The sequence below is a fragment of the Manis javanica genome, chromosome 2 (assembly GCF_040802235.1).
Source record: "Manis javanica isolate MJ-LG chromosome 2, MJ_LKY, whole genome shotgun sequence".
Classification (NCBI taxonomy): domain Eukaryota; kingdom Metazoa; phylum Chordata; class Mammalia; order Pholidota; family Manidae; genus Manis; species Manis javanica.
Window position 1 is genome coordinate 78,244,739 of NC_133157.1, and position 72,089 is coordinate 78,316,827.

The following is a 72,089-nucleotide window of genomic DNA, read 5'->3' on the forward strand; positions in this document are numbered from 1 at the left end:
AAAACCAGGACAATTATTAACTTCAGAGAAAAGAAAGTTGAACAAGAGAGGTACTAACTATGGATATTTGTTAAAAATTATATTTATAATGAAAAGGTGATGTACAAAAGGGTGGTAATGAATAAGTTGTAGGTGTGTCTGGGGGATGGATATGTAAGGAAGCCAAAATCCTTATTTTCTACAGTAGGAAATTGAAAGACAATGTCTAAAATAGAAAAAAAGAAAATTAAGGCAGTAAGGATATTATTTAGAAAATATGGAGGTGAATTTCAGGTGAAAATGGTTGCCTCTAGAATACAACAAGCAGGGTAAGTAGGTCAGGGAACAGCTATTTTATAGGATTATTTGATTATGTAATTCATGCACATATACTACTTTGCTAAAAATAAAAATTAAAAGTATGGCAAGTGGTATTAGAGAATCATTAAAATGCACTGAACCTCAATATTGGTGAATCATTTGAATCTTGGTATACACTTGTTTTAAAAAATTTTCTATATTTGAAGGGCCCCTCTCATAAAAAGAGAACAAAGGACAGAAAGCATTGCTGAGGGCTTAAGACGTGGATGAAATGACACAATGAAGTTGAAAAATCCCCATGTCTACATTCAATCCAAGGCAAGCTCTGCTGTACACATATTCTAACATATGCTAAATTTTCAGTCTCATACTGAAAACTTTGTGTTAGTTTTCATCTTCAGAGTTATCAAGGGCCATTTTTCAGAAGTAGAAGCTATTAAAATGGGTCAGGGACCTCGTGGCTAGTAATCAATCCATTTTCTTTTTAACATGGAAAGAGCATTTGATTCACTACTCTGTAAACAAACAAAACAAATGAAGTTCCCATACTCTGAATATATGAGACAATTATTTAGGTAACTTGTCACTTTTTATATTTTGAGAATATTACATCTGTATTTCCTTCTGTATCTTTCTATATTTTTGGTTTATGCAGCCAATATTCTTGATCAGAGAGCAGAATCATTCATTTTAGTTTATTTGGTTTTAAAAAATAAAAATGGCTACATTAAACCATAAATACATTAGTGAAATTTCATCACAGGTGAAAATTAGTCACCATCATCTGCCAGGTCTATGAATTTTTTACAGTGTATATGCATGTTTACACTTACCTTTAATGTATATGCACATAAATGAACATACATATATACACAGTGTGTGTGTGATTCTAAGACCAAGATTTGAATAAATGGTTTCTTTTATTGTAATAAATGCCATCCTTACAGTATCTGTAAGAAAAAAATTAAATTTAAGCAATAAGTCAATGGGCAAAAAAACTAACAAGTAAAGTTGGCGTTTCTTTTTTATACTCTACAGAAGTTGGTTTAGTGCCTTGAGCTTACTAAGTAGAAAAGGAGTCTGTATTGGCGTTCCCAGAGGATTTTTCAAAAGGTCAGACTAATACCTGGCTCTCACAGGCGCTATGCCTGGACTTTGTTACTCTAGTAAGAAGTCTTTGTAGCACAACAGTACATCTCAAAATCTACACAGCGCGGATCACAGTGCTGTTGGCCAGAGTGAATGCTGGCCTTGCTTCTTATCTTGTTTCACACTTCCAAAGGGGGCATCCAGGCATTGATTTTCAAGGACGATTTGTTCCAGGTTAGCTTTTTTCTTTTTTCTCTTTTGAAAGAGTGAACCCAAAGAGAGCCCCATATATGGTGTCCAATACCCAGTTCCCCAGCTTGACAAGGCTCAGCTGTTCATAAACTGGAGCATTGTGTGGAGCACATTGAGAAACTGCATCTATCTCCTGTGTGTGGGTTTGGACAGTAAGCTATTAAGCATTCTCTCACAATCAATTGCAAAGAATGGTGTTTTTGTGGATTTGGCAAAAATCCCTTAAGTCTTCTGTTTGCCTTGCTATAATCGGTCAGTTGCTAAAGTGAAGTGAATGTGTCATCTAATAGCTGCTTGTGTAAAGATGTCATGAACTCAAAGAGACTGGCAATGAACAGTCAGACAGGATTGTGATTTTGCCTTGTTGCAGGGAGGCTGGTTCAAAAGTGGGAGGAATGTATTTGCCAATATAATGTACACTTTCAAATACCCATTGTTTATTTAAACTTTGTAGGCATATGCTCAATGGAGGGCATAAAAAAGACATTTACAGAGCTCATTGAAATCTGGCTTTAGGCAGTTCCTGCCACAGCAAAAGGAGCATATTAATCATGTTGGTGATCACAGCGTTTTCTGCACAGGGACAGTGGATGTGTTTGACTGAAGTCCAGGTTAATGAGCAGAAAATATTAAGCTTGCTGGAGACATAGATGCAAACCTATTCCCTGCTTCAGTGTAGGAATTTTGGGGTCCTACTTGGTGCTTTGTGTAGCTGGGGTACATAATTGAAAATTCCAGTTCAGTAACTTGTTGATGACATTCTAATCAAACAATTATTTATTGGGTGTTCATACCATGTGGGAATGGATAATTGTATAGTAACTCAAAATAGACCTCTGTTTTAATTTTTTAAGTCCTGTGTATCTTGTAGCAATCAGGGCATTAAACAGTTACCAAAATAGTAGTTGTGTCCATTAAAGGCAGGTGTTCCACCTTAACAATATATATATTTTTTTAAACTTGGAAATTTAGGAGAACAGCCAAAGGTCACATGGAGAAGCCCACATTATGAACTGATCTACCTATACTTAGCTAACAGGAAACTTAGACACAAATATCGGCCATAAATTTCAGATTTTGCACAATGTGGTTCATGCTAACTAAGCATCCTTGAGGTTATGGAGCTGGAGAAGGTCTGACACCAGGGTGATGAGAGAATGTGTGGGGCCCATCACAGCCTGGGGTCTAAACCCACCTCTTGAACCATCCTAGTTCTTCCTGGCTCTGCCTCCAGCCGTTCTACCTGCTCCTGTGTCACACTCTGAAAAGTGTTGAACAGTGCCATCTGCAAAGTTAGTAAGATGCTCACTCCCGCTATCAGCAACTGCTCAGACCAAAGAGTTTTCTGCCTCATTTACACCAAGCTCTACAATTATATTTCTGTGGCAATCACTAGTTTTGTCCATGAGAATCCATGCAAAATAAAAAGAGCAAAGGAAAAGTGGCTTAGGAATCCCTTCAAATGTCAGCAATTCTTACATGGAATGAGAACATTATCTATTTTCTTGTGGTATTGGGTGACACTGGCTCATTATGCATGCTCCTTAAGGGTTTGATGAATGAGTGTTTTTTAGAAGATGACTCACTTCCTTTTGCCTGCTCCCTCTTTTGCTGAAGACATCGATGCTTTCTCATAGCAGAAAAGGCCTCACCCTAGGGCTGCCTGCCTCTCTTAGGCCTCTGCTAAGGATTCATTCTGTGCTCAATTCTTTCAGTTACGCATAGCATTATGCTGGATAATTTGAGGGATTATGAGGAAGAATTCTGAACGGTGATCTTGTCAGCACTCAAGGAATTTAAAATGTATCAGGAAAGCAAATCTTCCATGACAAAGCAATTAGAAACAAGGCTGTTAGGCATCACAGTTCCTGATATCAAACTATATTACAAAACTATCATAACTAAAATAATAAGGTACTGACATAAAAACAGGCACATAAACCAATGGAACAAAATAGAGTCCAGCTATAAATCCACACATATATATGGTCAACTAATCTTTGATAAAAGTGCTGAGAACATGCAATGGGGAAAAGAGTCACTTAAATAAATAGTTTTAGGAAAACTAGATTTGCACATGCAAAAGAATAAAACTACACCCCTGTATTATACCACTCAAAAAAATTAACTGAAAATGGGTTAAATACTTCAAAGACCTGAAATTGTAAAACTCCTGGAAGAAAACAGGAAACAGCTTCTTGACATTGGTCTTAGCAGTGGTTTTTTGGATGTGATACCAAGAGCATAGTTGACAAAAGCAAAAAATAAACAAATGGGGCTACATAAAACTAAAAAGCTCTACACAGCAAAGGAAATAATAAAATGAAAAGGCAACCTATGGAAAGGGATAAAATATTTACAACCATACATTTGACAAGAGGCCAAAATATAGAAGGAACTCAACAGCAAGAAAATAAAATAATCTGATTTAAAAAACAAATAATCTCAAAAACTGAGCAAAGGACCTGAATAGACATTTTTCCAAAGAAGACATACAAGGGCCAATAGATCCTTAGTCATCAGGGAAATGCAAAGCAAAACCGCCATGAGATCACCTTACAGCTGTTCACATGCCTTTTACCAAAAAATAAAAGGATACAGAGAGAGAGATAATGAATGTTGGTGAAGATGTGGAGAAAAAGGAACTTGTGGATACTGCACGTGGGAATGTAAATTGGTAGAATCATTATGGAAAACACTGTGGATATTCTTCACATTAAAATGGAACTACCATATGATCCAGCAATCCCACCTCTGGGTATCTATGAAGGAAATGAAATCAGTATCTCCAAAAGCTATCTGCATTTCCATATTCCTTGCAGCATTATTCACAGTAGCCAAGGTATGGAAAGAACCTAGTGTTCATCAATGGATGAATGGATAAAGAAAATGTGGTGTATATGGAATACACAATGAAATATTCAGTCATAAAAAAGAAATTCTGCTATTTGTAACAACATGGATGAAACTAGAGAGCATTATACTCAGTGAAATAAAAAGACAGAGAAAGACAAACTCAATAAGCTTTCACTTGTATGTGAAATCTTTGAAAAAAAAAAAAGGCAATCTCATAGAAACAGAAACTAGTATGGTGGTTGCCAGGGTCTGGGAGGGTCAGGGAAATTAGATGTAAGTCAAATGGTATGAACTTTTAGTTATAAAATAAATAAGCTTTGGGATATAATGTACAGTATGATTATAGTTTAATAATACTGTATTATATCTTGAAATTTGTTGAGAGTAGATCTTACATGGTCTCACCACAAAAGAAATTCACTATGTGACGTTATGGATGTGTTATAATTAACTTGGTTGTGCTAATCATTTCACAGTGTATGTGTATAGCAAATCATCACTTTGTACACTTTAAATATATAGTTTTATTTGTCAATGATTCCTCAATAAATCTGGGAGCAAGGCCCTGCCAGAGCCTGGAATAGGAATTCAAAGTACAGTCAGTGAGGTTTGGGTAATTCAGAGGAGGCCATGTGACATATGAGTGGGTTTTGATGTGTGGGCAGAATTCAAATAGACAGGAGAAGGAAAAGCTATACAAGGTGGGAAATGGCATAAAATGTCTACCAAAAGAAGGTGTTTCTCAGGCACCTTGCAAAGATTTCTTTCCCTGACTTCCCATTCCAAATGTCCCACCCTCCAGGTGGATGGGATTCCTGGGCTGGATGTGTTGCCATAGCTTTCTGTGCATGCTTCTCTGGTGCCATTTGCACACTACATTCTCTTCATTGACTTAAGTTCTTCACATTTGTGTGCTCAGCACCTGAATCAGTAACTGGTCTAAGGTGGGTAGTCAACATACTTTATGACTGAATGAAAGAAAAATAATAAATGGGAGATAAACAAACAAAGGGCTTATGATGAGATAGAAATATAGACTAAGCTTCATGAGTTCAAAGCTCACAGTAACTTCTCATCCTTACAGAGTTAAACAGAATGGCTTACTATTGATTGCAAGTGTATATAGAATAATGACGTAGGCTCCTTCTCGAAACTCTCTTCCTCCCCCTTTGGTTCACACTGCATCCAGCCACAATGATCCCCTTGGATGTTTCTAGAATTCCCTAGGCTTCCTTCCCACTTCGAGCTTTTATACATAAAACATTTATTTTTTATATTCCCACTGCCTGGAATGCTCCTCTCTCAGTTATCTGCATGGCTTGCACCTTCATTCAATGGCCCCATATCAGAGAGCTCTCCTCTGACCACCCCATCAGTTATAACATCCACCAGCCACCCTGTCCTCTTGACATGCCTTCTCTCTTCCCTTGATTTGTCTGTTCATTGTCTGTCTCCTTTCCCTAAAATTTAACTCCTATGACAGCAGAGCCTTAGTGCCTAGTACATAATAGGAACTCAATAAAGATGTCTCAAATGAATAGATGAAAGAATGAAAAAGCTAGGCAAGATCTGATAGGTTAATTAAGTGTGAGAGCACCTTGGTGAAAAGTGCTGATTCATACAAGTTTATCTTGCAGTGGAATGAAGAGTGGATGGAATGGGAAAACTCCAAGAAACAGGACAGGTAATTAGGTGGCCTAAGTTGAGTGGGCCTAGCCTGGGAGGGATGCTTTGGAGCAAAGAGGGGATGCTGGGTCTAGCCAGGCAGGTAGCCTCTAGTACGTCTGATTCTCTTGGCATTTTGGAGATAGTCTCTGTCAGCCTTTTCTCTGCTAAAGACATAAGCAACCTTTCAACAGTCCAAAATTGTCAGAAGGTAGTCTCCTCTCTTCCAGTGTTTTTATGCATCACAGAGCTACAGAATTGTTCCATTAATGCCTATCTCTAATCATGAAATTTGCATGCAGAAAGCACTTAGCTCATCTGGAAGGAACTCTGAGGGCTAGAGTGAGCACTTAGCAGTTAGGCAATCATGAGCTTAAAGAATTATGTTTAGTTGCACTACGCAAATTTGAGTGCACTTCTGGAAAATAATTTAAATACTCACTTCCAGACTAAGATACACCCTTGTCAAACTTTGTGCTGAGCAAGCAGTCTCAGATCCGAGGTTCCCTAGATGATAATAAGCCAAAGCACCTACCAGGTAGTCAGAGGATGTGGAAGGAGCTGCTGAAAATTCTCTCTTCCTATTTTGGGTACCTTGAGCTAGCTCGGCATGTAACCCTTTTGACCATGGGGCCCAAAGAGGGCTTTTGAGTCTGTTATACTGAAAATCCAATTTGGCCTTATAAAATGCTTTATGTCAAGCCTGCTTGAAAGGAGTGCAGTGTGAGTAGATTATTCATTTGATGTCTGTATCTCACTGAATTATCTTTTTTAAGAAGTCCTGGTTTGGCCTTCTGTGGGGTGTTTCTTTTTTTCATAAGTAAAAGGCACAAGGAAACAAATGTGACTACCCGACAATGTGAAAAGCACCCCAAGTGGATTCAGCAGATGAGCTAGAAATGACAGGTGAACACTGTATCTTAAAGTCACCCCAGGGGATTCTCTCCCTGATGTGAAGGAAACAGCAGGGTCCATCGTTTCTGATTTAGTTTTTTGACAGGCTGCTTTTCTGACAGTGGCTGCAATATACTAAGTGCTGGGTTGGGAAAAGCATAAGGGCTGGATGGTGCCATTTGCCAATGGCAGGGGCATAAAGGGGTCTGAGCAGCTATGCAGATGAAATGTGCAAGAGGTCAAAATCAGGAAAATCTCTTAAAAAGCAAACTTGTATTTAACTTTGCAAATGTCAGAACCTTTACCATGATGATAATGCTTTGGAATGAATGAAGAGTCTAAATTATAATGCATCTCTTTATAGATACAGTTTTAGTTAAGAACTAACACACTCTCACAGATATGAGCTTTGGGATTTAACAATGGGAGCCAACACACCTTTGGTAGGTTGACAAACAATAAAGGAAGTTATTTACCACCTCTGTAGTTTAAAAAAAAACTATTTAACTCTGCCTGTGGAGAAATAAAATAGGAATCAAGGTTTTTCTCCAAGTGCTCAAGGAAAATCATGGCTCATACCAAGAAAGTTTAGGAATGGAATTTTATTCAATTGTTAAGACACACATATACCTGGACTACTTACCTTAACAACAAAACTTCTCAGAAGGACAGAAATATAGACAGAGTGGCAATGGAAAGACAGCTAAACTGTAATTTGTATTTAATTTCTCTTCAGTTGGCCATCTAGAGATAGCAAACAAATAGATTTGCCCCTTTGATTGTCTTAGGTCATTTCTTTTCTATAGATATAAAAGCAATTTTTCCTCCAAACTCAGAGTTTCTGTGATATCTTGAATGAATTTATTCACCCCACAGTGCACAGTTTATTCTTAGAAAACAGTGTTCTTAGGTTTCCTCAACATAGCTACTAGCTAACTATTTTATTGGATGCATCTCTTTTTACCCCATAGTTTTCCTTCAAATGGGAATCAGTGAACTAGATGATATATTTAAGTGTACAACCAGCAGATGGTCAGACTGAGATGAGAACATATGGTTGAATATATTGTTTCGTTCAGTCTTCTATTGGCACAGAAGGCATATTCATCTTAATTTTCCCCTTTAGCAGCTGGGTAAAGAGGGTAAATGATTTCCCTTGATTCTCGGCAACATCTCTGACCATTATTGGAGACATTTTAATATTCCACATTTAAAAGGGGATTTAAGTTGGGCATTTTAAAAAACCAATCAGAAGGAACTCTAGCATAAAGATTTGTTTTCTTTCTGGTAAAAATAAACTTTACTGAGGTGTATTTTACGTATAATAAAATTCACTAATTGTAGGCATTTCAATTTCAGTGCACTTTGACAAATGGATTCAGGTGACCACAAAATCAACAAAAGGAACAGTTCTGTTATCCCAAGAAGTTCTCTCGTTCAGTCAGTGCCCTCCCATTACTTTAGCCTCTTTCAATCAATGAAGTGTTTTCTATCACTATAGTTATGTCTTTTCTTGAATTTCCTATAAACAGAAATCATACCATATGCAGTCTTTTGAATCTGGCTTCTCCAACAAAATAAAATGTTTTTGAGATCCATCCATGTTGTTGTTTGTCTCTTTTTATCACTAGGTAATTTTTCATTGTATGAATATACAACAGCTTGCTTATGCATTCACCAGTTGATGGACACACACACACACATATGTTGTATATATACTATATATGTTACATATATGTTATATATACAAAATTGGGTAAATATGTAGGAATGGACTTTCTGAGTTACATCAAATGACTGTTTTTCTTTTTCATCTCGAGGATTTTTAAAAATTGAGGTGAAATTCACAAAATTAACCATTTTAAATTCAAGTCAATAGCATTTAGCACAATTAACCATTCCAAATTCAAGTCAATAGCATTTAGAACATTTGCATACCATGTAACCACCAGCTCCAACTAGTTCCAAAATATATTTCTTATCCAAAAAGAACCCTATAACATTAATCAGTTACTCCCTATTAACCTCTGCCCCTAACCCCTGGTGACCAGCTATTTGTTTTTGTTTTCTGTCTCTGTAGATTTACCTAATCTGGCTATTTCATATAAATGGAATCATTAGATATATGATCTTTTATGTATTGCTTCTTTCAGTTAGCATGATTTTGAGATTCATCCATGTTGTGGATATATCAGTATTTCCTTCCTTTTTATGGCCAAATAATATTCACTGAACATTTGTTGACTTAACAAATGAACAATGATTATTGGACATAAGGGTTAATTCCACCTTTTGGATGCTGTGAATCATTCATGTACAAGTATTTGTCTGAGTACTTGTTTTCAATTCTTTTGTGTAAATACATAAATGTAGAAAAGCTAAGTCACATGGCAATTCTGTTTAACTTTTTGAGGAACCATCAAACTTTTCTACAGCAGCTGAATCACTTTGTATTTCCATAAGCAATACAATAGGTTTTCAATTTCACCATACCCTTGCCAACACTGTTTTTTTCCATTTTTTAAAAACATAACCTTCCTAGAAGTTGTGATATGATATATCACTATGGTTTTGATTTATATACTATCAATGTTTGCTTCACATATTTTCTGTTTTTTGACACATGTTCCTAATTTTTATATCTTCTTCATGTATTGACCCTTTTACTAATATATAATGACTTTCTAAGTCTCCTGTAACAATTTTTTACTTAAAGTCTGTTTTGTCTGATATTAGCATAGATACTCCTGCTTTAATTTGTTTACTACTTGTGTGGAATATCTTTTCCACTCTTTTACATTCAACCTATTGTTTTAAATTGAGGTATCACTGATATACACTCTTATGAAGGTTTCACATGAAAAACAATGTGATTACTACATTCACCCATATCATCAAGTACCCCCCATACCCCATTGAAGTCACTGTCCATCAGTGTAGTAAGATGCCACAGAGTCACTACTTGTCTTCTCTGTGCTACACTGTCTTTCCCATGACCCCTCCACACCATGTGTGCCAATCATAATACCCCTCAGTCCCCTTCTCCCTCCCTCCCCACCCACCCTCCCCAACCCTTCCCCTCTGGTAACTACTAGTTCCTACTTGGAGTCTGTGAGTCTGCTGCTGTTTTATTCCTTCAGTTTTGCTTCATTGTTATACTCCACAAATGAAGGAAATCATTTGGGACTTGTCTTTCTCTGCCTGGCTTATTTCACTGAACATAATATCCTCCAGTTCCATCCATGTTGTTGCAAATGGTAGGCTTTGTTTTCTACTTATGGCTGATCGTATTCCATCATGTATATGCACCACATCTTCTTTAACCATTCATCTACTGATGGACACTTAGGTTGCTTTCATATCTTGGCTATTGTAAATAGTGCTGCAATAAACATGGGGTGTATATATCTTTTTGAGTCTGAGAACTTGTTTTCTTTGGGTAACTTCCTAGGAGTGGGTAAACATTCAACCTATTTTTGATTTTGGTTTTATATTGAGTCTCTCTAAGACAACATATGGTTAGATCATGTTTTTTATATCCATTCTACCAGCCTCTCATCTTCTAATTGGTGAATTTAATCCATTTACATTTAAAGTGATCACTTCTAAGGGAGGACTTTCTTTGCCATTTTACTGTTTGTTTCTGTATGTTTCATATCTTTATTTGATCTTTAGTTCCTCCAATACTGCCTTCTTTTGTGTTTTGCTATTTTTTTCTAGTCTGCCATTTTCATTTCATTTTCTATATATTTGACAGTTGTTTTTTTAGTTATTACTATGGTAATTAAAATATCCTAAATCCATAATAATCTAGTTTGAATTGATACCAGCTTTGCTTCAATAGCATACAAAACCTCTGCTCCTGTGCACCTTCATTTCCTCACCCTTTCTGTTGAAGACTCCCATTAGCTTTCCTGATAGTACAAGTCTACTAGCAACAATCTCCATCAACTTCATATATTCAACAAAATGAAATGTTTATGATTGTAAACCACTAGGTTTTAGTAATGTTTGTTAATCAGTGTTATTACAGCAGAATTTTATGAAAAATTGGTAGTAAGAATGGGATGCAGCCACACCATCAACCTAAAATATGTGGCCTTGGTTTAGGAATGAGGGAACTGTTGCAAATAGCCTAGAAATGGCAATCCATATTATTGGGGAGTGAAACATTTGGCAAATCTGCCTCCTAAGGAACTTGTGACATCAGGCATGGGAGTTTTGAAGCAAATCGATGGGAAGAGCTGATTGTTAGTAATTTTCTTTGATACAGTGTCTCAAGAGAAAGAGAAGTCCAAGAAAAAAATAGAGGGAATATAGAATACTGAGAAAATCTATAATTTTCAAGGTTAAAAAATGAAACTCTTCCAAGTTTCTACCAACTGAAGATAAAATTAAGAAATATTTTTAGTTTAAAAGACCTCTAAGACTCAGCCTCATGGCAAAAAAGGTAGTTGGGAATTTTGTTTTAAAGACACAGCCTCAGAGCAAAAACAAAAACGTGGATGTGGCTGTGATACCTTTGATTAAGTACTCTGAACAGCTTAAGATAGGGCTTAGTAGATCACTGCAGTTAGACAAAGTAAGTCCTATAAAAGAGACGAAGAGTGTAATCCCACTGAAGGAAGATATGGTCAAAGAGTCTGCAATTTAAGGCTATGCAGACAGAGAGAGAGAGACATGCCCCGAAAAGAATTATGGGTATGTCTTTTGGCATATAGTCCTTAATTGATCAAAATTATAGATTTTAGAAAATTTTTCTTTCAGAAAGCTATATTGACAAAGTATATCAGGCTGGATTTAAGAATGAATATTGAAAGGGGAATATTGGTATTCCAAAATTATATCAGCAGGAAACAGGCTTAGAAAGCTGTTCAGTTCCAAGAAAGGCATATTCTCTAAGGGTCTTTTCAGATGTTACCGAGGATGACAAAAGAGAAGATACCACAGAGGGTGGATTTGAGGACAATAGATGAGGAAGTTATTTCTGGGAATTGGATCTAGAACCTGCTCAGGACATATTTACTGCCCTCAGTGGGATTTTGGTGATTCCTATGATCCTATAATTCTTTTCCAAATGGGAATGTTAACTGCAGTTATCTCGCCTCTTCATCCTTGTATGTGTACATAAACCAGATGACTTGCCATTTAATTCATAAGCCTGTGGATTATGAGTTGCCACAGTTTGACCTGATATACTGTCATGAGAAAATGGACTTTGACATGGATTGAATGTCATTCTTGGGATACCAATAATTTGCATTTGGAAGGCAAAATTATGACAACATGGAATAGTGTGTTATATTGTAGGGGTCAGCAAATTATAGGGCACAAGCTGGCTAGAACATAGACAAACCTTCTGTGATGCTCTTTACTATTGGACCCTTTAAGAAAAATGTTTGCAGGTCTCTAGTATACTGTGTTATTTGTTAAAAATTATTTCTTTACCGCCCCTTCTCTCCAATTAATGTCTATGGAAAGATTTACTTCCCTGCCTTATTGGCCTTGGGTTTGACCATGTGTTTTGGCCAGTTGAATGTGGGTGGGAGAGAGTGTTCTAAAATGAACCATAAGAGACATTGCACATTTCTTGTGTTTTGCCCATCCACCATGACAAAACATGCACTGGGTAACTGCTGGGCCCAGAATGAGAAAATACCACAACTTGAACCAAGCTCAAATTACCCCACCTAAGCTCAGCAAAGCCCAATTCACCTGTTTTTATAGGCCATGATATAGTATAATAAAAAAATTAACATTTGGTCCTTGTTCCCAATTCTTGGCTCAGTTTTCTGTCTTTTATATGCTAATGATATGGTTCATAGTGAGGCACTAGATAACTTCAGAACAGAGGCTGGTCACCAGAAAAACCAACCATGAGATTACAGGGTTAGAACTTTTCTCATCCCCAACCATTATCCATGTTTAGCTCCTGGAAATTGAATTCAATCGCCAATGGCCAGTAAGTTGATTGAGCAACAGGTGAAATTAATCAATTTAATCAATCATGCCTAGTTGGTCACCAATTCCAAGTTGGTGAACGCACTGATGTGGTGAGACAGTGGCATGCACAGAAAGGGTGTAGAAGTTTTGCTTGCCTCTCCTTCCCCTATACCTTGCTCTTTGCATCTCTTCCATTTGGCTATTTCTAAGTTGTACCCTTTATAACAAACTGATAATCATAAGTAAATCACTTGCCTGATTTCTGTGAGTTACTGTAGTAATTATCAAACCTACAGAGGGGTGTGTGGCAACCCCAGAATTTATAGTCTTTTAGGCAAACTTGTGGTTAGCCTGGGCACTACTTTGTGGCTGCTCTCTGAGGTTAGGGTAGTTTTGACAGACTAAGCCTTTAACTAGTGAGGTCTGTACTAGCTCTAGAAGTTAGTATCCAGATTGAATTGAGTTGTTGGATACTCAGGTGATACCAGATAATTGGTAAGGGAAAAGAGCATATATTTGGTTATAACAGAAAAAATGCACACACTGTTATGCAGTATTATGACATAAGCCTGGCAAATACAAAAACTGTTTTCCATGTAGATTTAATTTCCAGTGTTTTTAATGTGACCTCAGTGTACATGGACTTATACAAAGTTAGCTGGATGCTAAGTCGAAAAAGGCAAAATTACAGGGGATCCTGATAACCTTTACTTCATGAACACATGAAAGATTCAGGACATAAAAGTTGTGTAGGAATAATGAAGTAATACTTCACTATTTTTGTCACTTATATCTTGGAATGATTAACCTTATGAGGATCTTATCAAAAGCTTTGTTTTTTAAGAAGAACAAAGGGACTTGGGATCACCAGATATTAGTCTAGGAAAAATTTCTGAATAGGGAAAGAACTTGACAGAGAAAACACAAGCTTTATTTCTATTCATGCTTAAGGCATAAGACATAAGCCTTGGTGTTTATATGGAACTCCACTATCTATAGTAGAGAATCACCCTTATTTTCTTCACATTTGTATATTTTTAAATTGTTTTCCTCCCCATGAGGTCAATTTTTCTGAGATATTATAAATTTTTACTGACACTCCAGGAGATTTTCATGGGTAGTTGCTAGTATACAAGGCCAAGCATAGTAGAAATCTGGTCCAATTGGGAGACATCCTTACTTCAGATCTCTGGACTATGATTATCCAATCTCAGGTATACTTTTCTGTGGCATGGCCATTTTTATCCCTGTGATAAGGGGTTCCAGAGAATTTTTATACTCAAGAAGCTCCTTTAAAGTTAATGTTCTCAGCAGAAACTGAAAATTCTATATACTTTCCAAAAATCCACTGGAAGAAACAGGAATGAAGGAGTCAAATTTAGTCTTTCCAAGAAATACCTCAAAACAACAGTTTGTTCAATGTAAAATGGAATTTGCTATATATTTTGTGTGTCATAGATTTATAATTAATGAAAAAGCAAAATGGCCTATAAAAAAGTGACTTTAACCAAAGGATTGTGACATCCTAATAGCTTTATGAGGCTGAAGGAGACTGGAACAAACCTTTGTTGGATATCTGGGCCAAATTTTGTATGCCCTTACAGTGGAGCTTTTGAATATTCCATTTGGTTTTTATGGCATACCATGTGTCTGAGATGAAAAGCTGCTGCAGTGTAAGGGTTATTGACAAGTAACAAGTGACTCTTGGTTTTGAAAACACACCCTGACTTACTTAGTACTTGAATAGATGTACTAAAAGATCTGAATGAAGACAGTTCACATCTAACCACACTTTTACAGTTACAAATTTTGAATGTGTTGTATATCTAAAAGATTCTTAAGGATAAATTCATGAACAATGATTTCTAGTCTTTGAATTCTTTGGAAACTTCTTTGCTCCATTAATTAGGTCTCAGTTTTTTATTTTAATGGCCTACCAATGGTTTTCTAATCTTTATTGTGCTCTTTGAAATAGTTTTCTTAATCTCATAAATGCTTCTTTGGCTTAGGCCAGCCTGTTGTGGGTTCCTTTGGAAAATAAATTCCAGTCTCTATTGCAAGGGCTGCTCACTGTCAGAAGAGTCAAGCCCAACTTGGATGCTTGGATCCTTCTTGAGAAGTATAGCTAAATGTCATCTGCTGTGGAGGTGTCCCCTAATAGCCACTCTTCTGAGACCCAGGAATTCATTATTGTCAATAAGTCATTTTGTGTGTGAGAACCAAAACCAAAATTGAAATCAGTTAGGTTTATTTTCTTCTTCAAAACTCCAGAGATTTCTGCAGACCAAATCTAACATACCATTGTTCTGGTTCTTTGCCACAGTCAGTCAGCTCTGGTCAGCTTGGTTCAGCCTGAGTCATGCATTCCCTCCCCTACACTCTTGCCATTGTGTCCCTCATGCCCCCTCTAGGTTCCATGCAGGGCACCAACAATCAGCTTTCTATTCCTCTAAACAGAGGGAGATTATTCGCTCTTCTTTCTAGAAACAAATCTGTCTTCAAAGACCCTCAAAGTGAAAGCCAGAGAGAGCCTCTTCTCCCTCCTTGAATCTCCACAACTCTGCTGTGTACACCACCTGCGTGCAAAAGGGAGTCCTAGTATCTTTATCTTGTGTCTATCTCAACAGCAGTTTTCTCCATCTGCTGTGAGATACAGCCAGGGCATCAGAAGGGAGTCAAAACTCAGCTAGTTTTGCTGATTTTAGGTAGGTAAGAGGTGACTTTTTACCCTTTTGTAGTTTAAAACTGGCATGCAGTCTTCATGGCTAGAGGCTACTTTATTCCTCTGACATAGATGACTGAAAAGCCTTGGAACATAAATATATGCAATAAGCCAATAATTCTGCCTGCCTTTCTGCTACTCCTACAGGGTATCTCAGTGCTGGCAAACAGAAGGGCAATGGGAATTAGAAGGAGGGGGAAAACAGCAATAAAAATATAAATCAAAGAAAGAAGGAAATCCATTTGCTCCTTGGCAGCAGAGACAGTGCTTGGCTAATCCATGCTGAGTGCAATCCAATACTCCTTTATATAATCCTGTGCTGGTGGAAGAAAATTAAAGTTTAATGCAATAACAGCTGACACAAATCACTTTTGTTGCCCAGAAGCAGATTAAAGAATAGTTAAAATCATACAAATCTAATTTCTCTTTTCTGTTGTTCCTTTATTCTGTAACATCTTGATGCTTTAATCCCTAGCATCGGTTTTTGATTATTAAACATATATTACCAACATTAGAGAGATTGTGGGAAAAACAGTGACAGCCAGGAAATGATTTGTGCTCAAATGGTACATGTTAAAGCTCTTTCAAAATCCATAAATTTTTCATAGGTTCATAGAGGTTTGTGCTTTAATCAATCTGTGTCAAGGGAATTTTAAAATAAGCATAAAGGTAATGGAATGCTATCAATCATAATTGGGGCTGGAAAGAACCATCACAGTCCATCAGCTCTTGCATTGTGCATGTGTGTGTGTGTGTGTGTGTGTGTGTGGTGTGCACACATGTCTGTCAGCATGGTGCATTTTCCATTTTCTATTTTTGATTACTGTCATCAATGAATGAGACAATTTAAGGACCTCGCATAAGAGAGAGATGAATTTTTTTTAAAAACTTAATGAGGGCTACAATTTCTCCCTGTTCTTGCTCCCTCTACAGGAATTACTGTCTGCAGAGACAGTGACTTGCTTCATCACAACGGAAGTGTTTTTTTAAAAAAAGCTCCCCAACCTTATAACTTATATAAAATGTCCCTTCCTAGATACAAATACTACAAAGGGTTTAGAATTTCCCCACACTACCTAAAGACCCACCACCAACACAGTGAAGGGAAACCTCACGCAGGCTTCTTTAGAACAAAATTTTGATGAGGCAGAGAAATTTTTGCAGAAACTTGGTGGAATTAAGTCAAACTTTTGCTTTGATGCCGTGCATTCTGCATGTTTTCCATAGAAGGTTCTAAAATCATCTCTGTTGCATTTCATGGGAATTTTGTGGTTAATAGGAATTATCCATTTTTAGTTCATAGTGTCAGCAAGAGATTTCCAAGGAATGAGCATTTTGGATGCATACCCACTTGTCCTGAGTAGGATTTTTTCTGTGGTCTTGAGCTGAATCTTAATGTGTATGTATGTCTGTGTGTATTTTAACTTTAATGATGGAAAGTTTCAAACACAAAAGTAGGAAGTTTAGTATTACTCAACTTGAGTAATTATCCATTAATGTCAGTTTTGTTTCATCTACACTTTATGCATTTTTCCCACCCCCAAGTTATTTTGAAGCAAATCTCTGATATCATATAATTTATTCTATAAACATTCCAGCATGTATCTCCAAAGATAAGGACTCCTTTTCAAAATGTAGCCAAAAAGCATTATGCCCATGTAGAAATTATCAATGATTTCTGAATGTTATTAAATATTCTGTCACTGTTCATATTTCCATGGTTATCTCATAAATGTTAATTTTTTTAAAAGTTGCTCAAGTATTGAAATAATATTTATAATTGCAATTGGTTAATATGCCTCCTAAATACTTTGTATCTATATGCTTCTCTTTTCTCATATCTCATATTCTCACTCTCTTTTTAACTTTTGTACAAACTTACATACAGTTTCCCACCATCTGAGCTTCACTGACTGAATCCCCTTGGCGTCATTCCACCAGTAGCTCTCCTCTGTATTTCTCATGACTTGGTAGTTGGGTCTACAGGTTGATCTGTTTCAGAACAGGTCTTTCTGATTCAGTACTTTTGCTAGTTTAGATATTGACAGGGTTTGATGGAAAGTACTTTAGGGCCAATCTATGGCTGAGTTCAGACACAATCATTCAATGGCCTTGCCAAAAATAATCACAACATTGGAGGCTTCGTAGGGAGGGCTTGTTTCAGAAGAGCCCAAGCCCTACCTGGTTTTAGTGCTTAGCAGTGTGGTTGCCTTATATAATTTCCTGTCTTGCTCCACTCACCTAAGAGCACTGTGAGCACATTTTTCAGTGAGCTTAACAGACACTTAGAATTTTGGATTTGGACGTGATCATAGAAATTATAATCCACATTACAAAATATTTTTAAAAGGATGCTGAGGCCAAGAGAAAACATGTAATTTGTTCAAGGTTGTATGACTTTTTAACACAAACTTACCCTAAAATTTCCATATTTACTAAATCCAGAGTTTGGCCTCAGTTCCATGGACTGGGTGTCTTCTCTAATGTATTATGCACACTTTCATAGGGCAAAACTACCATTCAGTGTGCCCTGCAACTTAATAATCATTTTCTAATGGAATATTGTTGGTATAACAGGATTGATATTATTCTCTAATGGGTTAGGATTATACAAATTGGATTTATTATCAAAGCTGAAACCAAAACTCTATAAGTAGACATATATGGCCAAAAGATTTATTTATTAAAGTATCAGGGATGTTTAAAAAATCAATGATATCATTGTGTCATATAGAAACTAATGCAGCCTTGTAATTTACTATTTTTAGATCTAAAACACTGTTTTATGTTTTTACCACCACCTCTAGATGGCTCAAGTTTAGAGCTGAGTATGGGTCATTTCTAGTGGAAATGATGGTGATGTTTTGCTCAGCCAGCTCATAAGTAAACACAAATGAAATGTAACTTCAAATAGTGTAGAAAAGAATTTCAGTTGATTAAATGCCTATTATATGCTGGGCACTGTACCAGATTCTTTATACACTTTGTTTAAATTAACACATATAATGATAGGAAGAAAGACATATGCTGTTGGTGGTGGTGGTTTTTATTACTACTTTATGTCTGAAGAATTGAGCCTTACAGAATTTAGGCAAAGTTGCCCAGGCTTTTACAGCTAAAAGATAGAAATGCTGGAACTTCACTAGAGTTGTCTGAGTTCAGATCACATGGTTTTCCTGCCATGACACATTGCCTCTCTGAGTGGCTGGACATGGAGTCAGAAGATCACAGCTCTGCATCTAATTACCTGTGATGAAACTCAGCAAATCACTTGCCTTTTGAACCTCATGTTTATCATTTCTAAAATGGTTTATAAAAAGAAGTTAACTTTTTCATTAGAGTCAGAAAACTGCTGTATGTGAATAACACTTCATAAATGATAATGTGTTATACAAATGCCTATCAGCCATGACAATCATTTTGCCAGTGTAGGCCACTAGAGGATTAGAGAAAAATGAAAATCTCTGTCTCAAAATCTGGGTTGACTTCCTAGGTCAGTAACCCCTGAGAGTACTTGTGAATCTAGTACAGAAGAGTTGTATGGTTTTACATAGGATGTGTGGTAGACATGGAGAAGCATTGTCCAAATTCCCATTTAAGGAATGACTTGTTGATCAGCTTCTGGGAGTGTCCTTGGCAGTCAACTTCCAGCTTTCAGCCTCTTTGAGATTGCTCCAGCAATACAAAACTCCATCACCCAAGAGTAAATCCTTTATAGAGCAGCCCAAATGCAACTGATAGCAGCAAGAGCATAAGGCCCAGCCAGTCGTGGGACACTTTTATGCATGAACACTCCAGAACTTTCCATGGGATTGAACAAGGTTTTGGGGTCTGATCTCTTTCTCTCTTTGATCAATCCTGCTTTATCTTCCCCCCTTCCACAAGAATGGATCTCTAATCATACCTGATCAACATCTGGTATGCCATACTTCACTTTGTTGTGTTTCCATAGACCTAACCTGTGACAGATGTACTTCAAGAGGTATTTTCTTTTCACATTTCATTTTAAGGAAAAGTATAATGTGCCTGCCTATTACAAACTTAGAGTGCATTTCAAATGTGATCCCTTCAGTCTTCTAAAGAATGCAGTGTGTTTGAAAAATGGCAGATATTTTGCAATTCAGGAAGGACATTTTGGGGCTACTCTCTTTGGATGACTTGAATAGGGATCAAACAAAGCTTTTCTATTGTGTGCTACAATGTCTGACTATATCAACTTGATATTAGCAATAACAGTGGCCATGACAAAGAGAGCATATCATCATTCAATTCTTTCTTTCCTGAGAAGAGAGAAAAGGCTGTTTGGTATATTTGATATTTTATTTGCAGTGGATTGGATTTGAGTCTAAGAATATAGTATTGTGACAGAATTGAGCAATGAAGGATGATAATTTCAAAATAAAGTTGAGGAAATGAAACAGGAAAACAATAGAATTAAAGCCTGGCTAGGGTATTGCTAGTGCTCTAAAATGTAAAAGGTGGTTAGATTGAAGAGAAAGAACTCAATGCACAAAATAAGGAAAAGAGATTGTGGTAAGAAAGTATGGCTAGAAAGTGTATTCTCTTTACTTTCAGTCCCACAGGCTAAGTTTAATTTTCATAAAATTTATTACTTTTTTAAATACAGAAAAATATAAGGAGGAAATGGACTGTCATTTTATCACCCAGATAGTCCTTCTAGCAAAAAGCAACAATTTATAAAAGAGCAATTATAAAAAGCAAAGTTAAAAAATTCAGAGTAAAGATAGCCTTATTATGAAAAGGAAAACTTTCCCTTCCTTAAAGCATCTGACAGCTAAAGAAGCCACTATTAATGATTCCTTACTGATTTGGGAAAGAAAATTAGTCATATATCAATGTGTATGTTTGTGTGCAATTATGTATTTAGCTGTCTATGTGTGTGTATGTCTATAAATATGTATATATTATTACCTTCTTATTATATTACTCAAACAAATTACCCAAAAATTCAGTGGCTTAAAAAAGCAATTATTTTATTGTATCTTATAATTTTGTAAATTAGGAATTTGAGCAGGGCTCAGCTAGGCGATTCTTCTGCTCCGTGCAGCATTGATTGGGTCTATAGGAAATATTCAGCTGGTGGCTGGTCTGTTCTGGAGTGCCCTCTTACATGAAAACTCAGGGATCCCAGAGAGTAAGATAGGACAGAAGCAGAACTGGCATAAAGTCATTATATGTTCTTTTTGGTCAGTGTAGTCACAGGCTAGTTCAAATAAAAAGCAGGGAACTCAGGCCTCATTTCTTGATGGGTGCAGTGTCAAAGTAGCCATGTGAATTTATTTTAACTGAGTATCATGTATAGTATATACATAGTGTATACATATGTATACATTATTCATTGATGCATTTATCTATATTCTACAAAAAATGCACACAGAAAGATCTAAGACTCAATATTCTTAAAACCAAAGAGTATGTATAGTGTAGGCTAAACCATCAAAAGTAAAATTCCTCTCCTAAAATATATGAAAGTGTAACTTCATATTTTAGAGGATAAGCTTCAACTACTTTTCATGGTATTAAATAAATATAGATTTCCATTCTTAAGATTGGCCTCTACCTAAATGTAGCAGCACTGTGTACCACAACTATAGAAGACACCTATTAAATTACTTATCCTATATTTTTCTATGGATCATTAATCCAAGGCAAACAACATAAGAATAAAGAAAAGTCTCATTATTGCTTTTAAGGATTCTTTACTATTCTGTTTGCTCTTCATTCAGTTGGCATGTTATTACACAATATTCCTATAGTTTGGCTCTTGGGAAGTTGTGAAAAATCCCAAACAGTAAATCCTGAGTTGGTATTTACTGATCTTGGCAGTAAGTTGGCATCACTTAACTCACTGTAAGGGAATCATCTGAAATGAACATTTAAGAGAATGAACAGTGTATGTTCTTCCTCCCTGTCCACCTAATAGTCTAAAGCTGAAGTTCTGCCCCTCTTCACTCATCAGCCCATTCTACATGGGAACCAAGCTGTGCAGGACTGATGCCCTGGTGGCTGTTTGTGGAACTGTCTCATCTTTATTGTGACCTTTCTTCTCCATCATCATCTCCTTCATTTCTTCAGAGAGGAGTTGGATGTATTTAAAACTTCTCTACTTTTCTGTAATCTCATGGCTCTCTTCCTTAGTCTCACACAGTCAATACTGTGCATTTAATTTTGGCCACCCTCTTCCTCTTTCACTCCTTTTCACTGTCATAGTTCCAACTATTCATTAATACAGCAAATATACAGAGAGCTTTCAATATTTGTATTAAAAAAATCAAATGCATAATTTTCAAGGAAAATCAAATGCATAATTTTCAAGGAAAATCATATGTATTCAAAGAAGTCAATCTTTTTCAACTCTGAAGAACTATATAAAAATATAACACTTTTAAACTATATTTCACATTACAATTTCATCAGATAACCTTACTCCATCATGATTTAGTCAGAAAAATGTATGACTGCCAAAACACTTGAAAAGTAATGAGACCACCTTCATTCATTCATTCATCAGTAAATATTTATTGAATGCCTTTACATGCTGAACACTGTTATAGGACTTGGAGATACACCAGTGAATAAGACAGAAATCATTCTCAAAAAACTTATATTCTCTTGTTTATGTACATGTAGTTGGGCAGTCAAGCAGGGCATTAAGATTCTTTTTTGATCTCTGTCTAGGGCATTTAGGTTCCAAGGAAACCATATTGAAATGAATGCAGTTACAAAGGTGTGACGGGTCAGTGATTATTCTCTACTCCATGTTTCCTAGAGAATGAGGCAGAGATATAGGAAGGGTACTGTTCCGTACATTCCAGTGCAGGACAAACATGGCCATAGACCTACACACAGAGCTGTGAGGACTAAGTAAAATGTTTTTATGTCTGCTTTAGCATTCATCTTTTTGGAAGTGACTATTTTCATTTACATTTTAATAAAATATGTTCTCTAATTTGATGCCTTTTTAATTGCAAATTATTAAACACGATTCCAGCTTTCGGCAGGAAGCAAGCTCTCATCACATAAGCAGAATTGACTATGTTAAACTAAAGCTGTGCCCCCACTGCTTCTCAGATGCCTTATGAGCTGACAACTAGCTCTGCTGTCTGCTTCCCGGGCATGGAGGACCACTTCCCCAGAAGGCAGCCTTGTTCTCTTGCTACTTCTAATCGGCAGACCTATGTTTTTAGATCAGGAAAGTAATTTCACCCACTCTCGGCCTCATTCTAACATGAAGAGGAGGGTGGCCTCTCCTACACAGTAAACTGCCCTGACTTTGAGGGTTTGGCTGCTCCCTGGGACTTTATACGGTGGCTGTGTGTCAGAGACAGAGGTAGTAGATGTGGTATGTTGTCTTCTTCCTTGTCTAGGTGTCGTCTCTCTTTTCCAAGTTTCACAAATTGTCTTGTGTTATCATTTTTTAATTACTCATACAGTGAATCACTTTTTTGTGTATGCTCTGATGTCTGTTTTGCAATGGGTATGATAATCATGTACTAATTACTAACTCACTTATTTCCTAAATGATCATATCCCTGATTTCATCAAACAGTACTTAAGTTATTGAATTATTTATTTTACTAATAACAATTATGTTGCTTATATTACTGTATTGTACTAATTACAGTTTATGTATCAGTTATATTATTTATTTTATATAATAGATATAATAGATAACATAAAATAAAATAATTATATGTAACATATAAAAAGTAGGACTGCTATTTTAAAAAAGAAACCTAGGTTAGGAGACATTTTGGATAGGAAAAAAACACAAATATTATAAAATAAAATATGTCTTCTCTTTTCCACAGTGTTGAAAAGTTACTCCGCATGACCTTAATTTAAGCCTTTGGGTTTTAGGATTAAGCTGAAGTTTTCTAAAAACAGTGTGTTAAAGTAAGTATTATACATCCTCCCTTTTAATGTTGTATACATTGCTATAAATTCTGAATTTATTTAGGGATGTTTTTCTCAAGTCTGGCTAATAATTGGAATTAACCTGGGACCCATGTTAAAATGGCAGGTTCTTGGTCCTCACCCTGCACCCACCACATGTGAATACCCAGCAAGGAAGTTTATGGATTTGTATTTTGGACAAGTGTCTCTCCACATACAGTGATTCTCAAAACAGCCAATCTCTGATGCCCTTTCAACATATTGCATGGTGTCCACCCTCTCTTGGACTGATACGGTCTCTACTGTCTATAGGAAAACCTAGGGCAGTGTGGGAGAAAAACAGTGGTTTTGAGAACTTATGAACTGTCCAAAAGAGCTGTTCTGGGTTTTGTTCCACTTTAGTTGGTTCTATTATAGACATGCTATGGGGGGGTGGGGGGCAGGTTTTGTTGGTTAATACATACTTCATTTTGATTGTTTGGTAGGACTGTTGGTGGCATTTAGGTAGCCTTTCCTCTTTGGATTAATAGGACCCTGTCTATACCACCATTAGGGCACAGTGAACGTGCTCTTTTCTCTTCAGAAATCTGTCTTCGCCACAAGAATGTGCTCCTTGCAGGCGGAAAGCAAGTGTTTTCTAGGATGGAGCTTCGGCAGTTAGGACAGGGATCATTTGTTGAGTAAATGTAAGAATTAATTAATTAATTAATGCATGAGTACATAAATGCATGAATATGATAATTGCTTTAATTAAAGCAGTTCAGAATGATTATATGAAACTGTCAGAAGACAAAAATCAGTCAGTTCTTTTTAAGAGAGAACATACATGGCTATTATTCCAAAAGAGTTGCTTACTCACCCAAGACCATAAAAATCTGAGCATTAAAGTTTATGTATAATGAAAGGGCAGTAAAACCCTCTCAAGGTCTTTAGTAAAAAGCAGCTGATAAAAATTCTTAACAGGGAGAACATTCTGAGAGAGGAATGGTAAAATGTGCCCATATATACAATTTAAAAACATGTATGTGTCATGCAAGAAAGGTTTATAAGTAGGAACTTGTTAAACATTTTTACTATACTTTTTATTCATTTATTAGCATGGGGTCTTGCCTGCCATTGCCATATTTCTCTTTGTTGAAGAATTTTATGCTTGCTTGTCTGTTTATTTATATGAACATCTATGTTCACGCCAGTGACTTTTTTTGTTTTGTTTTTTTTTACTCTATATAATACCTAACATACCACACTGCACTCACTGGTACTTAATAAAGATTATTTGAGCATGAAGATTTGATTACTGGCAAATGGCAGTGGAATATTTAATAGAAGATGACATCTCTGCATTTAAATGTACACTGGTTTTTAAAATGTTAACCAGAAATAGTTCAGGGGAAACCTTAAAGAATGAGCTATCATATATCTGGGTTAATGTTGGCAATAATTCTCTTCTATATTAGTTCCTTCAAAGGTGAATGGTTTTTGATTATGATATAACCTTAACTTGCCATCTGTTATGAAACAATGTATGAAGCTTAAACTTAAGATTTTCAGCTTCACAAATTCCCCCCAAATTATGAACTCTTACTGACTTCAAATTAAGTCAAGACAAGGTTAACCTGCTATTCTGTTAATGTGATTGTTGATCTGTGAACCTTGAAAATTCTTGTAAGTAATTGTGATATTCGCTTTGAAAAACAAACATTCTTATAATCTCTTGGGGAGTGAAAAATTCTATGACAAATCAGAAAGACTCTTGGACTAAGACTTAAGAGGTGCCTTCAAAATCACCTAATCCAATTCTGTCCACTTCCTGGAACAGAACCCCAAGTAAAGAACATAAAGAGTGAGGAACTTTGGCAACAACTCTGCCCAGGGCAGAGATGGGATTAGAACTCTTGTCTTTTCAATCCAGAGTTCTTGCCAGTGACCCACACAAGTTGAAGAGAAAGATATTTTATAAACAAAGATGAAATTTACCCATGGCAAAGTATTCAGGAGCTGTGTTTTAATGAAACAATATTCTTGTGATCATGCTAATATATGAGTCTTAACACTGTCAGGTAAATTATAAAACTTGCTGCAGTGGGCAGCATCTGCTGTTGCTATATATGACTTACTGAGTGTTTTTTTCAGTGGAATATATACTTTGGTTACTGGATAAATAACATCTTATGAACTATGTGTTTATATATAAACTATGTGTTTATGTATAGTTCTTATGAGCTGTAACTTACTTTCCACATAGTTCTCAGTAATGACCAGAAATTGAATAATAGTTCCAGGTGTTTGCCACTGATACAGAAAGCATTTCCTGAAATGATGTTAGGCCTACTACCATTAAGAAGGAAGCCCTTCTTAGTTCAGCCCAGTTCAGCTCAGGATCTCTCAATCTCTTTCTTTCTGGGAGGCTCAACTATAAGAGATAGAGAAAACATTCAAACACAGGAATTTTGACCCAAACTCTGTGCTCTTAGCCATTATTCTAAGCTGACATCCATGTGACCTGCCTCTCCAACCTTATTTGGCCAGCCTGAGCTAATGGCCACCTCCAGTAGGTGTAGTGCCTGCAATGCAGGGTCCCTGCTCAAATGCCCCACCACCTAGGGCTCTCACCTATCCTGTCTCTATCATGCATAGTGGGAGACAGAGAAAGCTGCTTGTCATGAATGTTCAACATTTTGATCTTCATGATGATTTTCCCCTGGAATGAAAGCCTTCTGGAATCAAATTTTCATAGTTACCAGCAACTGTAGTCCTCCAAAATGTGTTCTTTCATGATGAAAAAGTATCCTTTTCCACTTAGACCTGCCATTCCCACATATACAAAATGCAGTCTAATATAATGAGAACTTGTCTAGCCAATCCAGGTCATAAATGAATAAGTCTTTACTCTGGATGCATTTGACATTATAGAAATTATTCTCAGAAGAGGGTTAGCAATGTAAAATATACAATTTTGGGAGCTATACTACTGATTCTACTGCTGAGCTGTTCTTTCTGACACAGTCAAATGTGACTTTTCAAAGAACAGGGCTTCACACTGCAGACAAGACATGGACATGCAGGGTCCTAGCATAATCAGAAAGCGATCCAGTTGTCCAGCCTTTCATCCTCTCATTCAATCATTCTCTTCCCCTTTCAGCCTTTTAGAAGAAGAAAAATGCTCTTCCCCATGCCAACATCTGAAAAATTACATTGGGCCCATTTAGACAGTGAAAGGGAAAGAGGGCATAGATGAAAGAAAGAAGAGAGAAGAGGGGATGCGAACTCAACAGTCCAAGCATGTTTATTCCTAACCTGAGAGGGACCCCTCTGTTCTGGCCAGCAGAACAAAGGAAAAAGGGTCTCTAACAGGTCAAGAGGCTTTTTTTGGCCAGGGTTTATGGCGGGCTCTTTGAGGGGAGGGGTCAGGGGAAAGGTGGGCTTGTGGCTTGCTGACGTTTCCTCTGGAGAATGCTTGTAGCCTAGGTAAGATGACACCTAGGTCTCTCAGTGATGGTGGGTGGGCTTATTTGAGGGTGATACTCAAGACCGGATTTTATCAGACAGGAATTCCAGAATGAAAGCAGTATGTTTTTTTTTAAGTAATGCCAAGATAACTCTGAAGTGCACTTTCATGAAACAGATTTAAGGGTAGAAAGACTTATAAGCCAAAGTTTTACAAGAAGACAAATCATTTATTACTCCTTCCCACCCATCCGCCTTCCCCTCTTTTCTTTTTACTGTTTATTCCCCTTATCCTTTGTTTCCTTATTCATTCCTTCCTTCTGCAAACTCTTACTGTGTATCTCCTATTTTCTAATCCCCAATGAGTTGAGGGGTATACTCCCACCTCCATATGGGACTGCACATGGGTGACACGTGGCATTACAGGATAGAAAGGGAAAGAATGGGAGGTTTCAAAGCAGTGGTTCTCATCCAGCACTTCAATTACGATCACCTGGGGCTTAAAAAAAAATCCAGCGCTCAGGATGCACCCCAGAACAAATGAATTAGAATTTCTCAAGAATGGTGGCTGGGTGTTTTTTCAAGATTCAGTACCATTACTTCTGAGGGAGAATGCAGAGAGAGAATGCAAAAGGAGCGCCCCTGGCAGATCAGGGCAGATCAAGAGAAACTGGCCACCCAAAGAGCAGTTGGTGGTCCTAAAATGAACAAGAAAAGGACTTTCATTCTTCTACTAATTTGCACTGTGTTGATTACAAAGCAATCTCTTGACCTTTGCATTTGCAGTTTACAGAGTCCCTGAGGGGGCAGACTTCTGCTGTGGTAGCAAAGCAAGGTTCACCTGACAGCTTCATTTAACCTGGGCAACCCACTTGATTTCCAGAAACCCAAATTTGCTTCCTGAATTTCAGGTTGTAAGGGAGCCTCATAGGGGAAAACAAGTGTTAGAGACTTGAGGGAGGAACATTTTCCCTTCTATGGATAACAGAAATTTGGGTGTCAGCTAAAAAATATTTTCACAACAAAGAGTATCCAGCCCATTTTATGGAGGAGAAAATTGAAGCAGAGTTTGGGACTCACAAAATTCCCACTGTTCTTGTCTTAAGTCTTTCCTAAAACTCAGATCTCTGGGTTCCATGTCCCTATTTCAGTGCCACGATGGCTAGTTATAGAACAAACCACGTTTTTAATAAATGACGAGTATCAACCATGAAAACAGAGAAAGTAGTCTCCCCATTAACAAGAGAAAAACCATATTTATTTAGTCCACAAATATTGGAGTAGCAAGACTATTAATAATAAATAGTTCCTCAAGCTGAAGACAGAGTGTAAACTGGGGGGCAAAAGGTGTGATTTTGGACTCAAGGAAGCAAAATGATTGCTTGGCATCCAAAAAAAGGAAGGAAAGAAAGATTGGGGGAAAAAAGCAATAGTAGATAGTTAAGTGGACTGTTGAGTGCCCCAAGGTGTTTTTGTGGTGCTACGATGATTGTGAAAACAGCTACAGGTATCAGGTCATAGCGTGGGGAATGCCGGTGCAGTAGATCCATGTTGGCAGATGAGCCACACATAGAGGTGAGCAGATACCATTTCTCACAGGACACATGAGGTGTTAGCTGAGAAGCTATGTGGTTCGTTCAGAAGTGGAAATTGTTGCATATGGCTGAGCTACAACCAAGACTGAAATGCCCTTGCTATTTTTGCTCAGGGGATAGGATGTGAGAGGAAAAGGGAAGGAGAAGTGATAAAGAATGGCTGGAGTGCAGTTATCTCTTGTCTCTTGTAAACAGTGTTAGTCCTTGTGGAGTTGGTTTTGTTCTTAGTTGAGCAGATAATTACAGGGAATGAGGCAGATTGGAGGAAGGGTGCCGCTGATGTGATCTTCACATCATGCTTGGAGAGCAAACTGTTTAAAGGGCTTGGCTCATTCCAGCCTGAATTGGGTTGCCCCTTTAATATTTAAGATCAAATAATCCAGAATATATTGGTGTAGAACTACGATGGTCAATGTGAATGTCTTAGTGTGGCTACAAAAAGACCACACTGCAGTTGGCACAGGTGAAGTTTATCATCATGAGAATGAGTATTCCTGTTGTCAGTCAACTGGGTAATAGATCATTACGAGGCCTGGAGTAAGGCCTGCAATAAATCTTTAGTCTTGAGAAGGATACTCTTCCCCTCTCTGAACTCTGGGGTAGATGGTCTTGGACTCCAGAGCCTAGGTACTCAAAGTCTTCCTGGTGCAATGGGTGAACTGATCTCTACTCAGTGAGAAGTTACAGGCTGAAAGGAAGTGACCGTTTGGGTGAACCAGAATATTTCCTTGTTATTTTATTAAATCATTTTTAAACTTATAATCTGATCTTAAAGATACTGTGGAGTATATTGCTTCATGCATGGGACAGCAAAGGTAAATAGAGGTGTCCAGTCTCCTCTCTAAAGACAGAATGGTGGTCGCAGAAACAAGTACCTATAAAGGTGTCCATACCCAGCAGAGGGGTGGTCCTGTCACTAGCAGACAGGGAAAGCCAAAATACAGGCTATGAGCTAAAGGACATGAGGGCCCTGTGTCTGAATATTAAGGAAGTAGCAATAGGAGCCCTCAGGAAGAATTGGTAGGCAATGTGCAAGTGGGGCCCTGAGTAATTATAAGTTGGAGTATGAATGGAAATATAACTTCAGTTAGAGCCAAATCAGTGAAGTTTGTACAAAATTCTTATGAGATGTTCTAGGAGCCAAGCAAGTATTCTTCATATACTGCCAAATGTTGTCATCTGTTGTCCTTACAAGCCATGCCTGACAACAAAAACTGCTAAAAAACCTGTATTACATGTTTCTAATGTGTACATGTGGTGCTAACACTTTAAAATGCTTATGATAACACTTTGAGTTTCATACCACAAGCCTCTTCTTGTCAATGAGGAACCTGCGGCTTTAAAAGGTTAAATAAATTGCCCAAGATCAACAGCTAGTAAGTGGTGGAGCTGGAACTTGAACAGAGATCACTTGTTCTAAAGTCTGCACTCTTGACCACCATGCTATGCTGTCCATTAAGAGCCATAGATGAAGGCAGGGGAGCTGTGGGGAGGGGAGGAGAAATAAGGATGCAACTAATATAACACAATTTGGGGACATATCAATGCAATTACTTTTTGGGGAAAAGAAAGAAAGAAAATATTTAAAGCATGTGAATTGTAAGATAACTCTTTCAGAAATATTGAAGTGAGAAAAACAATTATCATAGAATTTGGGAAATATGGTATATTTCGTGTTTTCCATGTTCCAAAGCCTTTATGTATTATCTTATTTAATATTCATAATGATCCTCAGAGAAGTAAATGACTTACCCCAAGTTATATAACTGGTCAGTGATAGCTCCCGAATTTAAACCCATACCTGCCTGAGTAGTAACTCAATATTTAGGGGGAGCACAAAGCCTCTGTTCCAAGTATCTTCTCCTCAGACAGGATCCCATGAGTCCAAACTTGAAAAGAATGTTCTTAGATACGGTTTCCATAATTACTGCTCCTGAAAGCAATGTAGTTGAGATTTCTACAGTCACTTTCAGACATTTTGGATGCATTAGGGAAAATGATAATGGCTTCTGCAATTTACCTAGGGACCACCACTTTTAGGAGCTTTCCTTTAGAGCCAAGTTACTTATGTGATTTTTCAGCCAGTTTACTTTGGAAACTTAACACTGAGGCTGTTCAAGGCATCATACATGAAGGGTTATTGTTATTTCTTACTTAGAAAAAATATAAATATATTTCAGTGTACCAGCTTCTCCCAATGAGCAATACTCTTCTTGGTGTAAACACATTTGGAAACTATAATGTTTTTGGAAAAATGAATTTAAGTTGATATTTATTATCCTTATGGTTAAAAGAGTTAAATGTAATGTAACTTCCCAAAAGTTTCCTGCTTATAATGAAGGCATACCTTAACTCCTGTCTCACTGAGTAACAGGATTCTGGAAAATTCAGTTGCCACGGAAGAGTACTTATAATAGAAAGTACAGGTGGATTGTTGAAAAAAACTGCCTATATTACCATACATATATACATACACATGTGTATATTTACAATATGTATATACATACATGTGTGTGTCTACATGTATATGGATGTATACATGTACCCACATGCATATATGCACTTGTAGGAATCATTTGAAGTCTAAAAATGGTAATGGATATAATAATATCCCCAGATAAATACATTGACACATACCACAGGCATGAACACATGCACTCATATGTATACACATACATACACAATGCACCCTTCATCAAAGCATAGTCCTGAAAAATTGTGAATTGAATTTTTATTTAAATTGATTTTGATACTTGAGCTAATATTTAATTGAATTTTTTTATTCAAAAATGTTTCTTGCTTTCTTTTTTTTTAATTCCAAAATTTTTTATTTATTATTTTTAAATTGAAATATGATTGACAAAACAACTTCTTTTTTAAGAGTTAGGATTCCTTGGGCAATTTACATGGTTCACAAAATAAAAGTATATATTTAGTCTTCTCAAAGAAAGTATCCATACTTTAAATATATACATGGATTGCATTTGTTCCATCTATGTCAGTCACTCCACGAATATTTGTTTAGTGCTATTGTGCACCTAACACTCTGTCAGGTGCTGAAGAAGCCATGTACACACACAGAGAATTAAGGTAAGAATTTGTAACCAGAAACGTATTGAAATAATAAAAATTCTTTGGTCTCCCAGCAGTCAGTTGGTCCTTGGGACACTATTAACTACATAGGGAATGGAGCTCTCCTGGGCACTATTAGCAACAGTCTAGCCTTAATCTCAGGCTTTTAGTCTAGGCTAGACATTTACACTTGATTCCAACATGCAAATTCAAGCCTATAGCCAGAGTCCAACATATTCATTTTAAAAGCTACTCGGCAATTTCAAAGTTAACAACAGATTGGGAACATTATTCCAAGCAGAAAAAAAAATACTTGTATCTTTAAACCTTAACTACTTGTAGGCTGCATAGGAAAACAAAGGATAGATGAACCAGACAACTGATGGAGAGCATTTCAGTACAGCTGAGCAATCGCTTCTCCGTGCGTCCAGGATTGTATGCTTTTGAAAATCCTTCAACAGTTAAGTAATACCAAGACATTGGCCCCTTCAAGCAATAAATTACTGTGATATTCACCACAACAGAACAACAAACTGGCTGTCAAGTTTGGCAACCATTTGAAAAGAGGCGGGTCTCCTCTCTGAACTCTGAATGGAAACATTATTTTTCCTCCACTAGAAGCCATCATCACTCTTTCACCGTAAGGAAGGTCACACCATCTTTCACAAAAGATTTGCCTGCTTGTAATTACTGCCTGCAGCACACAGACGAATGCAATCTTTTAAAATGCTAACTGTGTTATACTCATACCCAGGGGATCCCGGGTACAAAATGTAACTCGGCCTCACTAGTTTGTCTCAGCGAGACCTTACAGTGCTGATTGAAAACAGCTGAACTAAATCAACAGTTACCTTGAGCCAGGGGCCTTTGGAGAGCAATTAGAGTCAAGGCTTGGGTTTTGAACCCAATATGCTCTGTCAGTCTCAATGATTTGTGTTTGTTGTACTCAGTCTCATTTCCTGCATGAAATATGAGGCTGTATAAAGAGGAAAAATTCCCATGATTAAAAAATATTTGACCTCAGTGCATTTGTGAGCATAGAAGCACACATGTCTAAATGACCATTTGGGTTTGTAGTACAGAGTTCTATTGATGTTGGCAGCCCGAGCTTCCCAGTCTCAAAGCCACATGAATGGTTTCGAGTTTCAGCCAAAAAATGTTTTCCACATGCTTTAGTGTGGGCCAATTTACACAGTAGATCTTGAGGAGACCACGGCCAAGTGCTTCATAAAGGGCTGCCTTCTCTGGGATCAGGGAAACCACAACAGACACATTGCTAATGCAATCTAATTATCTGCTTGAATATTTTTCCAGATGTATCCAATGTCTAAAAATACTGCAATAAAAAAGGTATTATTTGGCTCCCTTGACTGAAACAGTGGCATAAAGAACCTGTTTGTCTAGAGGGAAAGTTATGACATTGTACCTCTGTGTCTGCATTTAAATCACTCAAAGAAAACAGTGCCCACAGGGTGGGCCATGCTTTCTCTTTGAATTGTCTTCCAAAGCGAGACCTTAGTATAAGAGATCATTCCTCTATATAAAGGGGTGACCCTCTGACTTACAAGTTAATTCCTCGCATTTGTGGTTTCCTAATATGGTTGAGGTTGGTTAGTGTATTATTCATGACAAAGAGAGCCCAGGCTTTTCCCACTAAAGCTCATTGTATGCTTCACACAACGGGCGGCAGACCATTTCCTTCCTGTCAGAGGAAAAAAAATCTTTTGACTAATAAATTCATATTTTCACCCTGCCCTCATAGAAAAACTGACTCTTCTGAAGGTCTTAATGTTTCCCTTTTGTTTTCCTTCAGCAGAATTTATTTTTGTGTAGCAAGCCCCATGCTTCAGCTTCATTTCCTTTATGTCATTTGGATCTCAGCTAGTCCAGCAGATACATGATGTTATGCCAGGTTATTGTTCAAGTTGTTGGCAAGAGTGCTCATTCCTAACACATCCAACTGCCTAGGAGAATACCAGCGCATTCAGTAGGAATTTGTTGAACTAAATTGAGAGGTCAGTTGTACCAGCCTGTGTATTTACACATACTTTTAACAAAGACTTTAGAATGAACTCTGAAATTCCAGATGAATAACCAAGGTTAGGCAAACCACTTACACACAAACATGTGCACACCATTTTCCCAAGAATCTGAAAACATAGGAAAATTTTTTATCTTTGTCTTTTTTTTTTCAGTTCTCCTCCTAGGGTGGAGAGGGGCTGCCTTCTGCATGATACCTTCCTGTAAGTAATAAATCAGAGGCAAGACATTACCCTCACTGTTCTAACTGGTCTCAATCACAACCACAAAACCACTGTGCCAGCTTCTCTCATTTCCATCCTGTGCCACTGAAGAGAGAGAGAGAGGTGTCCACCACAGAGATACTTGTAAATAGTTACACACTTAAGTTGTGGCTGAAACTAGAGCAGAAGAAAGTGGAGTGCCAAGAACTCCTGTGAGCTAATAATGAGCAAGCAGGTTCCCCCAGGCTTTCATTCCATCCTCCTTAACTGAGCTCTTCTTGTAATGAGAGATCTTCCTGGTTCATTTGACTCTATTGTTTCTTGTGAAATCTTGAAACCATATCTACATTCACTCCACTGTTGTTTTTTTCCCCTTCAGTTGGGATATGGTTTCAAAATCTGTTCATAGTTCCCTCAAAGATGCCCCTAGGGAATGAGGTCACTTGGGTTTTCCAATTAGAAAAATTTAACAGTTGTGTTTTTTTGGCAATCCTTTTGCATTACGTGACCTCATTTACCTTCCCCCACCAACACCAAAGTATGGTTATTCTATTTCCATGTATATCAAGACGTCCTCAGGGAAGTGAATGCAGATGAGAGAGGCAATGAGAGGCTAGGCACTTTGGCAAATAGAGAATATTTTATTTGAAAGTGGATTGTGTTTGGTGTCAACAGAAATAGTACCTAGTGATCAAAAGGATTTGTGCTGAGTTATGAATGACCTCATAATCTATTTGCATTTTAAGGAAGCAGTCAAATTAATACCAAATAATCTTTAATTTGTTTATTTCAGGCAATGTGATGAAATTGAAAAAATTTTTAAATGTGGAGAAAAGAAGATTTGCTGTCTGGATCCCAACTCACAGGCAGATCTGCGCAGCTTCCAGCTCTGCTCTTGAAGTAAGTGTTCTGACTTTTCGCATATGATTTTCTTCCTAAAGCTCTGCATTGTGGAGAGTTTGGATTTTTTAGGGAAGCTGGTTCCCTTCATGAACTTCCTTTGTCTGTTGGTATTGTTAGTACATAGAGTGACTGACTGTAAAATTAAGACTGACTTGTAGCAGAAAATAAGGTGGAACTCAGAGACCTAAATTTAAGTCTTAGAAAATACTACTCATAACCTTCAGAATTACTTTGTTCAAATAGAGCCAAAATACGTATTTAAAGAATTTGTTATAGAGCAAACTAAGAAATAAGGCACTTTAAAATGAATTGCTAAGCATTAGACTTCATGCATCCTAAACATGGCTATTTTGGTTTTGAAAGTTTTGGTTTGGGAGATCAAGCAGGATATATAGTCACGGTTTCTCAAAGTGAAGTCCATGAATCATTTGTGTCCTCTGGTGGTTTTTCAGCAAATAGTTTAGAAGCTTCAGAGGAAAGCAATATTTAGAAAACTTTACTCACAAATAGTTAACAAATTGAAAACATAAGATTAAATATAATCCTCCCTGAGGTCTCCTATGTTCTTAATAGTTGCTAGCATTCTAAAGTTAGCCTACTTGTTGCAAGGACTCTGATATCAGGCTTCAGCTTTCAGTCAGTTAATTGGATGCATTGCATTTAGGTTAATTTATTTTCACATTATTAGCATGTTACTTATTTGCATTTGTTACATTTGCCTTTTTAGAAATTGTTACTATTGGAGTTTATTATTAGATTTCTATTTTATGAAAGAAGCAATCACATACAAAACTAGTTTATACAAACATAAAGATAGTTATAAAACTAGTGACAGAAATATACCACCACCATAATTATCTTTAGTGACCAGGTTTCAGAGTACAGAATGTGATTACATATGTGCTGAGACAAGGGAAAAGCAAATAGAAGCAGCCAGATATAAAAAGTGAAAATAGGAAATCCAAAAATAAACAATGGAAAATTTTATTTAAGAAAACTAGGAATCATTTTACCCTGATGTGTAATAAATTGCCTTTTATAAAACTTGGTTAAATAGTGTCATGAAGACATCAAAGGTTTGCATGTAAGTACTGTGTACCTCTCTGACTTAAAAATGATTTTTTTCTATAACTATATTTTCCAGTTTTAAATTGCTGAATTTTATTACTTAAGAAAATGAAGTGAGCAAAACTACAGAAACATAATTCAGAGGTTACATTGCTTATAGCATAAGCAGGCATAGGTGCCAATCATGCTTTCTCAAGGTGTTTGGTAAAAGTAACTGTAAAGTTAATAACAAATAATTAACTCAAAGTGAAAGTGTAATGAGTCTTGGCAGACCTTTCCTCTCATATGACAATTGTATATTGTAGAACATTCATGTGTGTGGTATGGGAGATAGTTTCCTTTTCATTTGAAAAGCCACTGATGTAAGGTATGAATCAGGTCTTGGCTAATATGTGGCATGTGCACAGAGGAGAGGTGCTTGATGATTTTTTGTTCTGTTAGTCATTCAAAATCCATGCTAGAAGAAATTATTAGTCTGTTGTTGGTGTTTTTCCAAAGTCTGATGTACACTGGGAAAAGAGTGTTGCTACTGTTACTAACAAAGCATTATGTGTGTGTGTGGAAAAGGATTGGTACATATAAGAGGCTGTGACTGTCACCAGTCAGCTAGTTAACATACATTGATATTAACAGTGAATGTCTAGTGATCAACAATAGGCCTCCTGATCTTTGTTCTGTGTTGAAGGGAATGCAGAAATTTGTGTATGTAATCAGATGGCAGTATATGTCTTTTTGGCATAGTCTGGGAAATGAGATACTTCTTTTCCACACTGAAGTATGCTGGCTCCCAAGAAGAAATTTTCTTAACTTTGAAAATGGTGAAATATAACACAGAGAAAGGTGTAGAGCACATAAATGTACAGCATAATGAATCATTAGAAAGTGAATACCCTTTAAGCTACCACCCAAGTAAAGAAATAGAATCTTGTTGACACTGAAGACATTAAATCTCCTGCTACTAAGCATCTCTTCTCAATTACATTTCCTTATTATTCTGATTAAAAAATACTATCTTGATATGTATGGTAATTTCTTCTTTTTTTTTTCCTTTTTTTTGTTTTTTTTCATATTTATTGATCAAATGGTTGTTAACAACAATAAAATTCTGTATAGGGGAGTCAAAGCTCAATGCACAATCATTAATCCATCTCAAGCCTAATTCTTGTCAGTCTCCAATCTTCTGAAGCATAACGAACAAGTTCTTACATGGTGAACAAATTCTTACATAGTGAATAAGTTCTTACATGGTGAACAGTGCAAGGGCAGTCATCACAGAAACTTTCGGTTTTGATCATGCATTATGAACTGTAAACAATCAGGTCAAATATGAATATTTGTTTTATTTTTATACTTGATTTATATGTGGATCCCACATTTCTCCCTTTATTATTATTATTATTATTTTTATTTTTAATAAAATACTGAAGTGGTAGGTAGATGCAAGATAAAGGTAGAAAACATAGTTTAGTGTTGTGAGAGAGCAATTGTAGATGATCAGGTGTGTGCCTGTAGACTATGTGTTAATCCAAGCTAGACAAGGGCATGAAAACATCCACGGATACAGAAGATTTCTCTCAAAACAGGGGGGGTGAGGTACTAAGCTTCACCACTGTTGATCCCCAATTTCTCACCTGATGGCCCCCCTGTGACTGTGCCTGTCTTAGGTTGTTCCTCCCTTGATGAATCTTACCCGTCTCTGGCTAACCAGTCATCTTCCGGGGCCATTACAGGGAGATGTAAAGTTGGTAAGTGAGAGAGAAGCCATATTGTTTGAAAGGTTAGCTTTTTACTTCTTTGCAGATTTATGCCCTGTGGCTTCAATGCCCAGCATTTGTCTTGAGGTATCTTTACCACTTGGAGGAATTATGATACTTGGTAAATTCGATATGAGGCACGAATTCTATTTAAGGGTTGTAATTAGGAAGGAAGAAGAAATGCTATAGAGGTACAGATGGAAGAAAACATGGGAGGATTGATTATTTCTTTGGCATATCTTCTTGTAGAGTAACTTAAGCATGTATAGGTTTTAAACTACTAACTAAATTGCACACACATATTAACATAATAGGAATACAGTTACATAAACAAAGCAGATCTATAATTACCAGCCATCTCCAGTGAAGCCAAGAAAACCAGTTAGGCACCCTAGGCATTTGTGAAAATTTGTCTATGATATGATGGATATTGTCCAACTGTACTAGAACAGTCTGAGAGAAATCAGACAAATTAAAGCAACCCATTTCTAGGAACTGTTCACATCCCATATGTTCTTTTAACCGTAGATAGTCTGTAGTTGTAAGATTTTGGAGCGCTACAACTTGCACTTCTCCTACTTCGTGGTTGAGTTCCAACAGTATAGATACAGTCAAATTTGTTGTTTTACTGTATGCACAGGCCAGCTTAGATATCTCCTTCTTCATTCCAATGGCAAGTCCAGGAAATGGTGGGATGGATGCAGCTACAACTGTAGCATCGCCTGGATCTTTGTGGAGGTTTTTTGATGATCATCTTCTGGTATGACTCTTCCAGAGAGTGCTGCTGTTGGAAGTTCTTCTTCATATCGTATCTTAGTTCATTTTCTGGGGAGCCAAATTAGGCTTTGATCTTCTGTATAAAAACAAACAGACCCTTTGCCCACACTTTGATATGCCATTTATACCATTGTGTAGAACTCATTGGAGGTCACCACACAGGAATTGCTTCTTTTTTTTTTTTTATTAAGAGAAAGGAATATTATCAGAAAAGTGTACCTCCATAGCTGATCATCTGACACCCTTTAAGTGATCAAAATTAAGGATATTTAAAGCAGGCATTAATCTTTGATTTACCATTAGTTTTATCCTATCAAGGAGTAATCCCCCTTTTCTTTCTTTCTTTTTTTTTTTTTAATCTTTAATCCACACTTACCTGAAGAATACTATGTTTACTAGGCTCTCCCCTATACCAGGTCCCCCCTATGAACCACATTACAGTCACTGTTCATCAGCATAGCAAAATGTTATAGAGTCCCTACTTGTCCTCTCTGTGTTGTACAGCCCTCCCCTTTCTCCCTCCCCCATGCTAATCTTAATACCCCCTTTCTTCTTCCCAGCCCTTATCCCTCCCTGCCCATCCATCCTCCCCAGTCCCTTTCCCTTTGGTACCTGTTAGTCCATTTTTGGGTTCTGTAAATCTGCTGCTGTTTTGATCCTTCAGTTTTTCCTTTGTTCTTATACTCCTCAGATGAGTGAAATCATTTGATATTTCTCTTTCTCTGCTTGGCTTATTTCACTGAGCATAATACTCTCCAGCTCCATCCATGTTGCTGCAAATGGTAGGATTTTCCCTCTTCTTATGGCTGAGTAGTATTCCATTGTGTATATGTACCACATCTTCTTTATCCATTCATCTACCGATGGACATTTAGGTTGCTTCCAATTCTTGGCTATTGTAAACAGTGCTGCAATAAACATAGGGGTGCATCTGTCTTTCTCAAACTTGATTGCTGTGTTCTTAGAGTAAATTCCTAGGAGTGGAATTCCTGGGTCAAATGGTAGGTCTGTTTTGAGCATTTTGATGAACCTTCATACTGCTTTCCACAATGGCTGAACTAATTTACATTCCCACCAGCAGTGTAGGAGGTTCCCCTTTATCCACAGCCTCGCCAACATTTGTTGTTGTTTGTCTTTTGGATGGCAGCCATCCTTACTGGTGTGAGGTGATACCTCATTGTAGTTTTAATTTGCATTTCTCTGATAATTAGTGATGTGGAGCATCTTTTCATGTGTCTGTTGGCCATCTGTATTTCTTTTTTAGAGAACTGTCTGTTTAGTTCTTCTGCCCATTTTTTAATTGGGTTATTTGTTTTTTGTTGGTTGAGGCATGTGAGCTCTTTATATATTCTGGACGTCAAGCTTTTATCGGATCTGTCATTTTCAAATATATTCTCCCATACTGTAGGGTTCCTTTTTGTTCTATTGATGGTGTCTTTTGCTGTACAGAAGCTTTTCAGCTTAATATAGTCCCACTTGTTCATTTTTGCTGTTGTTTTCCTTGCCCAGAGAGATATGTTCAAGAAGAGGTCACTCATGTTTATGTCTAAGAGGTTTTTGTCTATGTTTTTTTCCAAGTTTAATGGTTTCATGACTTACATTCAGGTCTTTGATTCATTTTGAGTTTACTTTTGTATATGGGGTTAGACAATGATCCAGTTTCATTCTCCTACATGTAGCTGCCCAGTTTTGCCAGCACAATCTGTTGAAGAGACTGTCATTTTGCCATTGTATATCCATGGCCCCTTTATCAAATAGTAATTGACCATATATGTTTGAGTCTCTAATCTGTTCCACTGGTCTGTGGCTCTGTTCTTGTGCCAGTACCAAATTGTCTTGATTACTGTGGCTTTGTGGTAGAGCTTGAAGTTGGGGAGTGAGATCTCCCCTACTTTATTCTTCTTTTTCAGGATTGCTTTGGCTATTCGGGGTCTTTGGTATTTCCATATGAATTTTTGAATTATTTGCTCCAGTTCATTGAAGAATGTTGCTGGTAATTTGAGAGGGATTGCATCAAATCTGTATATTGCTTTGGGCAGGATGGCCATTTTGACGATATTGACTCTTCCTAGCCACGAGCATGGGATGAGTTTCCATTTGTTAGTGTCCCCTTTAATTTCTCTTAAGAGTGACTTGTAGTTTTCAGGATATAGGTCTTTCACTTCTTTGGTTAGGTTTATTCCTAGGTATTTTATTCTTTTTGATGCAATTGTGAATGGAATTGTTTTCCTGATTTCTCTTTCTATTGGTTCATTGTTAGTGTATAGGAAAGCTACAGATTTCTGTGTGTTAATTTTGTATCCTGCAACTTTGCTGTATTCCGATATCAGTTCTAGTAGTTTCGGAGTGGAGTCTTTAGGGTTTTTTTATGTACAATATCATATCATCTGCAAATAGTGACAGTTTAACTTCTCCTTTACCAATCTGGATTCCTTGTATTTCTTTGATTTGTCTGATTGCCGTGGCTAGGACCTCCAGTACTATGTTAAATAACAGTGGGGAGAATGGGCATCTCTGTCTAGTTCCCTATCTGAGCAGAAATGCTTTCAGCTTCTCGCTGTTCAGTATAATGTTGGCTGATGGTTTATCATATATGGCCTTTATTATGTTGAGGTACTTGCCCTCTATTCCCATTTTGCTGAGAGTTTTTATCATGAATGGATGTTGAATTTTGTCAACTGCTTTTTCAGCATCTATGCAGATGATCATGTGGTTTTTGTCCTTCTTTTTGTTGATGTGGTGGATGATGTTGATGGATTTTCGAATGTTGTACCATCCTTGCATCCCTGGGATGAATCCCAATTGGTCATGGTGTATGATCCTTTTGATATACTGTTGAATTCTGTTTGCTAATATTTTATTGAGTATTTTTGCATCTACATTCATCAGGGATATTGGTCTGTAATTTTCTTTTTTGGTGGGGTCTTTGCCTGGTTTTGGTATTAGGGTGATGTTGGCTTCATAGAATGAGTTTGGGAGTATTCCCTCTTCTTCTATTTTTTGGAATTCTTTAAGGAGAATGGGTGTTATGTCTTTTCTGTGTGTCTGATAAAATTCTGAGGTAAGTCTGTCCGGCCCCGGGGTTTTGTTCTTGGGTAGTATTTTGATTACTGTTTCAATTTCTTTGCTCGTAATTGGTTTGTTTAACTTTTGTGTTTCTTCCTTGGTCAGTCTTGGGAGGTTGTATTTTTCTAGGAAGTTGTCCATTTCTTCTAGGTTTTCCAGCTTGTTGGCATATAGGTTTTCATAGTATTCTTTAATAATTCTTTGTATTTCTGTGGAGTCTGTCGTGATTATTCCGTTCTCATTTCTGATGCTATTGATTTGTGTTGATTCTCTTTTTCTCTTAATAAGTTTGGCTAGAGGCTTATCTATTTTGTTTATTTTCTCAAAGAACCAGCTCTTGGTTTCGTTGATTTTTGCTATTGTTTTATTCTTCTCCATTTTGTTTATTTCTTCTCTGATTTTTATTATGTCCCTCCTTCTGCTGACTTTAGGCCTCATTTGTTCTTCTTTTTCCAGTTTTGATAATTGTGATGTTAGACTGTTCACTTGGGATTGTTCTTCCTTCTTCAAGTGTGCCTGGATTGCTATATACTTTCCTCTTAAGACTGCTTTCGCTGCATCCCACAGAAGTTGGGGCTTTGTGTTGTTATTGTCATTTGTTTCTATATATTCCTTGATCTCTATTTTGATTTGTTCATTGACCCATTGATTATTTAGAAGCATTTTGTTAAGCCTTAATGTGTTTGTGAGCCTTTTTGTTTTCTTTTTAGAATTTATTTCTACTTTTATACCTTTGTTGTCTGAAAAATCGGTTGGTAGAATTTCAATATGTTGGAATTTACTGAAGCTCTTTTTGTGAGCTAGTATGTGGTCTATTCTGGAGAATGTTCCATGTGCACTTGAGAAGAATGTATATCCTGTTGCTTTTGGATGTAGAGTTCCATAGATGTCTATTAGGTCCATCTGTTCTAGTGTGTTGTTCAGTGCCTCTGTGTCCTTACTTATTTTCTGCCTGGTGGATCTATCCTTTGGGGTGAGTGGTGTGTTGAAGTCTCCTAAAATGAATGCATTGCAGTCTATTTCCCTCTTTAGTTCTGTTAGTATTTGTTTCACATATGCTGGTGCTCCTGTGTTGGATGCATATATATTTAGAATGGTTATATCCTCTTGTTGGACTGAGCCCTTTATCATTATGTAGTGTCCTTCTTTATCTCTTGTTACTTTCTTTGTTTTGAAGTCTATTTTGTCTGATATTAGTACTGCAACCCCTGCTTTCTTCTCAGAATGCCTGAAATATGTTTTTCCATCCCTTGACTTTTAGTCTGTGCATGTCTTTGGGTTTGAGGTGAGTTTCTTGTAAGCAGCATATAGATGGGTCTTGCTTTTTTATCTATTCTATTACTCTGTGTCTTTTGATTGGTGCATTAAATCCATTTACATTTAGGGTGACTATTGAGAGATATGTACTTATTGCCATTGCAGGCTTTAGATTTGTGGTTACAAAAGGTTCATGGTTAGCCTCTTTCGTATCTTACTGTCTAACTTAGCTCACTTATTGAGCTGTTATATATACTGTCTGGAGATTCTTTTCTTCTCTCCCTTCTTATTCCTCCTCCTCCATTCTTCATATGTTGTGTGTTTTGTTCTGTGCTCTTTTTAGGAGTGTTCCCATCTAGAGCAGTCCCTGTAAGATGCCCTGTAGAGGTGGTTTGTGGGAAGCAAATTCCCTCAGCTTTTGCTTGTCTGGGAATTGTTTAATCCTGCCATCATGTTTAAATGATAGTTGTGCTGGATACAGTATCCTTGGTTCAAGTCCCTTCTGTTTCATTGCATTGAATATATCATGCCATTCTCTTCTGGCCTGTAGGGTTTCTGTCGAGAAGTCTGATGTTAGCCTGGTGGGTTTTCCTTTATAGGTGACCTTTTTCTCTCTAGCTACCTTTAAAACTCTTTCCTTGTCCTTGTACCTTGCCATTTTAATTATTATGTGTCTTGGTGTTGTCCTCCTTGGATCCTTTCTGTTGGGGGTTCTGTGTATTTTCGTGGTCTGTTCAATTATTTCCTCCCCGAGTTTGGGGAAGTTTTCAGCAATTATTTCTTCAAAGAGACTTCCTATCCCTATTCCTCTCTCTTCTTCTTCTGGTACCCCTATAATATGGATATTATTCCTTTTGGATTGGTCACATAGTTCTCTTAGTGTTGTTTCATTCCTGGAGATCCTTTTATCTCTCTCTATGTCAGCCTCTATACGTTCCTGTTCTCTGGTTTCTATTCCTTCAATGGCCTCTTGCATCTTATCCATTCTGCTTATAAATCCTTCCAGGGTTTGTTTCACTTCTGTGATCTCCTTCCTCACATCTGTGATCTCCCTCCGGACTTCATCCCATTGCTCTTGCATTTATCTCTGCATCTCATCCCATTGCTCTTGCATTTTTCTCTGCATTTCCGTCAGCATGTTCATGATTTTTATTTTGAATTCTTTTTCAGGAAGACTGGTTAGGTCTGTCTCCTTCTCGGTTGTTGTCTCTGTGATCTTTGTCTGCCTGTAGTTTTGCCTTTTCATGGTGGTAGAGATAGTTTGCAGAGCTGGTACGAGTGACAGCTAGAAGAGCTTTCCTTCTTGTTGGTTTGTAGCCTTCCTCTCCTGGGAGCATAGCGACCTCCAGTGGCTTGTGCTGGGCAGCTGTGCGCAGACAGGGCTTCTGCTTCCTGCCCGGTTGGTGTGGAGTTTATTTCTGTTGTAGCTGTGGGCATGGCCTGGCTCGGGGTGCTCCTCCAAAATGGTGGAGCCCCATTGGAGGTGGAGCAGCCGGGAGGCTATTTATCTCCGTAAGGGGCCTCTGTGCCTCCTATTGCCCAGGGGGTTAGAGTGCCCAGAGATCCCCAGATTCCCTGCCCCTTGGCTATGTGTCCTGTCCTGCCCCTTTAAGACTTCCAAAAAGCACTCTCCAAACCAAAACAACAACAGCAAAAAAGAAAAAAATAAAAATAAGTAAATAAATAATTTAAAAAAAAAAAGGAAAAACGCAGAATTTTCTTTGTCCTCAGGTGCCGGTCTCAGGCACCCATTCACTGGTCTTGCTGCCCTGTTTCCCTAGTATTGGGGTCCCTGTCCCTTTAAGGCTTCCAAGAAGCACTCGCAAAAAAATAATTAATTAATTAATTAATTAATCAATTAATTAAAAATAAGGAAAAACACGCGATTTTCTTTGTCCTCAGGTGCTGGTCCCAGGCACCCATTCACTGGTCTTGCTGCCCTGTTTCCCTAGTATTGGAGTCCCTGTCCCTTTAAGGCTTCCAAAAGGCACTCGCCAAAAAAAAAAAAAGCCACTCCCGTTTCTTTGTTTTCTGGCATCAGCCTCAGGCACCCACTCACCGGTCCTGCCACCCTCTTTCCCTAGTATCAGGACCCCACGCATGCAGTGTGTCTGCGCTGTGGTCTGGATGTCTGGGGCTGGGTGTTCAGCAGTCCTGGGCTCCCTCCCCTCCCTGCTGACTCCTCTCCTCCTGCTGGGGACTGGGGGGAGAGGCGCTCGGGTCCTGCCATGCTGGGGCTTGTATCTTACCCCCTTCGTGAGGCGCTGGGTTCTCGTAGGTGTGGATGTGGTCTGGATGTTTTTGTGTCCTCTGGTCTCTATTTTAGGAAGAGTTGTCTTTTTTATATTTTCATTGATAAATGTGGTTTTGGGAGGAGATTTCTGCTGCTCTACTCATGCCACCATCTTGGCTCCGCCGCCTCTCTTTGTACTTTTATTGCTGTTGTATGTAGCCCTAAATAAAATGGCTAATATTGACTGGTTTTAAACTTTATGTAAGAGTATACTTTTAATTTTCTTTCAACAAACAATGTTGTAAGATTTGTAAGTTGTTATACATAGCTCTGGTTAGTTCACTTTAAGTGTGGTACAAAATTCCTTTATATTAACAAGCACAATTTATTTATCCATCCTAACATCCTTACTTCCTAATAGATGTTAGAATTGTTTTTTAGCTGTGGCAAAACTGCTGCTGTGAACTTTTATTTATGTGTTTCCTGAAACTCATGTGACTGTATTTTTCTAGGTGTATACCCAGGAATGGAATTGTTGGGTATTGTTTGGTCTTAGGCACAGGTAAGTAAGAGGAAGGATAATACTAAAGTGGTTGAACCAATTTTCACTCACATCAGCTCAGTATGCATATATTTCTTTCTTCCTATCTTCACCATCACTTGATTTTATCAGACTTTTAAATTTTCCCAAGCTTATAGCTATGTGGAAGACCATTATTATAGTTTTTAATTTGCATTTCCAGGTGGGAATTATTTAGATGAATCTTTGAAATGATAAATTAAATTTTAAAATGTCTTTGTAAAATTGACAATATCAGTAAAGTTCTTTTCTGTTGTTTCAAATGGTTCACTTGAGTGCTGTGACTCAATTATTTTTAAACATCCTGAAACTATTATTTCAAAGCTGAAATGTCACCACTTTTAGTGTCAATTATAACATATTAGTGATTATCACAAAACTGATCTATGCTACAAAGGCATTATCTGCTCTTTTGATACTTTCTCAACACTTGATATTTTGCTTCATTGGTTAGATATGTTAATGATTAATTGACTTTATTTGAAAATTATACTGAAATAACAAAACATGATAAACAAATACTTCCCAGGTGTTAATATAACCAACGAATAGCGTTAATAATAAATTTAATGTATCTTTCAACTTGAAACTTTGAAGTCTCCTGCTTTTGTTTATATTCTACTCACTGACCTCTTTGGTGAAAGAGAGTTGAACATTATATTCAGAGAATTCTCTCCATAAGTTTTGGTCAATGTATAATAGAGGTATCTCAAATTCTCTGACAGAGTCTCCAAACAAATGCTAGCATTCTGAATGATGTATAATATTATGAAAGGATAGTCTAATGTAGTTGATATAAATACTAAAGAAATAAAATTGGATGCATAACTTAGGGTTCGAACTAATAGTAATTTTTATTTTTATGGAGAATACCAAATAAAACCATTCCAATTTTTTATCAGAAATGATATATTAATAATAATTATATTTTATATGATTCTTTATATTTATTATTTAAATTATTATAATTTTTCAGAAAAAATGAATGATCACAATTTCTCCAAAACACCCTTAAGTGGTCTATCAATGATCAAAGTGTGATAAACAATTGTACGGTATAAAGTGCAATAACTAAGAGCTTATGACAAAGATTCTAGGACTGACTTGGCACTGCAGTTTACTGACAATCTGGGAGAATTGTTAATAATTCTGGGTTCCCATTTCTTCATCTATAAAATACATCTTGTTACAGCTGCCCTGAGTTCCTTAGACTGTTTTGTCTAAATGAGATAATGTGAAAAAATATTTTAAAGACCATTCTGCTGCCAGCTGTGATGGAATAGCTCTTATCAGACCAACAGTTCTATGAGAAGCATTTTGAAAGTGGGGTACAGTGCAACAACAAAAACAAAAACAAGTTTTTTTTTAAGGCATTGGCTGACAACCAAAATAGCCAGGACATGAGGGGCTAAGATTCTAGATGAGAAGGAAACCACAGAGAAGGAACCATTGCCTACATTTTCTAGGCAATTTCCCCTCAGGCATTTTGTGACCACTACTTATTACTCTAACTGGACAAATACTGGGAAAATAAGAATAAGGCAACTACTAAGCTAAGCAGAGATTATTACAGCTTTAGGATTTTCTAAAGAGGAGGGCCTAATAATACCCTAGGATTTTAATGGAGAACGCTGAAAGCCTACTCCCTATGAGTGATAGCAAGCCAGAAATAGACTAGTCTTTATTGAATCAAGGTGATACACCTATATCCTCTATGCCTGAAAGATGAACCCAAAGTCCTTTCTGGAGCAGATAACGTCTCCCAGCAATGCTAGAGTAATTCACATCATTTAACATCATTTGAAGATTACCAGTCATGCCATGAAACATAACCAAAGCTACAAAAATTAAGAGAAAATAGAAACAAATCCATAAATGATCCAGTTATTGGAACTAACATAATAATTTTAAGATATATATGACTAATGTGTTTTAAAAAATGGGTTCAGGGAGGGTAGATAATTTCATAGCAACTTAAACTAAAATTAATGAAATAGAAATCTTTATAATTAATGCATGCAACAGCCAATTATACAAATATAAGAAAGGTTAATAAGCTAGGAGATAAGTTAGTAGAAAATATGTAGATTGAAGCAAAGAGAAAGAGAAAAGATGCTTTGGAAACTGTAGGCGATACATGGGACACAGTGAAAAGACTGAACTTATGTGTAATTGGAGTACAGAAAGTGAAGTGAGAAAAATGGGAGAGGAGCTTTTTTTAAAAGATCATGGCCTAGAAGTGTCCAAAATTGTTGAAAGAGCCACTGATTCAAGAATATCTATAAATCAAAAGCAGGGCAAAATCAAAGAACATCACACCTAGACACATCATAGTAAATCTACTGAAAGACAAAGACAAAGATCTACTAAAAGTATCTATAGGAGTAAAAAGATACATGACCTTCAAAGAAACATTACAGTGAAGATTGAATTTTACTATGATTTCTTTATTAGATATGTATAATAAGTAACCAAAGGATCTATCTAGGAATGAAATATTCATTGCAATAACATTTAAAATTTATATTTAGTTCATTATAAATATAAGAAAAACTATATTTTCTGTATCTTCTTTCAATATGGATAATTTTTGAAAAGGAATTTGTCCATTTCTTCTAAATTTAAAAATTACTAGCATAATATTTAAAACCATATACATACTCATTGTTTTTTTAAAGTGTACTACCTGTGAATATACTCTTTTATTCACATCTATTGGTAATTTGTGATTTCCATTTTTTCTATTACTCTTTCAGGGGTTTATCAACTTTATTAATCCTTTAAGGAATAAAATAGGGGCTTTAGTCTTTTTACTGCATTTTATTTTCTATTTCATTCACTACATCACTTAAATTTTATTCTACTTCTCTGACTTTAAATTTGCTATTTTATAGCTTCTTTAGATGGTTGCATACATCTTTGATTCTCAGGCTTTCTTCTTTTCTGATGTATTCATTTTGGCTTATACATTTCTAATAATTTCTCTAACTCAAATATGAGGTCAGAATAACCTTACACTAGAGAACATTATAAAAACTCAGTCACAATGATCAACGTCTCTCATTAAAATAGATGCACTTTTTCAAACAAAATAGTTGTAAATTCTGCACAGGAATATAAAAAATAGTAATACCTTATGTACAAGAAGGCTTTATTCCAGTACAAAATTTGTTCAACAATAGTAAATAAATCAATGTTATTCATCACATTGAAGTGAAAAAGAAAAGAAAAGATATCCGACATGACCATGACAACACATTTTTTAAAAGTAAGCATTTGGTAAGATTCAACGACCTTTCAGGACAAAAATCTTTGGTATCGTTAATCTGACAAAGAATATCTACCAAAAAAAATCTACAGCAAAATAATTAATGGTGAAATAACTAAAGCTTTCTTCCTGAGTTTGGGAATGACATAAGCATGTTCCGTTTTTACCTCATCTATTCAGGGTTTTTTTCTTTTCTATATTCTCTATGCTGTACTTTCATCCCTGTAGCTAATTTATATTATGACTGAGATTTTGTGCTTCTTTATCCCCGCCACCTGTTTTACCCTCCCACTCTAACCCCCACCCTGTGTAACCCCAGTCACTTCTCAGGATCTGTGAATCTGTAACTGTTTTGTTCATCTTGTTTTGTTTTGTTTTTAGATTCTACTTATAAGCAAAATCATATGATATTTGTCTTTCTCTGCCTGGCTTATTTCGCTAACATAATATCCTTTAGGTCCATGCATGTTCTTGCAAATGGCAAGATTTCTTTCTTTTTAGGTTTGAATAATATTCATTGCATATATGTACCACATCCTTATCCATTCATCTATTGATGGACTCTGATTGCTTCCATATCTTGGCTATTGTAACTAATGCGACAATAAACATATAGGAGTGAATATATCTTTTTGAATCAAGAGATTTTATTTTCTTTGTATAAATTCCTAGATGTGGAATTACTTGGAATTACTGGATGATAATGGTATTTCTGTTTTTTTTTTAAGGAGCGTCCATACTGCGTTCTTCATCAGCTGCACCAATTTACCTTCCTACCAACAGTGCAGGAGGATTCTCTTTTCTTCACATCCTCAACAACACTTGTTATTCTTGTCTCTTGGATTGTGGTCATTCTGACTGGTGTGAGGTGATATTTCATCATGGTTTTGATTTGCAATTTCCTGATGACTTATGATGTGGAGTATCTTTTCATGTGTCTGTTGGCCATCTGTACATCTTCTTTGAAAAAATGTCTATTTGGGTTCTCTGCCCATTTTTCAATTGGGTTATTTGTGTTTTTGCTGTCGAGTCATATGAGTTCTTTATATATTTTAGATGTTAGACTTGGATATATCATTTACAAATATATTTTGCCTTCTTGTTTTTTGATGGTTTCCTTTGCTGTGTCAAAGTTTTTTAGTTTGATGTAGTCCCACTTGTTTATTTTTGCCTTTGTTTTCCTTGCCAAGGGAGATGTATCTAGAAAAAAATTACTCATGACTATGTTAAAAAGATTTTTGCATGTTTTCTCCTAAGAGTTTTATGGTTTCATGTCTTATATATAGGACTTCAATCCATTTTGAGTTTACTTCTATGTATGGTATTAGATAGTAATCCAATTCCATTCTCTTGCATGTAGCTGTTTTGTCTTCCCAGTAGCATTTATTGAAGAGACTGTCTTTTCCCCATGGTATATTCTTGCCTCGTTTGTCATATAGTAATTGACAATATATGCATGGCTTACTTCTGGACTTTCTATTCTGTTTCATTGTTTTATGTTTCTTTTCCTGTGCTACTACCATTCTGTTTCAGTCACTGTATCTTTTAGTATAGGTTGAAGTCAGGAGTGTGATACCTCTAGTTTTGATCTTCTTTCTTGAGATTGCTTTGTCTTTTTGGGGTCTTTTGTGGTTCCACATAAATTTTAGGATTCTTTCATCTAGTTCACTGAAAAATGCCACTGGTATTTTGATAGGGATTGCATTGAATCTGTAAATTGCTTTGGGCAGGCTAACCATTTTGACAATATTAATTCTTCTCCAGTGAGCATGGGAGGAATTTCCATTATTTATGTCTTCTTCAGTTTCTTTCATCAGTGTCTTATAGTTTTCAGAGTATAGGTTTCACCACCTTGGTTAAGTTTATTCCTAGGTATTTTATTCTTTTTTACACAGTTGTAAATATAATTGTTTTCTTGATTTCTCCCTCTGATAGTTTGTTATTATATATGTAGGAAGTAAGAAGTAGTATGTAGAATATAGTATGTAGGAATGCAACAGATGCCTGTATATTGATTTTGTTTCCTGCAACTTTGCTGAATTCATTTATTCTAATAGTTTTTTGGAGGAGTCTTTAGGATTTTCTGTATGTAGTATCATGTCATCTGCAAATAATGACAGTTTTACTTCTTCCTTACCAGTTTGCCCTTTATTTCTTTTTTCTTGTCTGATTAGCATGGCTAGGACTTCCAATACTATGTTGAATAAAGGCTGTGAGAGTGGGTATCCTTGTCTTGTTCCTGATTTTAAGAGGAAAAGCTTTCAGCTTTTCAATCTTCTATTCACTATTAAACTGATGGTTCTACTCAGTGTCACAAGATAAGAAAAAGTAACAAAAAGATATAAAAAAGCAGAAATAAAATTGCCATTATTTGTAGATACGTGATTGTGCTCATAGACAATTATCAAAAAAATCTATATGTAAAGTGCTAGAATTAATAAATTTAGCGAGGTAATTGATCAATATATAAAAATCAATTATGTTCCTACATACTAACAACAAAAAATAAGTTTTTGAAATGACTTTTAAAACAATATTCTTTACTCTAACAACAAAACAGAAATTATTTGGAAAAAATATATGAACAAAGTAGGAGTACTTATATGCCCAAATATCAAGGCTTATTTTAAGGTTGAAGTAATTAAAACAGATTGTAATTGCTATCAGAATCGACAAAGAAATAAAACATAGCAGAGGAAACAGAGAGAATCATATGTTTATAGTCACCTAGTTCCTTATTGCGATACAGTGGGGAAAGAATGCTCTTCTCAGTAAACAGTGTTGGACCAACTGAACATCCAGAGATATTTTTAAAAGGAACCTTTACCTCATACTTTACAGTGTACATAAAGCTACTCTGCAGTGGGTTAAAGACTTAAATGTGAAACAATAATAAAGATTTAAAAGATGAGAATATTTTCATGATGCAAAATATTTTTATGGTACATGAAAGAAGTTTTAAAAAAGACACAGAAATTGTAAACATAATACACCAGGCTGACAGATTCTTCCTCATTACATATAATTTCTGTTCATTAACTGATACCACTAAGAAAGTGAAAATGCATAAAGAATAGAACATATTCAATTCTAATACCAAAGCCAAAAACAAGGAAACCCTACAAATTAATGAGAAAAAACCCAGAAAACTTAATTTAAAAAAGACAAGAGACTTGAACCAACGTTTCATAAAAAGGTAATAAGTGTACAAAAAGGTAACCAACATTGTTAGTCAGCAGGATAATGCAAATTAAAACCATAAGGAGCTATCATTACACACCCACTAGAATGGCTAAAATTTAAGAAAAATGAAGGCAAAGCAAAATGTAGATGAGAATACAGAGCAATAGAAACTCTAATTCACTGCTAATGGGAATATAAACTTCTAGAATCATTTTGAAGTCTGTTTGTCAAAGACTATTTGTCATGACCATAAGACCCAGCAATTCCATTCCTCAGAATCAGTGGAAAAGCATATACATATATGCAGCAAATGACACGTACAAGAATGTTCATAGCAATATTATCTAACACAGTAAACAATGAAAAACAATTTAAATGTTCAGTAATATTAAACTGAATAAATAAATTATGCTATATTTGTATAACAGAATACTAGCATTAATGAAAAAGAACACATTCCTGCTCTGGGCAGCATGGATGAACATCACAGTTATAATACTGACAGAGCAGACAAAAAAGTACATATTATTTGATTCTACTTACTTAAAGCTCTAAAACATAAAGCAAATAAATGGTGATGGAACTTAAAATAGTGGTTACTTTTGGTGAGAAGGTAATAATTGGGAATGTACATGAAAGAGGCTTCTGGATGTTGCTAAATTTGATCTGGATAATGGTTAATAAGTATGTACAAAAGCAAAAGGTATTGAGCTGTAATGTAAGACATATGTACTTTATAGTACGTATATTATACCTCACTACCAAATTAAACGAACCAACAAATAAGTGAATTCTTTAAATAAAAGAAAATTCAGGAATTATTATAGGATCTCTCCCTTGTCTCAACCCAGATGATTATAGGGTAATTACAGTTGCATGTCTTACAGTTTCTTCATGAGGTTCCTAAAAAAATGAGACTTTTCCCATCAGGATCGAACATCATGGTGGAGCAAAGAAGGAGCCCCTCAATGTGTTGCTGAAGGAAGAAACAGTGGAACTTCTGAGTAGAACTATCCATAGAGGGAGATGTTTCTCATACTGTGCTTCATGATACTTAATGGCTCTGACAGTAAATTACTCAGTACAGCCAAGTGTGTAGTATAGCGTCTGGAACATAGTAATCATGAAGCTGGTATTTACTCAAGGCTTACTCTGTGCCTGGCGTTGTGCTGGATTTCTTAAATGTGTGACCTCAGTTAATTGGCACAGAAACCTGTGAGATAGCTATGAGATTGTCCCCATTTTAAAGTCGATACAATTAAAGTTCACAGAAACTACCTAACACGCCAGGTCACCCAGTTTGTGAGTGATGGAGTTTAAATGCAGGTGAAAGTCATTGTGAATCATGAAACTGTGTTTATAGCCCTTGTCATACTTCTTAGAAAACAATTGGTTAAATGAGTCAGGAGCTTTCTGTCTCCATTATAGAATTGAAAACAACCCACTTATTTATTAAGCTTAAACTCTGGAATTCCTCCTTGCTAGTCTATAAGATCCTTGAGGCAGGGATAATATTTTATTCATCTATGGGTCATCATTGTCTAGCACAGTGCCTGGCTCACTATAGATGATAAGTTTAATAGATTTGTTCATTGATGTGGCATGACTTGCATGATTCTGAGGTTGCTGTAGAATCCCTGAATTCCTGGACACTTGTTTGTAAGTGAAATAGAAATTACCTCTCATAGAAAGCTCCTCAAGGTAATAAGAATATTCACAAAGAGTTTTGATACAAATTGTGGGAACTCAGTGGTATCAGCTAAATTAGAAGTTAACAACCAGTCCAGAAAAAAGCAAAAAACTAAAAGTGCCCTAGTGATTGCTTGAGAATGTAATAAAAAATATGCTTATATGGAGTCTGTGGAGTAAAAGAAGCTTTAGGATTCTGAACAAAATTCCTTAATTCTGTTACCTCATTTTCCACTTTCTCATTGCAGTGATGGTTTCTTAATTCACTGTTTTTGTGTTTCCTGGACACTCTTAGTGTTCTGAAGATAAGCTGTCAACACAACCCCAGAGAGTCTTTTGGAAGGGAAAGAAGATTCAGGAATACTGCCTCTGCCTAGAGCCTGCCAGGAGACACACACACTGAAAATGTCCCTTTTCCACCAACTCTTGGTTCTTGGACAGGGACCAGTTTTCCTTGCTTTTAGAATGCATAAGATATACAGTGATGCCTGGATAAGGAATTTAGCAAACCATCCCAGGTCTTTGGTTTGGTAAAACATCATCGTGGAGGTGGTAACAGCTGTGCAACAACTTACAGGCGTGGCACGGGGCCCAGTGGCTGCTTTTATCTTTTCCTCTTCTGTAAGCTTGTTTCCTTTGAGTCACTTTTTGATTATGATGGATTTATTTTCTGTTGTGTATTAATTTCAAAGACCTTAGGCAGTCTTTTTTCAAGATTCATGGAAACAGATTCATAGTGGTGATGAAAAAGGGTGTTTAACACCTGTCAGACCTATGTTCCTGCACATTATTTGATGGCACATATTTGACATTCTAAAAAGTTATGTAATATTCAGGATGACACATAGAAATCTCTAAATTATCAGTGCTCAATGGCTGATCTCTTCATTAGTAACTCTTAAATATACTAAAAGACTCACCCAGTGCCCTTTGATATGATTTTTTAAAAAATGAAACCTGTTTTACTTCTTTAATATGAAGCTATTGCAAAAAGAGGAAAATGGAACTTGAATGAAAAGTTGGTTGTTTTCTAGTATTAATAAATATGGAACATGATTTCAGGTGACATTCAAGGTCATCCTCATCTCACACAGCCAATAGGACTCCAAAACAAGACATGTTCCATCCACTTCTACCTGTGGAATTGTTGGGGGAGAGTCACTTATATTTTAAATAATAGTTGCTTCTAAGTAGGTTACTGAATTTTTTTTCTCTAAAATTCTATATAAAAAGTTTAGAATATTTTTACTTCAGTAAATCTGCTCATTAATAACAATTACAGGAATAAATCATTCACAGAATTGCTCTTTTTCATGACAACTATAGTTTTATTGTGAGAAAGCAGCTAGGAAAACATAGCTAACAACCTGCCCCCTCCCCATCATGTTGTGAGTTAGGTCACATTTGCTTTTGGAACCCTTTCATTACCTTAGGAGCAGTTCAGATTTTTTGGTTGCAAGAAATAGAAGTGACCCTAAGTTAAATAAGAAAGAACATAAGGGAGTTATAATAAGAACACCCTGTTAGAAGGATATGAAGAACCAGTAAAGCATGAGAGAAGTCTGATTTATTTATTAATTATTGATATGTGGTTTATTTATTATTATTAGGGAATAGCAAGGAAAGGAGAGGTGATGGAAGTTCAAATGGTTTACATATCAGGAAGTAGCCATATATCAGAACTAACAGCTGATTGCTGAGGCTGAGGTGATTCCAAACCTTTGACAGTGGTGTGTGATTCTGGGGAAGAGATCTGATTGGTCTAGATTGGATAACATGCCACCCATTGACTATAGGAAGGCAGGAAATCATGATTGACATACTGAATCAAACATCTATTGCAGTGTAACAGACCACTCCAAAACTTGGTGGCTTGAAATCATATCCGTTTATTGCCCCAGGCATCTGCAGACAAGCTGGGGATCAACTGATCTAAGCTGAAGTCAGCTGTGTGGCTCTCCTTAAATATGTGGGTCAAGTGGCAAAGATATGCTTCACACATGTCCCTTCTGGGGCCCAAGTGAGGGGCAGCTGCTACATACACAGAAAAGTACAAGAGTGTAAATCCCACTGTGTGCACAGAATTGAAGTCTTTGCTTACATTGCGTCTACTATCCACTGGCCAAAGCAAGTCATGTGACCAAGCGCAACATGAGGTGGTAAGAAAGTACACTCAGCTTTTTGAGGCAGTGATGGCAGAATCAACTGACAGCAGGAATGGATAGCTAAGGGGGTAAAGAAAGAGAGCCAATAATTATATCAGGATAATTATCCAAGAATCAAAGAGAGAATTACCATAAAGAAATCCATGTTTTTATCATAAAAGGGTGCTTGATAACAAAAAGGAAATGAGCCCAAGAAATGCCTAACTCCTGAAAGGCATGGTCCTCACCTGGCTTTAATGAACAGCAGCTTTAAGTGATTCTTCTTATGGCACCTTTGTACACCAACAGGACTCCTAGAACACCAAAATAATCTTATGGCAGGGATATGACAAGTACCATAAGATATAAGCGGAAGTGGTCAGATCACAGAATATGGGCCTACTTTTAGGAAAAACTTTGCAAATAAATTTGATCTCAAAGCATTAAGATAGAAAAATCACATAGGAGAAGGAATTGTTTGCTGTTACTTCCTGTAATAGAAACTGTGAGCATCCAAACAGCCAATAAACTAGTGCAAAGCAACAAGTCCAGCTGTTCCGGCTCACTTCTATTGCCCAGCTTAGCATTAGCCACACCTGAAGCATGTTCCAGTGGATAGCAGTGGGTGGTACTTACAGTTCTATGTTTTGCTTAGCCTGGGAAATGCTGATGGAACTTGGACATAAGACTTTAAAGATTCAAAGAGTCCCCTAAAGTTGGTTGTCAAATCTAGGGTGGGATAATCACATCAATCATATATTCAGATTCTTAGGCTGCACTCTGGAGGATTCTAATTAGTATGTCTGTGTTGGAGCCCTAATACCAATTTTTCTTCTGACACTCTAAAACCCTCCAAGTGGTTAAAAGATTTATTCAGGTTTAGAATCTACTTAGTCCAGTGCTTTACTGAAAAAACTGATACTCAGAGTGGGTGAAGTATGACTTTCTTCCCAGTGTCATACAGCTGATTTGTCTTGTGTCAGACTTGGACTGTTACCTGATCTACTCTACTGTCTGCAGGTCCAGTGCTCATTCCTCTACAACCTGTTGTCTTCATGCAAATATGCAGAAGGTATGGTGCTGATGTGAATTTCTGGAGAGTGAACACCATCCTCTCCCCATTCCCTAGCACATTAATTCCTTTCCCCCGAAAGCACATCGAGATTTAAATTTGCTTACACATTTATGTGGATTTAATTGCTCATGGGTTGACCTATCCAATTAGTCTTTGATTACTAAAAGAGTGAACTAAGACCACTTAAAAATGAAACCTCTGAATCCTTTTGACCTGTAGGCACAAAGTAGAAACCAAGGGTCAGTGTGACAAGTGAGACAGCCACAGATCCATGGAAAAAACCTCCAGAGCAAAATCATCAACCCTCAGTGGAATGTGAATGGAAAGCCAAGAACTGTTAGTACAAAGAAAAAGATGAAAAGTAGAGGAAAGAAGGACAGAGGGGAGTGAGCGTGAGATGAGAACTCAGAGAGCTTGAGATAGGTCTGGGCAGCCTATCCCCTGCAGGTCAGCATACATGGGCTGGCATGCAGGATGAGATAGGAGGAGAGACAGTCATCCAAAAGGAAGAAAGATGGTCTTCAGGAAGGGAAGATACGCTTAAAATTAAACACGGGGGAGGAAAAGGGTGTTTATGGTTTTCTGAGATGACATTCAAGGCTGAAGTCATAGTTTGGCAGCCAAACCAAAGAAATTTGGTTTCCCTCTGAAAGATTTATGTCTTCTAGGGCTGAGGAATATGCCTGGCTGCCAATATTTCATAAAGCAACATAGAAAGAAATACTACCTACTTTAGTGTTTAGCTTGGGACTTTTCACCTCTGTTTGGCAAGATATTTTTCATTTTGAAAGAGAGAGGGCGGATGGCAATTCATGTTAGCTTCCTCTGAAGATCTCAAAACCTCTGCCTGAATTACCTGATTTATAATATTTTCATTAGCTATATACAAATAATTGAAGTGGAGAATTAAATCTGTTGATGTACATTAACAGAACCTGTAAAACTCATAACCTTTCTGTTCCTAAACCCTTTGAGATAACATCACCATCAAAGAGAATGAAAAGAAATGTAATCACATCCTTTGGGACTTCCACAAAGTAGTTGGGAGCAACAGAACCCAGAGCCGGGTCTGCCATTTGCTATTTGTATGACCTTGAGAAGTTACGCAGTTCCACTGTACCACAGATCCCTTATCTGGAAGCACAGATTATTAAAGAATCTACTTCATAGGGTCATTGAGAGGATAAATGATTTAAGCTTGTATAACAATGCTTGGCACTCAAAAAAGGATTGTTATTATTACATATTCTGGAATTTCTAAGATAACTCAATTTCAAATACTTTCTCTTACTACAGTCTTACATCATGGAAAAATCCTAAAAAGGCCAACTAACTACATTTTTAAATTATCTTTCCTGCTTGGAAGTGGCAGAAAAATTCCTTTATCAGGTGTGTCTTTATTTGAGGTCCAGAAAATATGGTCATGCCAAAAGGACAGAGGTATTGAAACAACAGGAGAGAAATATTTCCTCCCATCTCCTCCAGCTACAAACCTTGCCAGCCTCGCTCTTGTAACCCCTAAACTACCACGAGCTCTCCACTTGGAGTTTTACACCCCTGTTTCTTCATTCACAGGGCAATTTCCCTGGCAGATATCTTCTGCATGCTCTGGCCACAATTTCCCCCACAGCCTGCCTGCTGGCTTATCTTTCCTTCGCCTTCTGCCCTTGTCTCCTTCCCTTTCCCTCTTCCTCTCCCTCTTTCTTTTTCTTGTTTCTTTCTCACTCTCATCCCTGCCTCCTTCCTTCCTTCCTTTCAAAAATCTCTGGGCCCCTGCTGCCATAATTGCCCCAGTTCTCCGATGCTAACCTACATTCAGGTATCAGCTACAATGTAAGGTTCTGTGCCCCATCTTTGCTTTAAATGTTCCCTCCTGTTCTCAATGTCCTTGTCATCCAACTCTTCGGCTGTGCTTTGCTTCTAGTTCTTTCTCAACAGTCTTCGCTGTTACCTAGGCTACATAGGCAAGAGATGTGGTTAGTAGATGGTACTTGAACAAAAGATAAGCAATCTAGGTTCCTCTCCTGGTTCTTTTATTTGCCATCTTTGTGATCTTGGTCAGCTTCAGTCTCCACATATGTCCTCTCTGTGCTCTGACTACTCATGGAGGTGTTATCAGGCTCATATAAGGCAGCATAAGTCAAGTAGTAGTATGTTTAAGTGCCGGGTATTGCTATTTATTTAGTGTCACCATTGCCTCATCCTTCCTGGTAGTCCGGATACCCTACTCACTTCCAACTTAAAGAAGTGGTGGCTTCCACTTTTAACCCTATCATCCTTCCTGTTGGTAGCTAAGAGACCCCTGACCCTTTCCCCAACCTCAGCTCCACTTTCTTCCCCCTGCAGTAATTTCAGATACTGAGAATCTGCCTCACGTAACAAGCTGCTTCTCATTCCATGACTCCTCATGGGCCATTCATGTTGCTTTCCATCTGTGTGGTGATCATTTATTAGACTTAAAAACCCAGTTCAGATATCTTTTCTTATGTGACATCCTCTCTGTGACAAATATCTATTGCTAAATATATCAATTTCAGTTTGAATTATCTATCCCTCCTATTAAACTTTGAGCTTCTTGGAGGAGGCCTTAGTATCCTCAAGTCCTAGAATAGTGCTTTGCACTTTATATGTCTCAAAAACATTTGTTGAATTGAAATGTAAGTTCAAATGATCTTTTTATGATAATGTGAACATAAATTTACCCTGGTTTTGGAATTCTACAGTGTGGGTTCAAGCTCTGGCCCACCATTAATATTGGCTATCTGACCATGACAGAGTCTCTTAACCTCTAAGAGGGCCAGTTTTCTTGAGAGTAAGTGGGGGACAATGACACACCTATTTATTGAATACTCAGTACTTGCCATAACTGTGCATTTGCTTGTTTATCTTTTCTCAGTTAATTCTTAAAATTACCTTGTGAGGTACCTATTATTATTCCTAATTTACAAGTAAGAAAGTTGAGTCTGGACAACTAAAATAACTAGAGTCTTTCCACTCTTACTATTCTTCAGTCTACTTTGTTAGACTATTAAGGATGATCTTTTAAAATCATCAAATAGTGTTATGCCCTTTAAAAAAAAATGCACTTAGAAAAAAAATCTACATATACTCTCATGTCCTGTAAGTCTCTGATCCCTAATTACCTCATTGATTTCATCATGTACTATGTCACCCCTCTTTCACAGCCCTCATGATTACTGGCTGAACTGCTTTTCCTGGAATAAGTAAGCTCTTTCCTGTCACAGGGCCTTTGCATGTGCTGTTTTTCTGCTGAAAGCTCTCTTCCAACAAATCTTTTCATGGCTGACTCCTTCTCATTTAACTCTTGGCTCAAATGTTACTTCCTTAGAGTAGTTTTTCCTAAACCCAATCCCATTTAGCCCCAGCCCTATTACTCTCCATGTTACTATCTTGTTTGATTTCCCTGAGAGCACTTGTCACTTACCATGAGTCATTTATTTCATTGTCTGTCTCCTATAATTCTCAGTGCCTAGCATAACAGATTCAACACATACTTATTAAAACAAAGAACTATCAAAATCAACTCAGCCAAGAGAACTGGTACTGGAATTTGAGTCCAGGACTGTCTGATTCTAAAGCCACTTGCTTAACCACTGTGTTCTTCCCCTGCCTTAGCCATAATGTTATTGGAAGGAAACATGGGCTAATACAGGCCCATGCCTCATAGATACTGTGGATTTAGTTCCCAACCACTGCAATAAAGCAAATGTCACAATAAAGCAAGTCAAATGAATTTTTTTGGCTTCCTAGTATGTAAAAATTATGTTTACACTATCCTGTAGTCTGTTAAATGTGCAATAGCATGATGTCATGCAAAATAATGTACATACCTTAATTTTTAAAAAATACTTTATTGCTGAAAAATGATAACCATCATCTGAGCTTTCAGAAAGTCATAATCACTAATCGCAGGTCACCATAACAAACATAGTAATAATGAAAACGTTTGAAATATTGGGAGAATAACCACAATGTGTCAGAGACACAAAGTGAGCAACTGCTTTTGAAAAAATGATACCAATAGACTTGCTCAATGCAGGGATGCCACAAACCCTCACTTTGTAAAATATGTGCTATCTGCAAAGTGCAGTAAAACAAGGTATGTCTGTATAAGGAACATGCTTTGTAAACTCTAAAGGTTACGTCAATATGAAGGAGCAGAGTTATGATAGTCTGTCCTTCAGTGTCCTCTGCTGGATGCCACACACATTCAGACTGTTCATTCTCAAGAGGCAATAGCCATCACCAATGCTGGGGGAGAAAGGCTATTAACTACAAGCTGCCCTTGTGCTGATACTTAAGAACTGCTGGTGACATTTGTGGGAGAAGTCTTCCTCTCTCTGCTGCTCTTGAACAGGCCCTCGCTAATCCTACCCTTATCTTCTATACTCTTGACTTTGTTTTCCTGCTGCCATTAGGGGAAATTTACTGAAAATCTTCTATTTATTCTTCAGTAACCAATCTAACATTCTGTTTTCATAAAGATTGGAGTCCTTTATTCAATCCCCAGCTATGCCATATCCCCACAGAGAGTTTAGAGTAACAAAATCCAAATTAGAGTGAGAATGGACAATGGGGAGTCTTAATTTTAAGGCTCCTCTTCCATTATATATGGGATAGGAAACTGACACATGCGTATTAGTTTACCTAAAATCCACAAGCTAATTTCACAGCTAAGTTAGTGGCAAAGCTGGAACAAAAACCTGATCCCCAAGTGCTCCTTTTCTAAACCCTGTTGGGTTTATATTTTTTAAGGGTTTATTTTTTTTATAGAGTATCATATAAATTTCTAGTGTAATTGTGGTTTAATAAAGAAAAAATATTTTTACATCCACTCCAAAGTAAATGTTTATCCTATGGAACACAAATTAAGAAGCATCCTATATATGTTATCTTTGAATTGGTAAAAGCCTCCAAATTTCAAAGTCAAATATTTGTTTTGATATAAGTGGCATAACATAATGTTCTTCACTATATTCCCTTGAACTCTTAAGCTACAATCAGTGTCATTTTAGGATCTGCTAAGATCAAAAGTCCTTATAACAGCCTAATACTTAGATATTTTAATAGTTCTCTTGTGTTGCAAGTAGAATATGGAGTATGCCTTTAATGCCTACAAATTGCAAAAATTACATTTTATTTATTTTGAAGTTGCGAATATTTTTGGAAATAAGCTGTAGTTTCATGCTTGGAAACTTTGGGCTTTGCTTGCTGGTGACTTGTCTCACAAGGATAAAAGAAAATGAAGAATCCGGTTCTAATCAGAGAGTATTACTTTAGTCATAAAGTTGTTTCAGCAATTAGATCATAGAAATTAAAAAACAAGATTTGTGACATTTTCCTTATCTGAATGTCTGAATCATTGTTCTCTCATTCAGAGAAAACAAGTTCTTGTTCATAAAGAAAATTTAATGAGTGGTGGAGACTGAAAAGGAGGAAGACAAAATTCCCTGGCTTTCTAAACCTCCTTCTGCAATGTCCCTTTCTGGCACAATGCGCTGTGTTAACCTACTTAGCACAAGTACTCAAGAAAGTTTTGAACTTTATCAAGCTCTTTCCTCATATTGAAGAAAGTTTTTTTTCTTTCCTTTTTAATATTTTTCTGCATCATTTTTAGTCAGTGAGGCTAGTTTCTCTATAGGAAGTAGATTATTATGTTCGAGTCATAGATCATTGCTATTACCACTACCTAATGCCATTTGGAGCGTGCTCACACCTAGAAGGTTTCCAAGTTTACAGTGCCTGCTTGAGTTTTTCCAGAACACATTTGTCATTTCATTCAAGAGAAGGCCTGTGGGTAATCACTTAATCAAAACTACTGCAGTGATTGCTACTTGTACAGAAAATTATAAAGCTACAGCAGGAGCAAAATCAGTATTGCTATGTTTAGAGGGGCACTGCTTCTCTTTTAAGTGCTGGGTAAGAATGAATACCACATCCTCAAATTGGGAGAAGATTGAAGAAAGAGAATCATTCTTTGGTCAGAAACACATTTCCTAATTTTCATTTCCTCTATTTACACAAAAATACATAATGAAAATTCATGGAAGGCACATATGGAGAACATCTAATTATGATTCATGCATTTAAAGAAAAGTTTTTTTTTTAGCTCTGGGGCCTCTGATATATACTTGATTTTTATAAGTCAAAGGGTAAGAGAAAAAAAATTGAAAAATATTAAATAGGATTTTTAATGCCTCATCAGAATTTCATATATACCAACCATTAAGTGAAAAATATATGTTGAGATGATAGTTTCTGAAATATTCAATCCTAATATGTGAACAAGATCTCACTGGGAGATAGGGTAGTGTAGAAATAACTGTCTTCTGGAAAGAAGCCTAGTTTTGAGTTTAGAACTCTATAAATTATGCTTCTATATACATAATTCTGTCTGTCTTTCATTGTTGCTAATGGTCGTAAGGTTTAGTATATTGCTAACTATAAAGACTACCCCTCAGAGAATAGTTGGGCATGTATACTGGAGAAAGTAAACACAGTTCCTTAAAAGGCAATACAGTGAGGTCATACTCTGCAAAGAGATTATAACAAAGACGGTTTTAGCCTACTATTTATTTTATTTTCCAATAACATTCTTTGTAAATGAACTCAACTTTTAAGTTATAAGGGGCTTTCTCAAATGCTGACATAAAAAGCAGTCCAAATTGGTACCCACAAAAGAAGAATTCAGCTCTCATTTAGGATTAAGTGATGGGTGATACATGATTGAAACTGGATCTTAAAATAGCAAAATATATTTTCTGTTTGGAAATAAAGCATGTAAGATTCTACTACTTTCTCACATTGGCAAAAGAGATGGGAAGCTTTAACTCTATGGCCTGTCTTTATGGGTAGGGAAGGATGACATGAGTGGATAGATTTTGGAGGGCTAACCCACTCTGAGATGATCCAAGTGCATTGACAGAACCTTACTAACTAAACTCATTGCCCTGAGAGTAGCAATAAGCAAGACTTCTGGTGGAGCAAATGTTTAACCAACCATAAGAAAGGATGTGTTTCTGACAGGAAATCCTGAAAGTTTCTTGTCCAAGTTTAAATACAGTTCTTCAGGCTTTGAGGCCATGCTGCTAAAATTTGGTCCTTGTGAATCTCCTTAACAGCAGTAAGGAAGCTCTCTCTCTCTCTCTATCCATCATACTGAGGACGGGAGTGCCTTATTTGATGTGTGAAGCCAAAAGCTAGAGAAATAGACTCAAACTTATCTGACCTTGAGCAGCTGATTAGAGAACCAAGTTGATTAGAGGGCAGAGACCTGCTGTTCAGCTAAGTTGAAAACCTATTCCTCAGGAATATAATTCAGTCAGACCAGAAATTATATCTGGGAGAACAGCTAAATTAGGGAGGAGCAGGCAAAGACTGTGGAGCTGAACAAGCTAGAGGTTAAATACTTGAATCAGCAACAAGAGAAAGGAAAATGGAAGCACTGTTGCACAGTAGTTGAGAGTCAAACAGCTGAATTCAAACTTTGCCTCTTTCTGGCTGGGAGACTTTGGACAACTGTGGTTATCTTATTTACTTAAAACATTAGCTGTCCCTCTCTACTGGCTTTTCCCTCAGAGCCCCTCCTCATAAGAAGTGCCCCCATTACACCCACTAATACCATGGTTAGCCGTGGACTTGTGTGGACAAGAGAATAGGAGCAGAAGTGGTGAAAATCATATCTAAGTAGATGTGAGATCTATTGCATGATTTTCTCCTTGTTCTTTTCCCTCTGCCATGAGAAGAGGGTGTGGCAGATGGGGTCTGCTCCTTTAGCCTGGATCCCAAAATAAAGATAGCTTGTGGGACATCGTAGCCAAATCACAGACCTCCAGCTGACATTTATCATGAACCTGTGCTGTGAGTCACTGACATTTGGAGTGATTTGTTGCCACAGCATCACCTGGCAAAAACTGACTAGGAAAGCAAGTCATATAAATCTCACCATCCCTCTCATTTCATCTATAAAACCAGGATAAGGTTATCAAGAAAAGAAAATGGGGTAATGTTTGGATATTTGGCTGTTATTCAAGGTCCAGGCTGGGTGCCTGTGGAACAAAGGATCTGGAATCCAGAAGGATTAGCAGGAAGTAATGAAGAAGATCACAAGGCCAATGCGCTATCCAACTAGATGTTGGAATTTAGCTGGAGGCATGAGTAACACACTCTGGGGGTGCAGAGTGGAGGGAGAGAGGAATAGCATGCATGACACTTGGTAATGAGCCAGGCACCCTCTGAGGCACCTGTTGCGTAAAGACCTGTGATGAAGACCGAAGTCTTCTGAGAGCACAGCCAAACCCAGGCCATCTGGTGGGGACACATATGGAGGTGGCATAGTAGACACTTACTAACATGAGCTTCACATGAGGCAAAGCTTTCCAAAATGAACTTTCTTATTTGTTCCCAAACAGGTTTTTTCCACTCTTAGTGTTTTCTGGATACATTATGCTTATATCTAGAATTCAACAATGATAAATCATCTCCTTGTGGACTGAGTTGTAGTTTTTTTGTGAAAACTATATGATTTATGTGTTTGAGAGGATTTTAAAAGTAGAAAATGGGCTAACAACTGAGAACAGATTTTAAATCTGTTAACACTGAAACTTAAGTACTTACAATATTGCTAAGGTTGGTTTGGGTGGTACTGATGAAAAAGTTATCACATTGCTGCTGCTGCTGCATCTGTCATGTGGAATTCTTCCATAAATTGTCTGGAAGGTGTCCTGTCAGTGGGTTTTAGCTCTGGGCAAGTTCACTCTTGATTCGGTGAGACCAGAAAAAAAATGACAATGGAATGTTCCTGGGGTGAAAGGGTTTATACCTAAATTTATTCCCACTGTGGTAGGTCAAGCATGAGAATCCTGTCTGCCTCAGGGCAAGTCTGCATGCAGCAAGCTGGTGTCCAGCTCTGGGCCTCTCTGCTCCTGTAGCCATCTCAGTCTCTGTCTGCGGCACTGCCACCACTCCAGCCTCTGCTCTCCTGCAGCCATGCAGCCCAGAGCCCTAGGTGGAGCTCTTTATATAGAGTCAGTAATAACGTATTGCCCACACGTGTGCAGTGGGCAAGCCAACTAGGGTCAGGTGAGAATCCTGGCCATGGGAATTTGCATTTTCTCTGCAGAAGAGAAAAGTGATCCACTACTTTCCTGTCATGTAGAACAACTTATAAAGGATAAGGAGGCTCACCTGGGCCTGCTGTGTTTTTCTGGGCAGGATGCACCTTCCCACCAAAATGGGTTTGTGGAGCCAGGGGACAAAAGCCAGGAATCCAAAGCAATTACCCATTGAAAGTGTTCCAACAGTTTCAGTACTGGTCCTATCAGAATCACCTGGGGCAATTAAAACTGATACTTGGACACTACTCTCAATTAATTAAAAACCAAGCACAAAAAAAAAAAAAACCCCTGTAGCAGGAACTAGCCATCACAAACGCAAAACAAATAAAACTCCCCAGGAGATTCTAGTATGCATTCAGGGTTGAGAACCATTGGGTTAGAAGTGGAGAAGTCCAAGGTGAGGAGGGGGTCTGAGGAGGAGGATGGTTGAGAATCAGAATGAATAGAGGAATAGAGAGGAACTAGAATACTGACTGGGGCTTCTCAAACTTCAACATGCATAAGAATCACCCGGGCATCTTCTTAAAATGCAGGTTCTGATTCAGTTGTTCTGAGAAGGCAGGGTGTCTGAGTATGTGTAGTTTCTAACATGCTCTCAGGTGATGCTCCCAGCCCCTGGACTGTACTTGGAGTAGCAAAGAATCAGAGTAGACAAATAGGAGCTGTTGTTACGTGAATCTTGGCCTGCTAAAGCCTGAGTGACTCCCTGAGACTGACTGGGCAAGTCAGAGTTGGCTAACACAGTGTGGGCAGATGCCAGTAGGAAGAATATAGTGGTTCCTCATAAATAAGAGGATGGTTACCATAGCTTGAATTTTTCCTGAGAGTTTTGCTAGAGGAAGAAAATCAGAAAGGTAAACCAGATTTGAGTTACCTCATAACAGATGATACACATAGAACTAGAAATTAAATGTAAATAAGAACCGTGCAAATAATATAAGATAGGTGCCTGATAAAAACTATTTAAGACAGAGTTAAATTTGAGGCAGCATAGTAGTATTGGTAGACAACCAGGACAGGTACCAACTGAGAAAACAGAACCAAATGGTTTTAAAAGGCATTTCTAAAATACTGATGTACTGAGGTCATTTTTGCTGCCACCCAGACAAGATATTAAATATATTAAATCACATTGTAATAAATATCATTTCCTTTCTAACTTTCTTTCAATCCTCCTGATTAGCTTCAAGAAAAAAAAGTATTAATTTGAGGTTGTATGTTTTAGTAATTCCATAAAACCTGCTAATTACCCATTTTAACAAAAAGAGCAATCCCCAAGCATGAAGCCCCACAAGCAAAAAATATCATTTTATTTTTATTACAATTATACATGATTACTTTCTACTTCCAGCAAGTAATAGTTTTTTTCCCATTTCTGATAGTGATATATAGTTTTATTTCAATATAAATTTAAGTAAGTAATCTTAGTTTCCTTAAATAAAATATTAGTAATACTACAATAGTGTACAGATATGACAAGATTATGGAGGTGGTATTTGAATAGGTGAAATTTGGAAAATGTGGGAACCTACATTGAAGCCTGTGCTGTTTACAAACTTAGGTCCTAGCAAAATATATTGGTGTCAATTTACTTAGCAAAAACTGCACATAGAATAGGCTTCTAAAGACAAACCAAATTTAACCAATGAATATTTATTGAAACAAAAGAGCAATTTAAAAAATTCAACATGTTTTCCTGACTTTATCTCTTCTTTTCCTTCATGTAAAACAGTTTTGTGAGTTCAGTTGAACATCTCAAACAATTTATTAATGAAAAAAACAAATATAAGGGCTGTTTTCCAAATGTGTTTCTTCTTTTTAAGGCCCTGTGTACATTTAAAGAAAAAATAGGAATTTAATTCTCTGTATTTAAGTAAATATTATATTCAGTATAATTCAAAATAGTAGTTTCTGTCTCAATTATTTTTGCATTGAGCCATCAAGTATTGCCACAGCTGTTTTCTTGATGCACAGGTATGGCACTGGAAATATGCCTGAACCCAGTAATTTAGCAAGCCAACTCCAGTATTTGGTTTAAGGGAATCCACCTGGTCTTGATAAAATGTATGCAGAAAAAAACCCCCACAGATTCATGAGATAGAATAACCCTTTAAAAAATGAATTTTTTTTCACATATACATTCAACTAGACTGGTTTTTGTTTTACTTTTCGTTTGTTACCACATTTACCACAACACAAATTTCACACAATTATATGGTTTCTCCAACTTCCCAAAGTTCGTCTTCTGCTCTGGTCTGAATGTTTGTGTCCTCACAAAATTCCTATGTTGAAATTGTAATGCTCAATGCGACGGTATTGGGGGTGGGGATGTGGGTGGAACCTTCATCATGAGCTCGAAGCCCTTGCAAATCAGATTAGTGTTCTTGTAAGAGACCCTGCAGAGATCTCTTGCCTTTTCCAACACATGAGAACACAAGATATTGGCAGTCTGCAATTCCAAAGAGGGCCTTTACTGGAACCAGGCCATACTGGTACTCTGATCTTGGATTTCTAGCCCCCAGAATTATGAGAAATAAATTCTCTTATTTTCAAGCCACCGTTTATGGTATTTTTGTTATAACAGCCTGAATTGACAAAGAGACCTCCAAAGATTCATTCCATATCTTCAGAATTATACCTGGAATACTCTGATAAATGAATCTTCCAGGGCCCCATGTCCATCCCCTCAGCTGACAGTAATAAAGAGTTGTGGATTAGTAAAGACAGAACTGTAATAAGGTGGGAACCTAATCCCTTCCTGGCCCATCTCAGCTGGCATCTCAACATGTCTGAGCATATCAGACAGGCCAGCAGGGTGGGCCCACCAACTCCCTTTGCATGAGTTAGCTTGCCTAACAATGTTGTTGACGTGAGTAGGAAAACAGCTGGACTCTGAGTGTATTCACCTCTGCTGCTGTAACAATTACCACAAATTAGTAGTTTAAGACAAGACAGAATTCATTATATTACAATTCTAGAGGTCAAAAGTCTAAAATGGGTCTTGCTGAGTAAAAATCAAGATGTTGGGGGGACTGCATTTTTTCTGGAGGCTATAGAAGATTAATCCATTCCGTTGCCTTTCCTAGCTCCCGGAGGCTGCCCGCACTCATCAGCTCATGGCACACTTCCGTCTCCAAAGCCAGCGATTTTATCACTCCAGCTTCTGCTTTTGTCCTCATATGTCCTTACCTGATTCTCTTTGGCCTCCTCCTTCTATTGTATAACCACCCATCCAGATAGTCCAGGATAATCTCCCTATTTTAATGTCAACTAGCAACCCTTATTCCATCTGCAACTTAATTCCCTACTTCCACATAACATATTTACAGATACAGGAGTTAGGGCGTGGACATGTTGGGGGACCATTATTTTGCCTACCACAAAGAGGTGGAGAAAAGATGGGAACAGACACAAGGTTGATCTTATTGTTTATTCCTAAATCACCATAAGTGACCTCACCATGGTCATAAGTGACAGTGGGGAGACAGGCAAGGCAAAAACACAGTGCTCTGAGAACCATGAAAATAGAAGGAATACTACTTTCATTCTGGTCATGTAGGGGCACACAGAGTGGGGAACTTTACCTTGTTTCTACTTCTGCAGGGAGTATAGGTGAAAGTGCGAAGACCTCCAGAGACCAGATTGCCATCTCTGATTCATGCATCACTGGTGCCCACTGTGGGCAGTGGAACAGCAGAGATTGTACGACAGTGGGACTCAGAAGCAGCAATAGATACTTAGTGGTTTCACAAACATTGGGGGCTTAGCCATAGACCGTTTCAGGAAACACTAGAAAATAAAGCAAGAATATGAGCTAGGTTTGTTTATGACACACTACTGGAACCTTCCGGAAACAACTGCAAGACTATCTGAAGGGGCTCAAAGACAAATAGCAAAGCAAAACAACACAAAACCAGGCAAAGTAAAAGCTGTTTTAAAACAGGATTTATTATATTAATATGGTCCCATTTCTCACAGCATCCTGGGGCATCCAGAGGAAATTTAAATGACATTCAGGAGGGAGGCTTAAACAGATGGCTGGAGAAAAGAAACATCCTTCATTTCAGCAGAGTAATGCCAGTGGGTGAATCAAGGGCCACCCCTGTTAATCTGTACCTCTGATTTGATTTCATTTTAATTTAATGTCAATTAACTTGACAGTTTAACTCTTACCTCCCTGCCCAGATACTTGGTTTATATATTTACATTAACCTAATAGGTTAACATTTAATTTATTCTGATTTAGCAGTAATTTTTGCTTTCTGTGCTTCCCTCCCCGACCCCCCACTAAGAATTGAGGCTTATACTCCGGTTGTGGCATCTCAGGGAATTTGGATGTCCTGGTGAGCACTGTGTTGGTCTTCCCAGGTCCCAGCTTTGGGACTGAGGCATTCATTTCACCACTTTCCTGATTGCCTACTAGTAGTTCACAGCTGAACTGCCCTCCATAGAAAGGAACTAACTCACCCAAGATTATGCTTCCTTCTTGGAAACAGTCTATATTGCATGACTGGTCCTTGGGGAAGGACAAACCCTGCCTGCCTTGCCCCTTTTTGGGACATCTGTGAAGAGCTTCCCATCACCCTTGGCATTGGTTGAGGTCTCTGGTGTGACCCCACCCCCATTAAGCATCTCCCTCTACCCAGTCCTTATTTCCTCACAGGCGCTGTACCTGAGAGCAGGCATTTCCAGCAGGCTAATCTCCATCTCTGAATGTTTCCCAGGGAACCTGAACTAAGAAAATTGCTGTGAGGATTGGTCTAAGGAGGCAGATTCTAAAATGGTACTTGGGAGTTCGATGACTTACTAGCTGGCTGGCACTGAGAACCTTCGCCTGTTGTAGGCAGAGTCCTGGGAGCTCGGGCGTGGGGTAGTAGTGCAAATATTAAAGCTTTCACTGGTAGTGAGCCGAGATGGGCTATGGATATAAGGAAATGCCCAGGTGGTCTCAGTATCCTCAGGCATTTGAGAGGGTCAAAGGAAATGGTAATTAAAAAGACAATGAAATTGGATGGCTGTTCCTGAGTGCAATTTATGCAGCTGAGAAAGACAATGAAAGGCCTAAGTGATTAATCACCAATTTAAGGTGAAAGTTAGAGAGCCTACATAGCAGCATTTAAAAGGACTCTCCTTAAGCTGGAGGGTGGAAAAGGTGAAGATGGGACTCAGTATTTAGTGGTAAGGGTAGCAGACAGACCTTTAGGGAAGGTTGAATTCCCAGGCCCAGTAAGACTTCTGCGCAAAGGTCAGGTCCTTGGTAGGGAGAGCTTCAAACAGGACATCTGGGTCAATGCACTAGAAAACCTTGAAATCCCCAAAGCCCAGAACCCTCTGGGCCTGCATTAGTAGCGTACTGCCCCCTTCAGGACCTGCTTCTACTGCTCCTGATCAACAGACATGGGAGTCTTGGTAAGAAACAAAGACACACAAACACTAGTTGGTGGGAGTTGTTCTATACAAAAATACAGGGCCTTCCACATCAGTGAGGTTTGGTGAGATGTCAGGTTGTCAAGGACATGCTAAAAATCTTCATTGGAAAGGATAAATCATTTTATCTTCTATTATTAATAAGGAAGAGCAACCCTTGGTAGACTGCTGTCTTCTTGCCTCAGAGTTTCAGTCCCAGGCAAGTTCATTACAGATTCACTGAGACTGAGAAATGACAATGGACCGTTTTTGGGGTAAAAGGGTTCATTACCTGGCTTTATTCTCATGGGAGTAGGTTTAGCACCAGAATCATGTCTGCATTCATCAGTCTATAGGTTGTAATCTGACTACTGGAAAGAGCTCTTTATATAGTGACTCAGTCAATAATAGCTTATTGCTTACAGTTGTGGAGGTAGTAGCCAAGCAGTAGGGTACTTACATCATCAAGTAGTTTAAATTCAGGTGAGGATCCTGGCCATAGGAACTTCAATCTTCCCACAACCTCCTCTAGTTCTGGAGACAAACCATTTTAT

The 72,089-nt window shown here is 37.3% G+C and overlaps 1 long non-coding RNA gene across 1 annotated transcript; it reads left to right on the plus strand.

Moving 5' to 3' along the window:
• Positions 1-34,515: 34,515 nt before the first annotated feature.
• Positions 34,516-51,120, plus strand: LOC140845054 (uncharacterized). The gene is made up of 3 exons (XR_012123685.1): positions 34,516-34,895; positions 45,566-45,615; positions 49,630-51,120. It is a non-coding gene; the product is annotated as an uncharacterized lncRNA (long non-coding RNA).
• The last annotated feature ends 20,969 nt before the right edge of the window (positions 51,121-72,089 follow it).